The sequence below is a fragment of the Mixophyes fleayi genome, chromosome 11 (assembly GCF_038048845.1).
Source record: "Mixophyes fleayi isolate aMixFle1 chromosome 11, aMixFle1.hap1, whole genome shotgun sequence".
NCBI classification, from domain to species: Eukaryota; Metazoa; Chordata; class Amphibia; order Anura; family Limnodynastidae; genus Mixophyes; species Mixophyes fleayi.
The window spans coordinates 6,594,834-6,666,922 of record NC_134412.1 but is presented as its reverse complement, the minus strand read 5'-3'; the positions used below and the strand labels follow the sequence as shown (position 1 = coordinate 6,666,922).

At 42.3% G+C, this 72,089-nt stretch overlaps 2 protein-coding genes across 4 annotated transcripts in view; one reads left to right on the top strand and one right to left on the bottom strand.

The window, feature by feature from the left end:
- The window catches only part of LOC142107113 (leucine-rich glioma-inactivated protein 1-like), a 32,749-nt gene extending 28,619 nt beyond the window's left edge, over nt 1–4,130 (bottom strand). The window contains exon 1 of the mRNA XM_075190281.1: nt 3,816–4,130. The gene's annotated coding sequence lies outside the window, so the exon portion shown is untranslated. The remainder of the gene's footprint in view (nt 1–3,815) is intronic.
- A 26,883-nt stretch (nt 4,131–31,013) lies between these two features.
- On the top strand, nt 31,014–62,926 carry FXYD1 (FXYD domain containing ion transport regulator 1). 3 transcript variants are annotated; one of them, XM_075191094.1, is made up of 8 exons: nt 31,015–31,320; nt 43,157–43,218; nt 51,347–51,382; nt 56,126–56,200; nt 57,925–57,961; nt 58,786–58,835; nt 60,067–60,114; nt 62,238–62,926. In XM_075191094.1, exons 2-7 carry the CDS (start codon nt 43,161–43,163, stop codon nt 60,087–60,089), a joined length of 279 nt encoding a protein of 92 aa, XP_075047195.1. In that variant the 5' UTR covers nt 31,015–31,320; nt 43,157–43,160; the 3' UTR covers nt 60,090–60,114; nt 62,238–62,926. The 3 variants fall into 3 exon arrangements, with proteins under 3 accessions (XP_075047196.1, XP_075047195.1, XP_075047194.1); XM_075191093.1 differs by having other exon boundaries at nt 31,020–31,320; nt 60,067–60,105; XM_075191095.1 differs by lacking the exon at nt 60,067–60,114 and having other exon boundaries at nt 31,014–31,320.
- The last annotated feature ends 9,163 nt before the right edge of the window (nt 62,927–72,089 follow it).

Below are 72,089 nucleotides of genomic sequence, written 5' to 3'. Positions count from 1 at the left end.
CTGTAGTAAGGGTCCTATGTGTCAGGATTCCCAATAAAAACCACAGAGAGAACGTAGTGAAATGAAGGGGTTTTTATTAACACCGGTTACACAGGTTTCAAGTTGCAGTACGGTAGGTTATGGCAGAAATAGCTAAAGAACACAGTGGATAACAGATGCAGAATGCGGTGGTCCGCAGGACTTTACCACGAAGTAGTGGAGATGGCACACAAGGTGCAACGGTCTGCGGAGCAAGGCACTGAAGATTCAGAGAACAGGTAGCAATAATCTGCAGAGCGTTACTACAGTATACTGGCGTAGACACAGTGGCTGAGATGATCTGCAGATAGATGTGCTGCAGACTCAGAGAACAGGTAGCAATAATCTGCAGAGCGTTACTACAGTATACTGGAGTAGACACAGTGGCTGAGATGATCTGCAGATAGATGTGCTGCAGGCTCAGAGAACAGGTAGCAATAATCTGAAGAGCGTTACTACAGGATACTGGCGTAGACACAGTGGCTGAGATGATCTGCGGATAGATGTGCTGCAGACTCAGAGAACAGGCAGCAAACAGGAGCCAGGGAACAGGACCAGCAACACAGGTAATTGCAGCAGATGATCTGGCCAAGGTTGCTGGGACAGGCAGCTTATATAAGCCAGGAGCAGGTGTTTAAGCTTCCAGCAATAACGAGACAGGTAAGAGCAGGCTAAGTACCACAGTGGCCCCTTTGGTGGACAGTGGTACTACAGGCAGGATACAAATATATACAAAAGTCCAACAAAGTACCTGCAGACAGGAGCTGCAGGATGCAGATCGTAACACTATGCGCTCAAAAAAGAATTGGACATTCGTGCGTTCACTGGTTAGTCTCGGTGCACGCGCAGTGCGATTTTACGCAAAATACGGCGCTTATTGGCATTTACGTTTGTTAATGAGTCAGGCACGTAGTGTCTACTGTATTCCTAGGATTCCACAGCACAGAGATAAACGTTCCTTTATAGCTTTCACTATCTAGATTCTATTATTAGAAAGGATAATTGTGGGACATCTGTCCTGATGGAGACAGTGCAAATGTTTATTTTTACCCTTGTGTTCTGGTGACCTATCGTTTAGCGCTGGCTCGTTGCAATGTAAAGTAGTCCTACACCCAGCGGTGCATCTATTTTGCGGACTAGACCAGTATACTGCCAATCATATCTAGGAATCGCTGAAGGACTGTCTGACTAATATTCATGAGGACTGACTAATATTCATGAGGATATGAATTATGAATACCTCCTTTGGTGATCATTTGTGTAGCTAAAAACTGCTGCCCCGCAGTATAAAAATAGCTTTCAACTCTCCATGCTCCTCAATTGGTGCAACATTACATCAGTACAACTAGAGTATTTCCATTAAATGTGCCTAATGCATAGGCAAACCAAGGGTTGGTTTCCTAGTGCCTGGAAACTCCCCTCCAAGCCTGGGGCACTGTATAATTGAGGTGGCTGGACAGTGCTCCCGCTTCACACGGCTCTGCTTGAAACGGGAGAGCTGCGTGCACCTAACAGTAGTGCACGCAGCATTGCCCATGTATATTATGGGGATAGGAAGAGTTGGAGAGCAGCCAAGCACTGTCTAAAATTATAGCCACGCCCCCATGCATGCTGGTCACGCCCACTGGCGGCGTGGTGTGGAAAGCCCCCTCTACAAATCATGTGTTTGCCCCTGCAATGTTGGTACAATAACTGCTCAGAGCTAGGACCACCCTATTAGGAAGACCACCTTGAAGATTGTGGATGGTTTGAATATTTATTTGCAAATGCGTCCAACTGACACTTTGTTGGTTATCCCTACAATATGCATTTACATTTTAATCTGGGTGCAGGCATGCTCCGCTAAACGTTACTTGTCGTAAGTTAACAGACAGAACACAGTGCAGGATTGGCACATGCATATGTGCAATGTAAAACCCCATCACAGTGCATGCAAAAAACTATATACTGCTAAAAAAAAGTTTAAATTTATTTGCCTTTTTTTTTTAGTAAATACATAAATCAGGATGTTCTTAATATGTACTGTACATCCATATAGACTGTCTTCCTTGCATACACATGTACTGTGCTATCTAGTGGCATGCTTATGGGTATTTTTTAATACAAAGACTATGCCGTATCAGTCATCACCATCACCTGCCCTGTAGTGGTGCATATGATACGGCTAAACTGGCCACATCTGCATATTCCCGCCCTTACTGTATATGGGCCTACGTTCATTTCCCCCCTGTTTCACCCCTCAAATTGTAGAAAGGCGTCAGAGTCATTTGCATTCAAACCATACTTTCCAACTCTCCCGGAATGTCCGTGAGACTCCCGGATTCCGGGTGGGTCTCCCGGACTCCCAGGAGTGTATGGCAGTCTCTCGCATCTGCCCACTTCCTAGTGAAGTGGGCAGAATTAGGTCCAAAATTCCATGCCCCCCTTCCCCTCCCCACAATGACGCAATTTTTTTCGGATCCCGCCCCCCGCACGCCCACCTCCCCCCGGCAGCTCCCGGACGCCAACTAGAAGAAGTTGGCAAATATGGTTCAAACGTGAATTGCATGCAATTGTGTTCATTGATGCAAGGCCCATTTCTGAGCATGAAGAGAGTTATTTCACGCAAGATACATCACGCAACGGGACTTACGTACGAACACCAATCAGGCCCATTATGTTCAAACGTTTTTTGTAACCAACTCGGTCCAATATTAAGTCTATATTCATCTTTTAGGCCTACAGAGACACATGGCTGAGTTTGTGCTATTCACAAGGCAGCAGACACAATGTACAAATTTTCTTTCGTTTCTCTATTTTCTTCTTGTTCACAGTCTTTGCCAGTAGCCCATTTACTTAGTCACAACCCCGGAGACGGCAATGTTTTACAGATATAAATGCGTATTAAGAGTCTATCGTTACACAGTAGAATTCAGAAAATAATTCACACGCCTAGGGCAAACTAATCTGTAACCAAAGCTAAGTTTCAACGAAATTTATGATCTTCTGGCTGAATGTGACATAAAGACATCAAATGTAATAAATATAGAAGACAAACCATCCAGTATTCTCCCTCTTCCTGTCTGTTCTGTGACCTCTTTGTCACGATATCTTATTGTGAATCCGATTAGATTATTTTGGACAGTGCAGAAGATTTGAGTCACATGAATTCTCTCTCAGACGTCTTATTAAGCAAAACAGCGGTAACATCACAAGTGAGCTGATATCTCATTATAATGACTCCTGCCTTTGCCATCTAATGCGAGCCAGATTAACCAAAGCTAATTTGTGATTGGTTTAAACTGTGCAATAAATAAAACCATCGATAACGTGCACTTAGTGTATTCCAATTAAATAACACATTTTGTTCTCCTCTCGTTATTTTCTTGTTCCATCACAAAAAGCAGCAAGACACTTGCTGATGGTACACTAAGGGGGGACGTTAGCTGAAGTATAGATATAGGGTAAGTGGTTCATTATGGAGATGGAAGCATTAAGCAAACTAGTGCAAAAGAATGTTTCAAAGGACCAAAAAAAGTGGAAAATGCATCTTTCCAACTTCATGTTAGCAGTTTGCTGCCTGAGTCACCTGACGGGAGAAAAGATCACTTAATGAAAAGAAAAAAAAAAGGAAATTCAGAGCTGCCATGTGATGTTGGGTTGACTCAGGCACCCACGTTACCATTTGGGAGTCTAACGATGCAAAACATTTATATAATCCTATTAGTGCAATCTAGGAGCGAGCGTGAGATACGGTTGGGGGTATAAAGAAATAACATTTTGCAGCCAGAATGATTCATTGTCTGAATATTACTTACCACAAGGGAAGAGTTCTGTCTTGCTGAACGATCCACGTTTCCACAAATCTCATCACGTGTTTTCTTTTGCTTAATAACTTTCTTGGTGAGGGTCCCTTGTCCCCGTCTTCTTCTAGTCCCCCTAAATGCCCCCTGCACCCCCCCCTTTCTTGGTCTGTCTCTGCCTCTCTTTATCTAGACTATTTTTGTGCTTCTCTCTCCCTCTCTGTGTAGTGCGACTGACACAATGTGTTGTTTGACTGATTCTTTGGGATGGTTCGAAGGGAAGGACCGGATGGATGATGTGTGCTGCTGTTTGGAACATTCATGTGCCAATTTGCTGCTCTATCTGTCAAAGCGTGTGGTTATCATTTGATTTTTGTTTTCAATAAACATCAGTTTGTGTTCTTGTAATAATTTGGCCGCTTGGACTGCTCACGGGTTGGATAGAAAAAATAAAGAATCACAGATTGATACAGAATAATACTTTAAGATTTGTGTATCATTTGTGCAAACTGCAACATTATACAGCATCAAAACTTTACTAGCACAGGGATGGCCACCTACATCTAATTTTAATCTATTGTTTTTGCTTTGTGCAGGCAGTCCAGAAACTTTTGCTAAATACATTGTTTCACCTCCCTAGCTTGCTTGCGTGTGTTTTTACCAATGTACTTATATCACCTTATTTCATTGTCCTTGGGAAACAAAGTAGTTTTGTACTTAGTGAAATTTGCAGGAGGGTATTCACAAGCCAATGCATTAATGTTATCCGGGGTTCATGTGTAGTGGGATGTAGACTGGATTATTTTGCATAAAAAACACAGGTGCACCATAAAAATGTACGTAGATGTCCACATCCAGATTTTCGCTTATGACGTCTTACGTCTGGAGAGGTGGAATGGGAGAGGGGCAGTGCCGATAGTGCACAGTGTTTACGTAATTATGACTCAAGTAGACCTGGATGCAGACGCGTTTGTGTTGGACAATATGCAGTGATAATGATGGTTAGCAGTACTATCTAAAGCTGGGTACACACTACACCGTTTTCAACCAATAATCGGCTAAATCAGCCGACATACGACCGCTGGTTCAAAAGTCGGGTCAGTGTGTGCAGTGACACGATGGTCGAAAGTCTGCCCAAATGGACGATTGTCGCCTCATTTGGTTGGTCGTACCCGTTTAATATTTTCGTTACAATCTCGTTTCCGCTGTGTAGTGTGTATAAACTTCCGACCGATCCACAACAGTGAGTATGAAATTACAGTCATTGCTCACGACAACATGGCTGTAAAAAGTCGCTAAAGGGACGTCCGCTCTTCCCTTTATCGTCCTAAACAAGGCTACTGTGTATGCAGTCCATGGACCGAGCGATCGGCACATCAATCGCATGTAAAATCACTCAGGATTAAAAGTTGGTCGGAATTTCTGTAGTGTGTACCCAGCTTAACCTCTACTGATTGGATGTTTGACCCCTCCAGCACTCAAATTATTAACTTTGTGGCTATATTAAATGAAGTCACTGCATCTATTTGCATTACCTTATTGACATTTAAGTTTGTGCTGCTGCAGAAAAGAGGATTCACTTTTGATATTTAAATGGAAATACAGCAGATGTTTGCATTCAATTTCATTTGTATTTTGTATTAGTGATTGTAAAGTATCACATATATGTGAAACATGTGACTTGCATTTATTAATAACATAGGGTCTGATTCATTAAGGAACTTAACTTAAGAAGCTTCTTATTTCAGTCTCCTGGACAAAACCATGTTACAATGCAAGGGGTGCAAATTAGTATTCTGTTTTGCACATAAGATAAATCCTGACTGTTTTTTCATGTAGCACACAAATATCAACTTTAAATTTCAGTGTACAAATAAGCTATCAAGTATTTGTGTGCTACATGAAAAAACAGTCAGTATTTAACTTATGTGCAAAACAGAATACTAATATGCACCCCTTGCATTGTAACATGGTTTTGTCCAGGAGACTTAAATAAGAAGTTTCTTAAGTTAAGATCCTTAATGAATCAGGCCCCCAGACACTATTCTCTATGGTAATGCAATGTCAGCATTTACCGCTTACTCTGTCAAGCTGTATGTCTGAGCAAACGCTGCGCTTTCTCTACGCTATCATAGGGCATAAATTATACAGACTTATTACCCTGATGTACGCCTGACGCATATACTAGTGTTGTAGAACTGCAGGCACCTTGAGGGGGCCATCTATACGTAAACGCGTGTCTTTGTATGCATCTTTTCTGCCTACTTTAAGGGGGCAAATGCCTCCATCTTTACATGAACCACATACACATTTGGCAGGATCTGTTTTACAACGGTCTTTCTAAGTCTTGAGATTTTTTCTGTTTTTCAATAAGAATGTCATTTCCAGGAAAAAATGCAAAAAGTATTATGGTGGCCAACACGGTCGCTTCCTCTTTTGTGATATTTACATGGCAATAAACATGAATTCGCACGTCAAGATGGTGATGGGGAGGGCTGTCAAATTTTAGCCCAGGTGGCAAGACTCAACTCAGCATTATTAGGAACATTTAAAGTAAAACATTGCAGATGGCCCAGTGATCCAGCCCAAGGTAGCCCAAGGTAGCCCACGATGGGCCCTTCCAGGGGGGAAGATGCACCCCTGCCCCCCAGCCAAGCCAGACCCTGGCTTAAGGGGAACAATATTATTGTTTGTCTGACGGAAGGAGCCCTGTGCTTTAATGGCTGAATGTGGCCACAGCAATTTGCCTGTTTCTTTAACTAACTGTAAATGTGAGACTTTGTTTACTGGGGACAAGATATTCCGCTGACTTTGGAGTGGTGGAAAGTGCAGGTCTAAAGCTGGATACTCATCTAGGCAATTATTTTGCAGATTCACAACCACTGGTCAGATATTGCAATATAGTGTGTACGCTGCCATCTTCATGTTTTATCAAACCAAAACACATCGCATCTGTTTATTTGGTTTCATAAACTTCCTAAAAATCACGATTAACGATGGAACTATGTCGGGCAAATGTGGCAGTGTGCACGCACTCACCACCAGCAGTGTAGACAGATATCTGTACAGTGTACGTACTCACCACCAGCAGTGTAGGCAGATATCTGTACAGTGTACGTACTCACGACCAGCAGTGTAGGCAGATATCTGTACAGTGTACGTACTCACGACCAGCAGTGTAGGCAGATATCTGTACAGTGTACGTACTCACCCCCAGCAGTGTAGGCAGATATCTGTACAGTGTACGTACTCACGACCAGCAGTGTAGGCAGATATCTGTACAGTGTACGTACTCCCCACCAGCAGTGTAGGCAGATATCTGTACAGTGTACGTACTCCCCACCAGCAGTGTAGGCAGATATCTGTACAGTGTACGTACTCACGACCAGCAGTGTACTCAGATATCTGTACAGTGTACGTACTCACCACCAGCAGTGTAGGCAGATATCTGTACAGTGTACGTACTCACCCCCAGCAGTGTAGGCAGATATCTGTACAGTGTACGTACTCACCACCAGCAGTGTAGGCAGATATCTGTACAGTGTACGTACTCACGACCAGCAGTGTAGGCAGATATCTGTACAGTGTACGTACTCACCACCAGCAGTGTAGGCAGATATCTGTACAGTGTACGTACTCACGACCAGCAGTGTAGGCAGATATCTGTACAGTGTACGTACTCACGACCAGCAGTGTAGGCAGATATCTGTACAGTGTACGTACTCCCCACCAGCAGTGTAGGCAGATATCTGTACAGTGTACGTACTCACCCCCAGCAGTGTAGGCAGATATCTGTACAGTGTACGTACTCACGACCAGCAGTGTAGGCAGATATCTGTACAGTGTACGTACTCACCACCAGCAGTGTAGGCAGATATCTGTACAGTGTACGTACTCACCACCAGCAGTGTAGGCAGATATCTGTACAGTGTACAGAGTCACCATCTGTTCAGCAGATGGTTATGAGAGATGAAGATCACAGAACTGACGGTACATCGTGTAGGTGTGTACACATGAATCTGCTGCTCATCGGAACTCCCAGTCCATGGTAAAACCGTTACAGAAGTTGCATCTGCAGTAAGACTGTCTAGGTGTGCACCCAGCTTAAGGAGACATTCCCGGTTTAGTGTCCACAGAAACTTTGTAGCCCCCAAACACAACAGCATTTAAGGAGAGAAAAGGGAAATGTAATTAATTGATGGTTAACAAGTAATGGTAGACTGGACTTTGAAGTGACATTTTGCTTCTACTTTCATGCTCAGTCATATGATGGAGAACCACAAATAGTCACACTTAGGGCTAGATTTACTAAGCTGCGGGTTTGAAAATGTGGGGATGTTGCCTATAGCAACCAATCAGATTCTAGTTGTCATTTTGTAGAAGGTACTAAATAAATGAAAGCTAGAACCTGATTGGTTGCTATAGGCAACATCCCCACTTTTTCAAACCCGCAGCTTAGTAAATCTAGCCCAAAGTCTCTTCACATATGTTTTCAAAATCACGGAACTGAGGCTTACACCAGTGTAGGCATATAGTGGACAAAAATGAGCAAATACAAACAGGCGTGTATCGCCGCGTTATTTTCTGGTTTGGAAACATGTTTAGTAGAAGCTTGGCTGAGCTTATCACGTTTGCTGATAGGAGTGGGATCTGTGACAGACCGAGGGTGGTCTATGCCACCGAGTCAGGAGAGGGAACTACGTGGGATAGAGTGTGAGGCGAGAGGGGATGGTAGACAAAGATAAAAGGACCCGTTGCTTGTAAAGTATTGTGATGAACATCAAGTGTGGTCAAGTCTTGTAAAAGAAACATCTGGCTGTTTTGGAAGCCAGTAAGAGAAGACCACAGTAGTAGACGATTAACCGGTGAAGAAAGTTAGATTAGATCATACAAGAGGAGGTCAGTTGGAAAGGAATTAACCCAAACAACACAATGCACCTTCATTGTCTTCCGGAAATGTGTGACTTAACTGGAAGAGAGTGTATCCGCTTCAAAGCCAATAAACGACTAATAGAAAATGTTTTTGGTATAATTATTATTACTATTAACCTTTATTTATAGGGCTCCACATAAGATCCGCAGCGCCGTACAGAGGGAACTTAAATAATAGAAAAATGTAAGTGCACAAATGAAATCAAGTGACAGAAACATTCTGCAATTAGAGCACTTAGACAGCTCAAAGTAATTAGCGTCAATGAGGTAGGGTATGACTGCGTTAATACGTGAAAAACAAAAGATACTATAGGGTTAATGAAGAGCTGTAGCTGTAGTTCCGTCCCTTCCACTCTTGCCTATTCTTTCAATACATAGAGTGCCTTTTGTGTCTCCTCTTTGCTCCGATAGGGTCAATCGTGGCCCGCAGCCAAGCTACTCTCAATCTCACGGCCCTTCTTTGTGTCCAAAACACCCCGTCAGCAGAACGAAAACATACACTGGTCTTTGTGTGCTATGTGCTCCTCTAGTGAAGGGGTTAAGGATGCCAGGGGGGCATGTTCGAGGGAGAGGGAGGCGGCACGGGACATTGGCAAAGGAGGGCATCTGGCCACCGTTTGATCAGCTTGGGTCAGTGTGGAGTTTATCGGTGAGGGGGAGGCAGGAGTTCTGCGGAACTTTATCTGATGGTCTGATAGAGCTTTAATAATACTGAGAAACATGTAGCACTTAGAGTGTCTTCTACATTCTGTATGCTGGACTTAATTCTCAGTATCTGTTGTTAAAGTGCGTTTAGGGTTCCAGGAACTTCTGGTCATCAGTCTCTGTTCTCCTGCTCATCCTTGAGCGCTCAGTTTTGAAGTGGGTGGGAATAGAACAACTTGTAGCCAATCAGATCATCAGAATGTTCACAACAGAAGGTGATGAGTGTTCTGATGTTGGGAGATTGGTTACAGGAAACAGGGCCACCTTTAACAAGGGTAACAAGGGCAGGGTGGTGATCTGTGGGTGGTAACTCGAGGCAAGATGCAAACAGGGACTCACTTCAGTGTTCTTTGCAAAAGCCGCTCTGAGCTGTTTTACTGCAGGGTAAAGAAAGAGAGTGCACAATCTTTTGGGGAGAACCCCCTGCCTCAGGTACTAACATTGTCAGAGCACTACTAGTGTTTTTAGCTCACAATCTTGAATTGCCTTCAGGCTCGAGAAATCAATTCTTTCTTGCCCAAGCAGCAAAATAGCTGTCAGCGAACAAACCTGGAACAGACGTCTGCGTTTGGTTGACTTCCCTCAAAAGGTGAAACACAGATCACCAAAGCGTAACAGGGCGCCGGATGATTGCACCGGGTGACGTGGTGTGCGACGAATCCAACAGCATTTATACATCCCGGGCCTGGTTCACCGTCGGACATAAGTCCGTTTGCGGTGCGTATCTTGAGGGATAAAGCTCAGAGCATGCGCCAGAACTGGACTTACGCCAGTGAACGCAATTCATGTCTGAACGTAAATGACTGTTACAACTGCCTACGACTTGAGGGGCAGAACGGGGGTGGGAATGGGTGGATGGGCGTAGGCAATGTACAGAGAGGGCGTGCCGAGGGCGTACGTACGCAGGTGCGGCCGATTCAAGTTCAGGGTTTACTTTTAATTTGTATTTTCTTTGCATCATTACCAATTCCCCTAAATTATTATGTGGGACTTGGGTAATGGCCAACATTTAATGTTGCACGGTAAGGCATCATCACCTACCCTGCCGAGAGCGCCATAAAATGCACACAGATCCCTGTCCAGGAGGTGTCAGCGCTACATGTAACTGTATTCCCTTTGGTGTTCTCTAAAGCATGGAGCCCACAGGATGCTCACAAGTTCCTGTGTTGTAGAGACAGCAGCTGCCTGAGCTTGGAGCGGTAACAGGAGGTCCCAGCTCAGCTGGGGATTTACTTGGACACACGCAAAAAAAAGGAATTTATTACTTTTTAACCTTCATCCGATCACAATAAAAGGATTAGTATTTAAGCTTTCAAAAAATGTGTTTACCAGGTTTGCATCACGGTGCAGCAATAACATCAATTTACATTTGCTATTTGCTGAACATATTGCAAAGGGTTTCAAACATGAACAAAGAATTTGACGGGAAACGAGAACTGATTTGGCCATTAAGTGTCAGATTATTATAGGAGTCTTGGGAGTTAGCACAAGGTCCAGGGCTTGGGGGGGAGGGGGTCTAGACCAGTATTGGCTAACCTGTGACACTCCAGCTGTTGTGAAACTACAAGTCCCAGCATGCTTTGCCAATATATAGTAGCTTATTGCTGGAAGGGTATGCTGGGACTTGTAGTTTCACAACACCTGGAGTGTCACAGGTTAGCCAACACTGATCTAGACTCATCCTATTCAAATGAAGTTCTGCAATGAAGACATTGGAAAGGAATAAAATAGATTTAGGGTGATGGGATTGCAGGATTTTCTTATGAATGTGGGAAGATGAACTTGCTCTGCAGTGCAAATTGCATGAAGTTAAAATTGTTCTCTATGTTAATGGACTTGGGGTTCGGACTAGGGGATGGGGTTCTTTTTCCTAGGTGGTAGTGCAGTTTTATGTTTAACCTGTTATAAATGTGTTAATCTAGAGGAAATGAGAACAAAAATCATCATTGCAACAGAAAAAATGTCCTTGTTACTCCATCGCCCCCTTAATGTCCTCTATTATTTATAACTGAAAATACCATTTATTGTGCTAAAGACATACAACACACTTTTAAATTCTGTTAGTGAATTTTCCATTACTGGGTCATGTGATAAGGAATTCGACAGTTTCTCTACCCTTAAGTGGAGATGTTGCCCATATCAACCAATCAGATTCTACCGCACATTTATCTAGCATATTCTAGAAAATGATATCTAGAATCTGATTGGTTGCTTGTTATTACTACATCTAGGTTGGTAAAAACATTAATGACAATTACAATTTTTTTGTGAGTCATTACTGAAACATTCTACTGCAGCAATGCTACTCAGTGGCGCACGCAGGGGGGGTTTCTGGGTCTCCAGAAACCACCCCCCGCTCCGCTAAAAAGTGCCCTACAAGTGCCCTACTGTAGTATACAGCAGCCGCGGCGCTGTCTAAGAAGCGTCCGCGGTGGTGCTGTATTGTATACAGCACCATCGCGGACGCTTCTTTGACAGCGCCGCGGCTGCTGTATACTACAGTGCAGCCGAAACTGCACTGCCGCGCATGCGCAGCAGGTCTCTAGATATTTTTTTTTTTCCGGGGACAGAGGAAACCCCCCCCTGACAAATCCTCCGTGCGCCCCTGCTACTATTAAACTGTTAATAACTATCAGCTGACATATTTATTTAGGTGGGTTCGATCACCTCATTAACACTGTTCCCTCTACCCTTTCTTATAATTGTGACCCAGCTACCTACCTCCTGCTCTCCCATGTCTCCACTCCCTTTTAAATGGTCCCACAACCCGTTTACACTGACCCCACCCCTGATTACACTGACCCCAACCCCTGCTTACAATGGCCCCATCCCTGCTTACACACACCACTCCAGTCCATGTTATCATGGAACCTCAGAGTTTCCAGTCTCTCATGTAAATCCAGAATCTGGGATTCCAGGTGTACCACTCACTCACAATTTGCACTGCAGTATTTATCCTCTACCGGCTGTTCCAGAAGTACCAAAATAGCACACGATGTACACTGGGTGATATTACTAATCATAGAACACATAATGACTGTAATTTACTGACACTTTATGTTACTCTAGAATGTTGTATTAGTTAACTAGTACTAATTGATGCAATATGCATACATTACAACAGAATGTTTTAGATAGAGAACACATTGACCACTCACAGTTACAAAGTAATATTTTAGCATAATTTTAACTACCTTGCTGGCTGCTCCCAGGAGAGAACCTCAAAGAAAACCAAAACAAAACTTTGCACCTGTGATGGTTTGGTATAACAGGGGGACTTATAAAGGCTGCAAACAGGTGAGATAAAATTATCTGATTGACGTGACCTTTACACTGAAGGGCTGATTGCAGAGTAAGGAAAGCTGTGCATTAGTCCAGGTGAGGGGACTAGATAGATTACTGTTCTTAGCAGAGTGCTGATTACAGGAACTGAGAGAGAATGTTTGTAGCTGTCATTGTCAATAGTTTTATGACAGCTGTCATTTTGAGCTAGTGTTGTGAATCCTCACAGTAATTGTTTTCTGACAGCTGTCACCTGGGCTAGTATTGTGAATCCTCACAGTAATTGTTTTCTGACAGCTGTCATCTGCAGCTGTCAGAAAACAACCTCTGTCTCATCTCTGCACTCCTTCCTTCACCCTCTTACATGTCCTTGTTCTGTTCCTATGCATGATTTGTTTTTCACATTTTGAAATTTTAAGTATCAGTATTATTTCAAGCATCAGGACTTATCCCAGTGACCTATAGTCCCCAATGTAATGATTTTAGTTAGCAGGAGTGGAGTTACCCTTTAAAAAATGCTTCACAAATCCAACTTTCCAACATAATTTAAGTGAATAATTGCACAATCCAAGATGGACGAACACATCTTACTTCAGATCTACCTTTAAATTAATATATTTTGGAAATTGGTGCTGGGTTGTCAACCCTGCAAGACGCCTCTGGAAGTCACCTCTCCGCATTCTGTATAAAAATATGGATACTTAAGGCCAAGCCTTGATTCACCCTATAAGGTCCTTATTGTAAATGCTTCCCCCATTAACCAGTAAATATCCTTTTTGAAGAGGAAATCACAGAAAAAAACAGGACAGTTGGTGAGTGAACTGCAGATCATTGTGTCTGGTTCGAATTGTAAAATTTTCCTAAAGTATATTTGGTATTTTGGATAAACATTATGTGGGTACTTTCAAAGGAACTCATCCAAGATCCCGACGTGTAAAGATCCAAAGAACGGTGAGAAATATTCATACGAAAATATGTTAAAGCAAAGTAAAGTTCTTTGGTTTTTGTGTGTTAATATCTAACAAACCTCCGATTCTAAAGTTGCCCTGGTAACAAGGAATATTTTGTTACACTGTGATACACATTTTATTCTCACTCTGCAAAACATTACCTGCATTTGATAAAAGAAGTAACAATTTAAAATGTTGATGCCTTTTTATTAAAGGGACTGTAATCTGATTTTTTTTTCTGTGCTTAATTGTCCCTAGCACCGGGTAACGTATATGCTAAACATAGTTTTACGGTCTCCCCCAGTGTGCGCTCGGAGCAAACCGAGGGTTTTGTGTGCCAAATCTTTGCCCTATTTCCTGGTCTCCTGCAACCAGTAGAGGGAGTCGGTGCCACCACCGGGCTCTTCCCCCTATACCCGGAACAGCTAACTTCCGGTTAATGCATTTTGCTGCAGCAGAGCGACTTTGCTGGTGGCAGTAGCTGGTTCCTCCTGACCGCTAACTTAGGATCAGGACCACTGGGGAACAAGTAGAGCCAAGAATCAGGATCAGTGGCGGAAATACCATTAATACAGCAGGTGTCGTGCACAGGGGCCCATGGAGATAATGGAGCCTGCTGCACGGGGAACTACCGATCTGTGGGACCCTGTTCCCTCCTCCCCCTTTCCCTGCACTGGGGCCCACAGCTCGCTAGTTCCGCCTCTGCTCAGGATTTTCGCAGTGTAGACAGCTTAGGGCAGCGGTTCCCAAAGTGTGCGCCGCTGCTCCCAGGGGTGCCACCACGGCCAGGAAGAGAAAAACAGAACAAAAAAAAAATAAAAAAAATTACCAATCCGGCGGCGCCCGGGACCCAGCATCCTCCCTCCTCGCTGAATGTCGGGTGTGACGTCATCATGCCCGACATTCAGTGACAAGCGGCAAGAGAGAGGAGGATGCAGAGGGGGCAGAGTGTGTGGGTGAAGAGCGCACAGTGTGAGTTAGCTGTCAATCATTCTTTGACAGAAATATAATTGAAAAAAATATTTAAAAATATTATTTTCTCTTGGATTTATGTGTATTATTTTTGCATACAACTAAATAAGTATTTCTGTCCTAACCTAAATACTTATTACATATTTTTTGACCCAACTACTTATAAAACAGGACTGCTCGGTAATTATTTTGGAGGGGTGCCTCTAAGGGTGCCGCGAACTACAAAAGTTTGGGAACCACTGGCAGGGTCTTTAAGAGTGTTTATAGCTCGATAACTTACAGAACCTGTTACACTCAACCATATAAAGGCAGTGGATACACACACAGAATAACTACAATGGGCTTTGATACAATTTTTATACAGTTTTTTAAATATATTTTTTTGTTATTTTTTACACACACGCTGGAAGTGGGGGGAGCCCTGTATCCCTTTAAAAATCCAGGTTGATTTGCATCTCTTGCATGTGAATCAGACATCCTGGTTTGTACTTTTACCATTAGCGTCAGTGGCAGGGGAGTATCCTCCGTGACGTCACTCACCTTGTGTATAGAACCAGCTGAGTGTGAGCTGTAGATTATATACGTACATACATATATGCACATTTTTATGGCTGTGGCACCCTAATTATTGTTCTTAAAACATTCCATGAAATATTGTAAAATATTTAGCACAAAATAAGGACGATGACCTTCTACAGGTTCCCAGACGAGAAGACAATCAAATCATTGTACAACCAATGATGAAGACTCCATGGAATTTCTCAACTCTCTGAGCCTTCAAAATACCCCTTCATAGACTCCGAAGATTGGAGCCACTTTTGTTTTCATCCCAACACCCTACAACTCTGCACCAGAGCCCCACATTCAGAGATCACCAAACAAAGAGGTTGCGTCAAGAGGAAGCATGTCTACATACCGAATAGACCGCTCATACCCAGAGACTACCCCTTCATGTTTAAGGGCGTGTAGTTCCCCATCAGACTAGCGGCATCGTAACCCTAATGACAACCTAACTCCTGGCATTGTGTTGTTGCTGTACTTGCCACAAAACTTTCAGTGAATTTGACCATTATCAATGATCTAACGTGAATGGGGGCAATGTTTGTCATAGGAATTAAAGATTATAAAAAGCGTCCGCGTATCATTTCGTGAATCAATTTGAAGAACAGTTACAAAGATCTGAACATTTCTCGAATTTCTGACCAATTAAAAAAACAAAAAAACGAAGCGATAAACATGTTTGGATCGGTTTCCACACGTGTGAACTGGCTCGTTTTTCAATTGATACATTTTAAACTTTTTAATGGCAAATGACATATTTTCCGCAGCGCCAACTTAAAAAAGAGTTAAGATGCTTTTCAAATACTTAAAAAGCTTACTGTAACGGTGTTTAAAAATGTAAAAAATATTAAAAAAGCCCCACTAATGTTAATAATTGCAATTATACCACAAACGTATTGGTGGCCATCAAGTCGGTGAAATTCAATCACATTTCCTAAACTTTCGACCATCTCTAACAGGTATCGATGGTCGCTGTGATTGGTTTCACTTCTTCTGTTAAAATGCAATCAGCTCCCAGTCTAGAGGGAAGACCATTTGTGTATCCAGAGTCTAAAGATCAGGGACACAGATAGTGAACGTTATTTATGGAAGCTTAGTCCAGCATGTATAAAAATAACCAATTTGATCGGCATTTGTTAAGCAGCATTATATGTAATTCCTAATAAACTTGGAACATGTGCCAATTAAATGAGCAATGGTCACGAACCATAGAATTCCCAGTGCAAGACTAGCAGTTACAAATGTTACAATGTCTGTACGAGTAAGTAGTAAAACCTTGAACCTAGTTCATTCTGTGTCAACCTCCTCCAGAATAATGCACCTTTGTTGAATACACTTTTACAATCTATTTTTGCACAGTAGCCTTTATAAAGGACAATAAGTGTATTCTGAAGTTTCACTTCAAAAATCTCGTTCCACTATTAATCTCAGGGTCAACCCTCAATATCTTGTGCCTGAAACCTACATACTTACATTTATAATATACTATAGAAGACACAAATGAAACCGCAATGCCTGATAGTTGCTGGATGGGCCACTGTCAATATACATTTGTCTGTTTCCTCTAATTAGCACCATTGACCACAACACAATTTAAAGGACCATGGGCTGGCTGGGGGCTGTGTGGAGTTTGTATGTTCTCCCTGTGTTTGCGTGGGTTTCCTCCAGGTGCTCTGGTTTCCTCCCACACTCCAAAAACATACTGGTAGGTTAATTGTCTGCTATCAAAATTGACCCTAGTCTGTGTGTGTGTATGTTAGGGAATTTAGACTGTAAGCTCCAATGGGGCAGGGACTGATGTGAGTAAGTTCTCTGTACAGCGCTGCGGAACTAGTGGTGCAATATAAATAGATGATGATGACCAATAAGATAGTAATTGTGGTGCCGACTCCTAGTGGCTGCCTGCTAGCTGCAGTGTATTATTTCTCTGCAGATAACGTTTGTCAATGACACCTTTATAAATATCTGGCTGCCAAGAATACTAATTTTTACTACTGATATGTCTGCGCTCCACCATAAGCACACTGATATGCACACCTAGGTGTTCATACAAAGCACATCCGCCCCGGAGAGCTGACAGTTTACCGTCCGTGTGGGAGAGGAGGAAGCAGCACCTGACACAATCACATCAGCTATAAATAGAGTCCGGCTACATTGCTGGATCTCACCCAGATATCAAGGCGACACCGAAAGAAAAATACCAGCTGCATTCAGAAAACAGATTAAGGGAATAATCCCAGGCCAAAGGTGAACGGCCATTTATAGTGTATCAGAGGCGGCTGACGTGTTATTCCTGCTAAGAAGCAACGCCACATAAATAAGAGATTATTTAATGAAACATTCTAAAGACAGCACACGTTGCTGTTACCCATAGCAACCAATCAGATACTAGCTTTCATTAGTCTTATATAAGCCTTTATCCGATTGGCTGCTATGGGATACAATACACCAGTGCTCTATGCGTTATTTGTAAAATAGGGCCCTTAGAGTGTAAGCTCTGTTGCATAGGACATGAAAAGTAGAAGTGGGGGTGACTTCACACCATTTGTGTCATCAAGTGGGTAAGGCAAAGCGCATAATAATGCTAAGTGTGTTAGCATATCCCTGTCTGTTCCATGCTTACTGAGACAATCAGAGGTTCCTGACTAATAGCCTCTGTGTCACGGGCACTAGGAGTCTTTACCCAGGGATCACCAGATGGTAGGCTTACCAGAGCAATGTAGATGGTAATAGGGTACTCTGGTAGCTGGGTGATCACGGAACATGAAATGATGGCCGATGAGATGCTCAGGAAAGTCTATGACTAGCAACACTGGTAATAATGAGGTAATGATACACAAGGAACTGTATGGACAAGGACACGTGAAGGTAGTCAGTGGTCTGCGATAGCAAGTTGTACCACTGCTATAGTGAGGAGGAATGTCCAACAGAAACAAGGAGGTGATGAGAGTCAGCGGTCTGCGGGTAGCAAGTTGTACCGCTGTCTGAGTGAAGGAATGGAATCCAAGTGGAGGTATCCAGGTAGTCAGTGGTCTGCGGTAGCAAGTTGTACCACTGCTATGTGAGAGGATAATGGAACAGGTGATACCGGAAACAAGGATCAGTGGTCTGACATCAGCAAGTTGTACCACTGAATATATATGTGAGGAGGTGCACGGGGGAAGACTGCAACACAGGATATACACAGGCACCTTATACACGATCCACAGTAATATGCACAATATAGATATATATATATGTAAATGACTGATCAGGTCTGCAATCTAGAAAGTCTCTTGAAGTAGTCCAGCACAATGATAACACAGTCAATGATGGCAATAGACTCAGCGGATAGCAGACTCCAGAGAGAACCAAACACAGTCCAGCAAGATATGCAATACACAGCACAGTCAATGAGAAGTATGCATACCGTGGTTCAGCAGTAGCAGTCAGATGGGATTGCAGCGGTACCTGAGCGGCTGGAGGCCGACTGGATAGGAAGTCCCTGGATAGGTGAAGCAGCGGTCTAGCAGGTGCAGCGCACAGGTGAGTAGACCGACAGGGACACGAACCCACAGGAGTCAGCAACACGTGGAACTGGACTCATAGGAAACCCAGGAGAATGGAGATGATCCAGCAGAGGGTAGAAGAAGAGATACAAATCCAATGCTGACAGGAGGGTAGAGACCAGTGGAACACGTGAAGGCGTGGAGAGTGGATCAGCAGGAGATGGACGATAGCGCTGACCACAGCGGCAGGACTCAGCGGCACACGGAGGTAACCAGTAGCAACCACAGGAACCAACAGCGATGGGAAACAGGAGTGCAGCGCAGGGCAGGAGCTGTAGATCACGAAGTGTAGCAGATGGTAATGAAAGCGGCAGTCTCGAGGAAGTCACAGCAAAGATGAGATGAGACTATAGTGCACAGAGGCAGCGGATAGTAATCAGCTGGCAGTCACGATGTTGAACACAGGCGAGTTGCAAGCAGGAGACTGTAGTGCACAGAGGCAGCGGATAGTAATCAGCTGGCAGTCACGATGTTGAACACAGGCGAGTTGCAAGCAGGAGACTGTAGTGCACAGAGGCAGCGGATAGTAGTCAGCTGGCAGTCACGATGTTGAACACAGGCGAGTTGCAAGCAGGAGACTGTAGTGCACGGAGGCAGCGGATAGAAATCAGCAAACAGACTTGATGAGAAGCAGGTGAGTGAGGTAAAAGCTGGAGTGCACGGAGGCAGCGGATAGCAATGAGCAAACAGTCACATTGATATAAAATAACGTTGAAGTGGTGTAGAAGACTGTAGTGCACGGAGGCAGCGGATAGGAATCAGCAAACAGTCATGATGATACAGTTGATGGTGGAAGTGGAATGGAACCACAGTAGTAGAAGTGGTTTGGAAACCACAGGAATCAGCAGCGCTGAATACACGAGGAATACAGGAACACCTTCAGAGACTCATGAGGAATGAGACTCCAAGATCAGGCAACGTGGTGTTGACCACAGGTGCTTAATATAGGGAGTGTTGCCTGATCTGCCAATTGAGTTAAAGGGGTATACACTGAAGTATAGAAAAGGGCTGCGCATGCGCAGACCCTCAGGATGGTGGACGGCCGCGGTTCCTAAATGTCCGGGAAGAGGCACTCACGGTCCGGTGAGTGACACTCTGTATTGTATATTAGGTACCAGGCTGTAGAATCTGTGTTGTACACTAGCTATAAGGTAATGGTCTCTGTACAGAAGTAGTGCAGTGTTTTCCAGGAATTTTCTTTAAATCTGGCAGTGGGGTTTTTGTCATTGGTTATATAGACAGGGCCTGAGTCGTTAAGGAAAGTAAGGCAAAAAAAAAGCAGTAATAGTTCTACTGAACAAACCATGTTACAATGCAAGGGGTGCAAATTTGTATATTATTTTGCACATGAGTTAAATTCTGGCTGATTTTTCATGTAGCGCACAGATACTTGATAGCTTTATTTTTACACTGAAATTTAAAAAGTTGATCTAGGACATGCCCTACCACAACTATAAATCTCTCCCCACGTTTTAAATTTACCTCCCCTCCAATGCAACATGGTTTTGCCCAGGGGCAAAGTTACTCCTTTTTTATGCTTTGCTCTCCTTAATGACTCAGGCCTACAGAGTCTAAATCAGACAGCTGCTGTCATTTCATGGATGGACAAGAAGGAGAGCGCTAGATTATCTGACAGCAGATGACCGAGCCTACAGGTCGATGCAGTCACTGGATGACAGGATTCTGCATCTTGTCAATCAAAATCAATCCAGATGTATTTTGATGGTTCAAGATGATCATTTTGGGGAATTTCAGTTTGGTTTAAAAAAAATGTGCGTTCAAATTCGTCGCTTGTACGGCTAGCTGAGAAATGGCACTTTGGATCGGACGTCAAAGATTTCCTTTTGCGTATAAGCAAATGTAAGTCTGCAAACTTGCATTTGCATGTGGATATTTTGAATGACGCCTCTTAGGGTACGTGCAACCTTAACCGTAGCATAGATGTGTGCTGCGCTGTTGCATGTAGCGCACACCGCGCCGGTCTGGTGAAACACATCATTTATGCTTTCTACAATTTTTAAACATTACATGGAAAGGAAAATACTTTTTGACTCTAAGCCCTCGCTGTATCCCGATTACATGTGAACACTCCTTATGCTTCCCAAGAAGCACAAGGGTCAGATGGATGTGGCTAGAAATACTGTCGCTGATTGTGCAAAGTTTTTTTGGGTGAAACATAATATAAATAAAATGCACTTGCATCCAAGTGTAAGTCAACCCCATAAAACACAGCTTACTACACTCACCACAATGATACTCAGCATTGCATCCAATATGCCAAAAAGGAATTGCACTGTGCAGCTGGAAAACATTGCAAAATAAAGACATTCCCAAAAACATCCCAAGCACAAATCTTTAAAACCTCTCACTGTCCTTGGAAATTAGGGACTGATGGCAGCTACATGTCCGTAACGGCAACAGCACTGAGATAGCAGCACAGACTGGCACACAACAGGTTAAACAATGGATCCCACAAATCTCTGGTAGCGTTAAAACAAGCAAAGATGGCTCCGTGCCTGTGTTCAGCAGCTGAACTGAACTGGTGGGTCGGAAGGATAGTCCAAGGTCGCCTAAAACAAATATTGGCTCCGCTTGATAGAACATCGAGGTGTCACAAAGCCACAGTCCTGCAGAGAGGCAGATTTTAGTTCAGCGGTTGCCTGTTTTGTGCTGTGTTCTTTACACTCGCAGTAAAGCAGAGGACACACAAATCCGTTTCAGTGTTACAAACATTTCTAGAATAATTCTGAAGCAATAAAAAAAAATATATGAAGGAGCTACTTTATTTTCTCAATAAATGTTCAATATATGTCTGACAACTGCATCCTGCTAATCAGTTATCTGGCTGGGAGGCCAGAAGACCTGAATTGGCCTCCAAACAAGGAGGCCTGCCCTCTCTCCTCCATTCACTCCATGGTCCCCTTAAACCAGCTCTTACTTGAGCCAAACACATTGGAAAATGATGGATCACGGTGGCTAAGTGATTAGCACTTCTGCCTCACAGCACTGGGGTCATGAGTTTGATTCCTGACCATGGCCATATCTGTGTGGAGTTTGTATGTTCTCCCCGTGTTTGCGTGGGTTTCCTCCGGGTGCTCCGGTTTCCTCCCACAATCCAAAAAACATACTAGTAGGTTAATTGGCTGCTATCAAAATTGACCCTAGTCTGTCTCTCTCTGTCTGTGTGTTAGGGAATTTAGACTGTAAGCTACAATGGGGCAGGGACTGATGTGAGTGAGTTCTCTTTACAGCGCTGCGGAATTAGTGGCGCTATATAAATAAATGATGATAATGATGATGGATCAACGATGACTTTCTAGCTGTTGTGGAACTACAAGTCCCTGCATGACCTGTTTACATCTGACTGGTAGGGCATGCTGGAATTTGTGGTTTCACAAAAGCTGAAGAGACTTAGGCTTCCCTGCCATAAATATTTCTGTCTATCTCTGCCGAACAAGCACACAATATTAATATAGGTCTACAGACTTCTGCTTCAATAATGCTCTGGAGCTCATTGACTTGAATTTACAGTAGGGAGTGCATTATCCCACATATTACGTTATACTGAACATCTAAGGAGAAACAAAGTAACAATGCAATGGATGTGTAAGTTATCTGTAAATAAATCTATATGGTAGGATCATTGGTAGGTATCCATATGTAAATATCTTTCTATTTGTCTGTTGTATCCTTTAACCCTAATTGGCTAATTGAGGAACCCTCTCCCCTAGAGAGAGATTGAGGCGCTGATACAATGAGACACTTTCTCTATTCAAAGCTTCACAGCTTGAAATTGATTTTCGCAACAAATGTACAAGAAAGTTTCCATCTCGCCCCACTGCAGGGGGGTGCAGGCGGCCCTACACAGGAATTTTCGGGAATTATAGAGAGAGAGGGAGTGTTGGAATTCTCTGGAGCTGAAAGAACAAACGGGTCATTTAAGAATCGCTGGGGAGTGTCTACAAAACACATTAAGGCCGTAGGACATTGCCAGAAATCTATTGTTTTTGTTCATGTGCGTTTTGCAGCTGAGAGTAATTTGGAAGTAAAGCTGGTCAAAGTACAACACGTTACAAGGACTGTTTTATAGTCCAGTAAATGAAAAACGTGTTCTAATTTGAATCTATCAGGGGAGCCTCAATAGATACAGGCCAACTTTCTTTTTCTGATTTTCCCACTTAATTTCCGATTGTAAAAATCTGGGCTAAATTGGATAAAGAGAACCTTAACCAAAACAATACAGAATTGGTTGGAGTTCACTACGTTAGCACCACTCCTGTCTCTTACTTACCTCTCAAGCCCATGTCCTGTTTCATATTGGGAAATAAGTGGGAAAAGCAGAAAACAAGGATTATAACACTGTGAAAAGAAGTCAGGACTGCAGGTGAATAGTCACAGAAAAACAGCAAACCCTCCAAAATCGAGGCACCCGGACACAATTCGGCAATACCCACAATTCCTAGAGTCTATGCAACTCCGTCAAGGAGACCTACCCTTATTCAATGCTGGAAATCAGGACTATTCTGCCAAAATCGGGATTGTTAAAAAGTAATTTTGCTCACCATCATCCTGCAGCTTCTATAAAAATCAGATGTTATTGCAGTTTTTCAGAAATGTACTAATCCCTTTTTATTTATATATCGGCAATTATATTATGCAGCGCTGTATAGAGCATATGTAGCATTCACATCAGTCCTGCACCATTGGAGCTTACAATCTAGATTCCCTGCTCCCCCACACACACACTAGGGTCCTTTTTTGTCAGCAATCAACCTAACAGTATGTGTTGTGTATTGTACAGGAAAAACCCAGCCAAATATGGAGAGAACATACAAACTTCACATAGATCCCATGACCCCAGCTCTGTGAAACAGCAATGCTAACCACTGTGCCACAGCTTTGTGGCCCAGTAGATAGGAGATCTGTTTACAGTGTATGTGAATTACTGTGTTCAAATCCCCAACCACGTAACATTTACAGCTCTGATTTTTCTCCAGGTCCCTTGATGGCATTAATAAAAGACACACTGCTGCTCACATCATGTACTGGCTTGGTGGCTCAGTTGACTAGTAACCAGATTGCTGACTGTGATGTTGGAGGTCCTGGTTTGAATCTGCAGACAGGTTTGCTGGTCTTTCCTATGTCATCAGCCTGCTCAGTGGGTTCTCTCCTTGTAGTGATGATGTATTACTGTGCTTGTCTAGCATTATTTAATAAACTTGGCTGTTGTGTACGAAACTACTAACAGCCAATGTATGGAAAGTTGCAACTAGACTACTGTTTTACTCAAAGGAACTCTTCTGTCAGTTGATCACTTTACTGCTTGCCCACTATGTGACCATCCATCAGGTACATAGGAAGACTCTTCTTAATGTTATGAACCAGCCAGGTGCACCAACTAATGTACAAAGGGGGATCTGAATGAGGACCTCGGGCATCTCCAGACAGGAGAGATCCTGGCTACTAGTCATCTGAGCCAACATGTGCTGTAAGCAAGTGGGAAGATTTTTCCCAATGTCTTCAACAAGCCAGGTGTAAAATCCTAGGTGCAAAAGCTACAGCTGTTTGTGGATTTGAACTAAGACATCAATCATCTCTACAAGCAGAGAACCAGGAGACCAGTCCTCTGAGCCAGCTCAAGTTTACGTAAGTGTTTTTCCCCAGTATCACAGTTCATACTGGTGCATCAGGCAAGGTAGTTAAAACAAGCCTGTCTCAGGGTTCAAACCAGAGACTCCACCATTAGTTATGAGCAGAGAGTCTGGACACAAGTCTATGGAGCCACCTTGTCTGCTAAGTTTGAGAGGAGATTATGCTCAATGTCATCAACCAACCTGGAGCAACATCCAAGGTACTAACAGAATGCTGTCTGGGGGAACATAAACCAGGACTTCAACATCTCTGCTAGTAGAGCACATGGGTGCTAGTCCAGTGACCCAGCACAGTATCTTTAGGAGATAAGACTTCTCTACATGTCACCAAACATGTGCAATATTCCAAGTACTAAAATAATACCTGTCTGCAGATTCACATCAGGAAATCTACCATCCTTGGTGGTGGCTTGTTGGGCAGCTCGTGTACTTTTCTCAATGTCACAAACCAGCCTGATGTAACATTAATGGTAGTAAGAGAGAACACACCGAGGGATTCATGTAACAACCTCCACAATCACAGCCAGGTGAGTACTGGGCTTCTAGACATCTCCATCACAACCAAGTGAGTACCTGGCTTCTAGACATCTCCATCACAGCCAGGTGAGTACTGGGCTTCTAGACATCTCCATCACAGCCAGGTGAGTACTGGGCTTCTAGACATCTCCATCACAGCCAGGTGAGTACCTGGCTTCTAGACATCTCCACCATTACAGCCAGGTGAGTACTGGGCTTCTAGACATCTCCATCACAACCAGGTGAGTACTGGGCTTCTAGACATCTCCATCACAGCCAGGTGAGTACTGGGCTTCTAGACATCTCCATCACAGCCAGGTGAGTACTGGGCTTCTAGACATCTCCATCACAGCCAGGTGAGTACTGGGCTTCTAGACATCTCCATCACAGCCAGGTGAGTACTGGGCTTCTAGACATCTCCATCACAACCAGGTGAGTACTGGGCTTCTAGACATCTCCATCACAGCCAGGTGAGTACTGGGCTTCTAGACATCTCCATCACAGCCAGGTGAGTACTGGGCTTCTAGACAACTAAGCTGGCTTTTGCCATTAGAGTTTCTTGATTTTTCTCAATATTATCAACCAGTCTGGTGCAACATTCAAATGCCTAAAAATGAAACCTGCCTTAGTGCTCAAACCAAGAACTCTTCCAATGCTGCCAGCAGACCACCAAGCTACTAGTCCACCAAACCTGCTTGTGTGTTACATTAGTGCAGAGACTTTTCTCAATGAGCCTAGTTTCTCAATGTCATCAGAGACTAGTGCGACATCCAAGATACTAAAAGGAAGTTTGCAGTGTGGCAGGATGCGTTATCCTGCTGAAAGAGGCCACTGCCATCAGGGAATATCACTGCCGTGAAGGGGTTGTACTTGGTCTGCAGCAATTATTAGGTAGGTGGTACGTGTCACAGTAACATCCACATGAATGCCAGGACCCAAGGTTTCCCAGTAGAACATTGCCCAGAGCATCACACTGCCTCCGCCGGCTTGTCTTCTTCCCATAGTGCATCCTGGTGCCATCTCTTCCCCAGGAAATCCATGCACACACACCCGACTGTTCACATAATGTAAAATAAAACATTATTCATCAAAGCAGACCACCTTGTTCTATTGCTCCATGGTCCAGTTCTGGTGCTCACATGCCAGTTATAGGCACTATAAGCAGTGGACAGGGGTCAGTGTGGGCACTCTGACCGGTCTGCGGCTACACAGCCCCATATGCAGCGAGCTGCGATGCTCTGCGTGTTCTGACACCTTTATATCACAGACAGCAATAACTTTTTCAGCACTAATTTAGACAGTGTTTCTCCTTTGCTGTTTTGCTTAAAATTGAAGGAGGGAAGAAGGGGAAGGTTTGGGGAGAGTGGGTTCAGATATATAATCTGACCCTGATTACAGAGCGTAGCGTGATATCATCATCATCATCATCATTTATTTTATATAGCGCCACTGATTCCTCAGCGCTGTACAGAGAACTCACTCACATCAGTCCCTGCCCCAATAGAGCTTACAGTCTAAATTCCCTAACACACACACAGACAGACACACACACACACACACACACACACACACAGAGACTAGGGTCAATTTTGATAGCAGCCAATTAACCTACCAGTATGTTTTTGGAGTGTGGGAGGAAACCGGAGCACCCGGAGGAAACCCACGCAAACATAGGGAGAACATACAAACTCCGAAACTACATGTTAATTAGAGGCACTTTAGTAATTTTAGACTGATACCGATTACTTGTATGTATAACTTCTAGCTTGCACAGAATAAAGTGTTAATGAGGGAAACACAGTTCATCAAAGGTTTCGGATGGACTCATTAAAATAGTCCATTTCTATAACATAGAACTAGAAGTGATTAGTTAGTTACATATACATACCTTCCAACTGACCCAATTTCAGACAGTCCCGATTTTAGGGCTCTGTTCCACTTTACAGTGCTAGGTCATGCCCACGCCCATAGGCAAACCGGGTGGGGATTTCCTAGTACCTGGGAACTCCCCTCCAAGCCTGAGGCACTGTATAATTGAGGTGGTTGGACCCTACCCCCGCTTCACACGGTTCTGCTTGAAAAGGGAGAGCTGTGCACCTAATAGTAGTGCACGCTGCATTGTCCATGTATATTAAGGGGATAGGAAGAGTTGGAGAGCAGCCAAGCACTGTCTAATATTATAGGCACGCCCCCATGCATGCTGGTCACGCCCACTGGTGGCGTGGTATGGAAACCCCCCTCTACAAATCCTGCGTTTGCCCCTGACGCCCCAATCTTACAGTGGCCTCGCCCCCTTTGCGATGTGGTCACACCTCCAGTCCCGCTGCCGGGGATAGACTTTTTGGGAGTTATGCTTCTACGAATATTCCACAAATAACGGCGTTCTGTAAGGTCACCAGTTACCAGATAAATCCCTGAACATTGAGGACAACATAGTCATTAAAAACACCAAATGTGTTGCCATAGAGCAGTATAAAGTCTTAGGAAGAGAAACTCTATCTCAAAACATTATTATTATTCGTTAGTTATACCGCGCCATGTTCATGGTACAATCTGTGAACTTTATTCTAACGCATAAATTCCTGTCTCCTTGGACCTTACAACCTACCTCACTACCAAATAAACACACACATGGGTCAGTTTATTCAGCAGAAAATTAAGGTCCCGCAATGACTTCGGACCATTGTAGGAAACGGAAGGACCCCGAGCAAATCATCCATGAACATGAGGAGAAGATCCGAACTCCACTCAGCTCCCCGAGTCCGAATAAAACACAAGGCCCCATCCTAAGACATAATGCAGCAGTATCAAACGTAACCATGCGCCAGGGCAAGATATGGAATGGTGCAGCAGCACACACTGGTTCGGGCCATCACAGGAAACCATATATAAAGAATAAAGTGTTCAATTGTTTGAATTATAAACATATCAGAAGTCCCCACACTGTAGTGTGCATCATAACACCTAGGGTTATATTTACTAAACTGCGGGTTTGAAAAAGTTTAGATGTTGCCTATAGCAACCAATCAGATTCTAGCTGTCATTTTGTAGAATGCACTAAATAACTAGAATCTGATTGGTTGCTATAGGCAACATCTCCACTTTTTCAAACCGCATTTTTTTAAATATACCCGTTAACCACCTTCTTTTTAAAGTTAGGGGAACAAACTATTCCTTATAGGAGATCAGTAGTGTTATTTTATACTTGGTATTTTTTGGCGATAAGGCGACCAAAACAGGCCAACCTGCGGCTCTCCGGGGGTTGTAAAACTAGAAGTCCCAGCATGCCCTGACAGCTATTTGCTGGCCATCTACTGACAATGCATGCTGGGATTTGTAGTCTCAAAACATCACAGTATTCGACTTGAGGTCTTATCAGTGACCAATTAACTGGCACTATATCCTCCCTCTTCCTATACAGTGTTACCTCTGTCTGTACAACTAAGTACTCTACTGTCTGTTACTGGAGGAAGAAGATTTACATGACGTGAAAATATTTGTCTGTATATTTATGTTCAACCGTTTATATGGTCTGCAGTGGGTTATCTTTTATTGACAGAAACAGACGTAACTTAAATATAAACGTGTACCATCTCGAGCTTCATACGCCCCTCCTTTAGAGAACACACCCTTTAGTTTCTGTACTAGTGAATTGAAGATTCTTACTTACTCAGTGTTTATTTAACGTTCATCGCTGGTCATCTGGGGAAAAACTGTCACACGTAGGTTTCTGCAGATGTCTGAACAGAGCATGTTCTGCCCCCAATCCTTGGTGCATCTTTTTGTCTGCATGTTTTTACCATGTAAGGTAAAGACGTCAATCTCTGGCCCTACCCAAACCATATTGTCACGTGGCAACACCAGGCTAAAGTTGTTTGGCCGCATTCTATCTTCTCAAAAGTGACCGGACGGGTGCTCAGAAGAGGCCTTGGAGGAAGAGCAGACCCTGGAAGTGGGGAGCACAAAACATTTTTCAATGGTCGCCATGTACCACCCAATGGTGATCCAGATTTTGCTTTGATGGGGACACTGGGCCCTCATTAGCTGAGGGCCCCATTTCAGCAGCACTCTATGCTTCTACAGTAGTAGTTACACCTTTGCTGTTTCCCCATCCCATTCAAAGATGCCTATTGATATATTTTGCAGAATATCCCAAGCTAAAGGCACTATCTACCAATTGGTGGCAGCGATAGAAAATGTACTACCGCTGCTATTTACCAAGCCAGGGCTCATCGACGAGCCCCCCCGTCGAAACTAACAAAGGACCCCGTTGCTGAGAGCATAATGCTGCCAACGCAAGGAAGAAGTGAGACAGCGATTAACCTGGCGACAATGGACCCCATTAGAAAGGTAAGATGACACCTTCTTGAATTGTTATTTTTTTAAGGCTTGTGACGAAAAGCTTCTTTTCTCCGCTCGTTAAATTGGGTCACATCACAGTCACCATAGAAGTCTTTGGGGACTGCAGCAACCAGCAGAAAACAGGTTAAGGCATGAAAAATCTATGAAATCTATTTAACCCCTTAATGTATCCATAGAAGAGCTGTGAGCAAACAGCTGTTTTGTCCTGATTTTTGGATCATCGCAGCCTCCTAAATAGCTGAACTCTGCGGTTTTTGGATGGACAATTTTAGCCTAAATTGGTCCCAAGACACCCAACAACCATATTCGATTACGTGACGATCCCAACTTCCCAAAAATCCAGGTCATCAGCTTTGTTCATTAGACATGAGGGCCAAGCATGCGGATTTCCACACCCGGAGTATGCAGCCAAACTACTGATCCGGTCGATCAGTCCAAAGAACAGGCTCTACAACTGTATAAATATCTTTAGAGGCCATGACTACATCAAAGCTGGAACTCTTGTCACTTATCAGTTCCTGAACCATCGCTGTTCCTTTGGGAAGTCTGTTCCTGCGTGTAACTTCAGACATAATCTCCCCTCCTGACTGTACATCCTTGTTTGCAGCCCTGTTCACACTCTCCCCTCTCAACAAAAATCTATTTAACGTCTCCTATATGATAACATTGGAGATGCTGTTTCGCAACAGCCTGAATTTTCTTCCAGGTTAAATTTTTAGAGAGTTGAGGTTCCTATTTATTAATGATCGAGTTTTTGCCCCATTATTTGTCATTTCGGGGGCAATTTAATACACAGGCAGTGTCAGGACAGCGCATCTGAAAGGAGGCTGTCCCGGCGTTGACTTTTTTCTACCCAAGACTCCAGGATCTGACTCGTTGTCTTTACTGAGCCTGTGCATCCGAGTGCTGCTCCTGCACTCCTCCTGCTGCCACTTGCGGAAAACAATGCAGGAAAGAGCAGCGATGCTGCCGTAGAGGGATCTCATGATCCCTATCCTGCAATGCTCTCCCCGTAGGCTTGAGCGGCTACTGACATGTTCAGATAAAATTGCCTCGACCTTCATAAAATTGCCCAGACCGCAGTCCCCGTTGAGTATTATGCATACTTACCAACTTTTCTGAAGTTGGCTTCTGGGAGCCTGCCGGGGGAGGTGGGCGTGATGGGGGCGGGGCTCCAAAATTTGCTTCATTTTGGACCCGCCCCCGTGATGTAATGACGCAAATGTCATTTTACAGCAGGGGGCGGGGCCAAATGCCACAATTCCCGGTGAATCGTGGCGTTTTGGACCTAATTCGGGAGATTGCCACACTCTCCCGGGAGTCCGTGAGACTCTTGCGAAATGCAGGAGTCTCCCGAACATTCCGGGAGAGTTAGCAAGTATGGTATTACTGGGACTGCAATTTAATGAAGTAATTTGCCTAATCTCCTGCGTTAGTCTTTTCTTAAATGAACATTTTGCCTAAAAATGCCTAAACTGTGAGGGAAAAGCAGTTTCCGCATAGCTTAAGGCTTCATAAATAGGGCCCTTAGATTCATAATCCCTCATTGTTCTTAGTCCCAGAACAAGCAGCTTGTGATCGCTGAGTGCTAAGTCTCAGGGGGTCATTGGAGGGGTGGGGGGTATAGCATAAAAGCCGAACTCTACACATGAAAGGAATTCAAGACTTGGAATATAGATATGTAAAGAAAGAGAGAGAGAGAGAGAGAGAGAGAGATAAACAGGGGGGAGAGGGTTCGGCTGGGAGAAGCAGATAATGCCAAATAGGGCAAGAGAAATAGAAAGTGAGAGACAGGAGATAGGAGAGGGAGAGAATTAGGAGAGAAGTCCTAGGCAGTCTGTGTGAGAGGGAGGCAGAGACAGTTATATAGAGGGGTAGGAGGCGGGGCCCACTAGAGTTTGGAAAGTGTAAACAGAACAATTTTTGTGTGTCCTAAATGCTCAGGGACAGACTGATTGACAGCTGAACGCGGGACGACCACATAACTCGCCCACTCAGACCCTGGAGGGAACTGACAGGATACTTCTTTTGCAAAGTCTGGGTGAGAAAGATATACATATTTGTACATGTTATCTGTGCCATTGCCTGCTGTAGACCGTTACGTCGTCGTTTGCTGCTAAACTTAGTTACCAGACTTTGCTTATTTTGTGCAAACTCCCATCCTATAACACAATGTGATATAACCAGCCATGTACTGCTGCAGCTGCACCCATAGAAAATGTGTTTTTTTCTTTCCAGAGTTTAACCCTTGTCTGTGCAGTGGAATTGAGGTCACTTGTTGTTTCTAAGGGGTTAAAATATGTTTTTGTGGAGGGGGGGGGGGATTCTATCATGGAACATAAGGGAGGGGGTGGACTGTTAATACTCAACTGTAATGTATAATATTAAATATTAAATTGAGGAGTATGGTATGACTATGAGCTGGAGAAGAACGACAGTCATTGTTTCACAATTGTGTGTTTTATGTTTGTTTGTTTTTAACCGAGCAAAAAAGTAACATTGTCAGATATATTTATTTGAAAACACTGTGCGGTGTGGAATATAAATACAGATGAATGTAACAAAGACAAAGTGTTTATCTATATAAAATTGTTACATAATGTTGTTTAATAACATTATTTTTTTTAATACCTCCACCTTAGTTAACCCACCCCTTGTATTAGAAGTCGTTGCTAGCAATAATACATGGTATATAGAGTTTATCTTTAGTACTGAGGCGCTGTCTAACAGGCTGTTGGAGAATTTTTTCCACTCACACCATGAACGGTACTTAATGCAGGAAGAGTAATTTTTTCCATATGTGTACAGTAGGGGGGTGAGTCATATACAGGAGTTAATAGGAATGTCTTGTAGTTACAATATAATGTTCTGTACATGAGTTCACTATCCTGACCCTGGCAACCAGCGATGCCCATGGCAACCAGCGATGCCCATGGCAACCAGCGATGGCCCTGGCAACCAACAATGACCCTGGCAACCAGAAATGCCCATGGCAACCAGCGATGACCCTGGCAACCATTGATGACCCTGGTAACTAGCAATGCCCCTGGCAACCAGTGATGCACCTGGCAACCAGAAATGACCCTGGCAACCAGAAATGACCCTGGCAACCAGAAATGCTCCTGGCAACCAGCGATGACCCTGGTAACCAGAAATGACCCTGGCAACCAGAAATGACCCTGGCAACCAGTGATGCACCTGGCAACCAGAAATGACCCTGGCAACCAGAAATGACCCTGGCAACCAGAAATGACCCTGGCAACCAGTGATGACTCTGGTAACCAGCGACCAGCACACAATCTCTGGCCACTGGTTGCAAGACCAAGACAGAGATTGGAGATCTCTGATTAATAATTTACTTTTTGCATAATAACAATGTTAGAAAAATGACAATGACAAAATAAAGGCAGGGCATTACAAATTATATATTCTACAATATGAAAAGTTTAGGGGCGGTAATAGTATACAGTTCGGCAACGAAGTTATCTCTTATTAATTAGCATTTTTAAAATTGGAAATAAGCAGGGGAGAATTTAAAGCATTGCCCACCTTCAGATGACTTTAATTTATTGCTTTTTGTGACCTTTCTTGCAACTTTTGCTAAATGCACAGCTTTTTCTTTTTAGCCAGCTTCTGTGTTTTTTTTTTTTAGCCACTTATATATATCATCAGGCAAAGTTTGGGGTCTATTTATCAAGACTCCTCCGTCATGAAGATTTTCTATTGCTGCTTCTCTCCAGAATTCATAAAAGAAATTGTCAATGGGCCAGATGAGCGACGTTCAGCTCCCCGACGACGCTGACCGTCAGCTGTAGGAGGAGTCTTACCGCTCGCAGGACAGTCTGGCGTCTACCAGGACTTGAGCTTCTAGTTACAGATTCCCAAAAATAATAAAGTAAAAAAAAAAAACAACAAAAAACCCCTTATTTAAAAAGAAAAAAAATGCTTTATATTAATAATAAAACATTTAATTTTCCTGTGTGCCATCGAGCAGGCAGGTATGATCCATTGTAGAGAAAATAGTAGTGCCCCGCGGAAACATAAGAAAACAACTCTGTCTCTGTCCACCGGCGAAACGCGCAAAAAGCAAAAAAAGGCAAATATTTTGCTGAAGTTTTGAAAAATCGCACTCCTATCGACCAACGCCCTTAGCCCCCCCCCCCCCCATTCTAAAACACTATGGGGTATATTTACTAAACTGCGGGTTCCACAAAGTGGAGATGTTGCCTATAGCAACCAATCAGATTCTAGCTGTCATTTTGTAGACTGAGCTGAATAAATGACAGCTAGAATCTGATTGGTTGCTATAGGCAACATCTCCACTTTTTCAAATATATTTGTAGGGCTCATTTATTAACAGTGATGTGATCCAAAATTTGCACTGAACTAAAGCAACCAATCAGAGACTAGCTTTTATCTGCCTAGTCCAAGTTAGACCATGAAAGCAGGCGTCTTATTGGTTGTTGCAGTCTAGAGCACATTTTGAACCTAAAGGCAGTGTTTACTGTTCATTCAAAGTTACGGTTTGCAATGAACTTGATCTCAAAATTGTTCATTATTGTTAATTATCCAACAACACCTGGCTAACGTCAGGAAATGCATACCTCCCAACCTCTCAGATGATGCAGAAAGGAGGTAGGAAAAGAGGAGGTGTGATTGTTATTTGCCTCATAAAGTGGGCGGGGCAAGGCATATGATGACATTTAATTCTGTGCTACAGCTTTATGCTCACTGAGGTTCAGCTTGTAGTAAGTATTGCCTGCTCTCCCACAAGGTCTCACCCTAATCTTGGAGTCTCCCATTCTCCTATTACGGGAGAGTAGGCGTGTGATTATAAGCAATGTGCACGTTTACTAAAAATATTTGCCTCCTCCCTGGCCAGATTCGCATTTTTTGGCCCTGTATACACTGCGCCTCCCCCTGTCCTATTACTGGAAGATTAATGGCCCCAACCTCTGCCATATCATAGCTGTATAAAATGAAATAAAATAAAATAAAAAATAATAATAATAAATGTTAATAGAAAATATACATTTTTGTACACTGGCAGCAGATGCATATATAAGTGGAAATAAAACGTTAAAATATATTAAATAAATACTGTCATTGGGACTATAGTTGGACTATAGGTATAAAGTTTGGTGGGATTCCTCCAGATGATCCCATTTCCTCCCACAGTCAAAAGCATACTAGCAGGAAAATCGACTTTGCTTGTGTGGTAGGGAAATCAGATTGCAAGCTACACTAGGACAAGAAGGGATGAGAATGAATAAATACTCTGTACTGCGATACGCAGCATGTTGGTGCTATACAAAGAAGAACAAACGCACCAACAAGATGTTTTGGGAGGGAAGGACGACAGTGGAAAAAGGCTGAAAGGACAATTAACCCCTGGGCTGCTCATGTTTTACCGATGACTATGGCCACCAAGAAAAATGATTCTTCGATTCTGGCAAGTTGTGCGGGTCCTCAGGAGAGGGAAGAGTTAATGCTAGTCTCTTGTCCTGATAACAGCCTCTGGATACCTTCCCATAATAGTCTGTCCAAGTGTTTCCACTATCTGCGCACTGAGACTTTGTGGACTAAAGAAATATTCAGCCTGTCAATTGGCAGCCTCAATGATGTCACCAGGGATATATGTTTCAAGACCTCCCATTAACATGGTGTCCGACCGTCAGTAAATTTAATCACAGAGATCACAAAAAAAAATATGATATCTTTTGACTTATAAAATGGTTCTGAGTAAAGATTGGAAAAAAAAAATCAAACTGCAAAATATACTCCTTGTTCTACATTACAAACCGACATTTTGCGCGTTTCGCCAGTAAAATTTGGGCTTTCCTTTTCCTACACCAACCACACACCAGAAGCATAGACTATCTATTTAATTAAATGCAAATTTACAAATACAGCCGGGAATGACTTTCTGCAAATAGCAAAGTTAAATCCGTACTGGAAGATTGAATCGCACCACAGCAACATGGTTTGTTCCACCATGAAACCCGACGCATCTCACTCAACTTCAGTCGGAAACTCTGCCCCTGAGGGGCAAGGTAATTTTGGTTCAAAAGATGAACAGTTGAGAGAGATAGAAAGCGTCCTCTCAGGCAAAGGCTACCTGTTATTCTATTGAACGTGTCCTTACACGTAGCATGTAAATATTACCGGCTCTCAGTCAATGGCCGTTACATACAAGCCTCTTTTTCTATCACTTATATTTTTGTCTTGAGTCGAAGCTGAGAGTAACGTGTGACAGGGAAGTGAGTGTCATCTAGTTTTGGACAAGATGGGAAGGGCACACATTCTGTGCTAGGAACAAGTTGGTATAAATATAACGATCTAAGCCCCTGCCAGTGTCTATATATATTTACAGTGCTAAGCTGCCAGCGGACGGCTGCATGGTCCACAGTAACACTTTTCTTGGTGTGTATAGTAAAGGCAATGAGCTTGATGTACATGCATTTGTGGGGTGTAAATATACACAGTTCTGTACTGTGCATGCCATACTTATGAACTTTTTGGAGGGCAGTTCGGAGGGAGGGGGGCCCGGGACGGTGAACTGCGACATTTTCACCCTGTTCCCTGCTGCGAGATGAAGCAACTGCGAATCATGTCATTGAGGCTCCCATCTCGAGGGGTCTCTTGCATGTACTGGAGGCCAGACGTAACTACATGCATGATGATGATGATGATGGTGATGATGATGATGATGATGGCACCACCAGCTCTATCTAGTTTCTTTTGGCTGTTTGCGTATTGACCCCGCCCCACCCGATAGTACTTCATTCCTTAGCGTTGTGGCCATTTTTGCCTACCCTCTCAGAATTTCCGTTAGGTTTCCAAATTTCACTGAGTCCTCCCAGGTTATGACGAAGGTGGAGCTTAATGACGCCATTCGCTTCACCAAACCCCGCCCATCGCTTTGCAACACCGTGAATTTCAGTATTTCACAGCAGGGGGCGGGTTCAGGGTAAGGCGGCTACGTCACCACATCCATTCTTGCACTTATCACACGACCTCCCCTCTGGGATCTCTCAAAGGAGATGTTTTAGAATTCGGTAAGTATGGCAGGTACATTATGTCAGAATGCAGCCGGCTACCCAGATTTCCTATTTGTCTTTTCCATTTAGATTACCGCAGAAAGTAACATTCCCGTTGGATTTTCAAAGCAGTAAACGACAGATGTGTTAGTGTTTGTGTTTCCTATGGAAATGGACGGCATTTTTTTTTATAGAAAATATGGCTTTGACATTCATTAATAATGTCCAGACATGATTCTCTGTTGTGTATATGACACCTCAAGATATTATTATATTGTGTACTAATAGGGTAAGTCGGCTTTCATTTACAACTAACACTGTCAGCCGCTTGTCTACTCTATCATTGTGAGTCTGTTGTACATCTGCGGTAGACACTCGCCTATGGTTTGCGTTGAACGTATCTTGAGATACATACGAGTCAACATACACATGCGAGACCGCAATTTTTTTGGGCACGGTAAAATGCGTCAACCTGTAAACGAAGTCCATAGTTCACTGTAGTGTGTTCCCTCGTAGGGTCAGACATGGGTTAAGATGGACCCATCAGCTAAAACAGGGGCTTATGTCATAGCACGCCATCAGCAGGTTTTGGCCAGCATTCGGGGATGACGTGGTCAACATACTTCCACCAAAATCTACCTCTAACTTTTAAGGTGGCCACACACGGGCTGATCCTGCTGATCGAACCACTAGTCAAGGGACAGGGTCATCGTTTCAGAACATATTTGCTAACTTTTATATACTCCCCTCCGGGAGATCCCAGAGGGATAGTCAGGTGGCAAATATGGGAAGGGAAGGGGTAATACGATCACATCACTGTTTCACACCAAGGAGCAGAATGTTCTGTCGCCCCAGCTCTTTTTATAGACTGTAGACGCCGTGTAAAGTGTTATGTACAAATACAACGTGAAATGATCACTTCGCTGAATGATGACACAAAAGCGGAACTCAAAACTCACATCCCCAGAACTTTGCGCCTCTTCCCAATCCGCCCGTTCCACCAAGTTCGATTTGCCCGAAATTCCGCTGTAACTTTGCTCATCGATGCTAAAAAAGAAAACATTCATCAAAATCAGTTTTATTTCCATTTAATTTCACAATAAACATATATTTATTTCCTTTGAATGCACAACAATAGCTCTCAATTACATCCCAGGGATAAAAACTCTGGATTAAATTGTGACGGATAATTGCAAAGCCCACAATTATATAATTTGTACTCAGAATACAACATTGCATCTAATTTGTTTCTCTTTGGAAGTGTTTTGCAGTTTTGGAAAATCTGACATCTATAGTACGAGCCTAGATGCGATATTCAGTTATTAACGCTCCATTCGTGTGACAATCAGCCATAATACTCATCACCTGTCATTTCATCCTGTAACTTCGGCAGTATTCCCTTAGACGTTATTTAACGTGAATCCTCATATACAAGTTTGCATTGGTTTTGCACATCTCTGCGCAGATGGTTCACCAAAAGCACCTCAAAGTAAGGACACTGGCATACCTACCAAATTTTACTGTTAGGGCTAGATTTACTAAACTGCAGGTTTGGAAAAGTGGAGATGCTGCCTATAGCAACCAATCAGATCCTAGCTGTCATTTTGTAGAATGTACTAAATAAATGATAAGTAGAATCTGATTGGTTGCTATAGGCAACATCTCCACTTTTTCAAACCCGCCGTTTAGTAAATTTAGCCCTTAGTCTTTTACAATAGGGACTCTGGGTGCACAAGAGAAGGGCTGTGTGGTCATGATGCTACACAGAGCGTCCATGCACTTTTGGGCATGCCACCACTGAAGCAGTGCCCCGCTTCAATACCACATGATCCTGTCGCTTGTGCACGCGGCATCGTGTGATATTGGGGGGTCATCCCGATTTTTTTGGCCTAGGCTTATGTAGGCATTGTTGCCAAGATTTGAAAATAGTTTCCAGGCACACTGTGCTGTTGAGTTGGTCAACGTAAGCGCGTCACACGTAACACCGTCATGGCGGACCTTGGCGCACAGCGATACCCATCATGACAAGTTTACTGAATTTGAAATAATTCTCTTCAATAAGTGTCAACTTCTAAAGATTTAAATTAAATTTGAAGAATTGTACATAATATGCAGAGAAATAGAACTTTTGTGGGTCAGTTGGTCATTATAAAAAAAAAATGATTTCACTTCCAAAGTTGGATAGTACATTGTAGTGGTGTTTTTAGGTGACAGATCCTCTTTAGTTTGTCCCTGAGTTTCCACTAAATTTATTATCCACAGATAAAAGCATTGTTCTTTACAAACTTCCTCTTTTCTGCATAGACGTTACTAGTATTTTCTTTTATTTAAATTACCATGAACAAAGCTACAGTACAGATAGAGGCTCAGTCAGAAGAAACACTTGAACACAATTCTCTCTTATGGAAGTAGGAGCGCTCTATAGCTTCATTCAGCAAGAATAGCTGCATGAAACACATGTTTTTTCTCTCTATATTTTTTTTGCCTTATAAATGTCTCCTTAAGCTTCGCAATTCTCAAATGAAATGAAATAAAGGATGAATACTACTTAATGTGACACTGTAAAATAGAAGATGTGAAAGAGATTATTTACACTTTAAGGGGTCTATTTAAGACCCAGTGCACATTATGTCCATTAACGAACATCTTTCATCGCCGCTATTCGCAGCCATGAGAGGTGCAGTAATGGAGCAATTTACCAACATGCTAAAGTAGGGACAGCTGCTGTGATAGGCAGCTGTCCCTGTGTATGGTAAAAGTGACAAATGAGCGTATTTACACGCTGTATCCCGAGCTACACTCTGCGTAGGAGCGGCTAGGCTTCCACTATAGGGCGAGAGCTGCTGACGCCGTCATTTGGGCCATTTAACTATTGAGGATACATACTAATAATTGCTGTTTCCGCAAGACGTAAGGCATATATAGGCCAAAAAGTGTTATATATAGGCCCCTAAGTATCACATATAGGCCCCTAAGTATGATATGTAGGCCCCTAAGTGTCATAAATAGGCCCCTAACTGTCATATAAAGGCCAATAAGTGTCACATATAGGCCCCTAAGTGTCACATATAGGCCCCTAAGTGTCTCATGTAGGCCCCTAAGTGTCTCATGTAAGCCCCTAAGTATCACATATAGGCCCCTAAGTATGATATGTAGGCCCCTAAGTGTCATAAATAGGCCCCTAACTGTCATATAAAGGCCAATAAGTGTCACATATAGGCCCCTAAGTGTCACATATAGGCCCCTAAGTGTCTCATGTAGGCCCCTAAGTGTCTCATGTAGGCCCCTAAGTGTCACATATAGGCCCCTAAGTGTCACATATAGGCCCCTAAGTGTCACATATAGGCCCCTAAGTGTCACATATAGGCCCCTAAGTGTCACATATAGGCCCCTAAGTGTCTCATATAGGCCCCTAAGTGTCTCATGTAGGCCCCTAAGTGTCTCATATAGGCCCCTAAGTGTCATATATAGGCCCCTAAATGTCACATATAGACCCCTAAGTGTCACATATAGGCCCCTAAGTGTCACATATAGGCCCCTAAGTGTCACATATAGGCCCCTAACTGTCATATATAGGCCCCTAAATGTCATATATAGGCCCCTAAATGTCACATATAGGCCCGCAAGTGTCATATATAGGCCAATAAATGTCATATATAGGCCCCTAAGTGTCATATATAGGCCAATAAATGTCATATATAGGCCCCTAAGTGTAACATATAGGCCAATAAATGTCATATATAGGCCAATAAATGTCATATTATAGGCCCCTAAGTGTCATATATAGGCCAATAAATGTCATATATAGGCCCCTAAGTGTAACATATAGGCCAATAAATGTCATATATAGGCCCCTAAGTTTCACATATACTTAAGTGTGATAAGTTGGTGATATTTGAGGACACATCAATAAATCTGTGACCTACACTAAGATTCATAAACAGGGGGATTGACAAGTAATAAGACAAATTTCTATTAAAACAACAGCGTATCTCCCTGTAAGTTTAGAGTAAAACTATGGGACACTTCAAATGGAGTAAACACCACTCAGAATTAAGTATGTTACTGTCATTAGTCTTTAGTCTTTATTATCCTTTTGTCATTAGTTTTTATTTTCTTGAATTGTTATTTCCAGTGGTGCAAACGCTGGTGTTGAATGGAATCCACCATCACTACTCCTTACACTACTGAGTATGTCTGGGTAGATCGGGGGGGGTTTGTTAGGTGGATTGGGGATTATATTGTCCCATTTTAGCCTGTGTACATGTTGCAAGGTGTGGAAAGGTATCTACTCAGTAATGACCGAGTTTCATCTATGCTGGAATTTCAAATTCAATACACGTCATCATGGAGATTGAAGTGGACCAAGATCTGTGCGTCCTGCGCTTATATCATTCCTCCCAAGATGTCTGTCCCCAGCAGCGGGAGGGGCAGCCTGGCGATGTCGCAAAGGGGGCATGGCCACGGTACGAATGGAAAGTGGCGACGCCCCCAGAGCACTAGCTGCCCTTTACATACCTCCCTTCCCCCAACATTCCCACCCGCAGGACAAACATGTCTGTTGGCGGGACAGCAGGACAGAGTCCTAAATTCGGTACAGTCCCTCTGAAGTTGGTCCAGTTGGAAGGTATGTTATATGCACCAGCTCACCAGCAAAGGAATGTTGGCTATGACTATGATATATAGGGAAAAAACACTAGGCCAAGTGTTGTCACTGACACTTCTTTGTGGGTGAGAGGATGTTAGACTGTGATCTATCTTGTTCCTATACAATAGGATTTATTGTAAAGTACTGAGTCTGGTGTACACGAATCCAGCGCACACATCCTCCTGATACTCTGTGATACAGTCTCTGTGATGAGGGAGGAACATTAGCCTCAATAATTAGTGCACCCGGGGCTGATTGGGCTGGGGGAAGGGGCTTATATTGTCCCAAATTTGCCTTCTGTAATGTTGACAAGTATGTAGTTTGTGAAATGCTAATTAGAGGTAACTTGGAACTATTTTTGCTGGTAAACTTTATACTGTGAGAGGTTTTCTTAGATCTTTAGAGTTTGGGGTGTCAAAGATAAAGGTCTAGCTCAGCAATTTCCAAATTGTGCGGATAAATAAGTGATTCATATTATTATGATACACGAATATTAAAGGGTCATGGACCACAACAATCATATTTTCCTACTCTGCAAGAGACTCCCAAATTGTATGTAGTTTTCCCAGACTCCTGGGAGAGCCTGCTATCTCCCCCATCCTGCCCATCTTCCAGTTAAGTGGGCAGGATAGGGACCCCCCTAACGCGTTTCACTGGAACTGCATCCTATTGGCCCCAACTTCACGGCACTGCGACCCTATCGCGACAATGCATTGTGGGAGCTGTGTCAAAATGACCCGAACTATGACCCCCCCCCCCCCATTGGTGAGTTGGACAATATTTCTGCACTTAATTGTGCCTAGCGCAGTTTAATGTGCATGCTCAGCATTTACACTTTGTAGATTCTTAAGTCACATCCACAGACCTCCCAACTGTCCTGGATTATCGGGACTTTTGTCCTGATTCAGGTCAGTTGCAAGATATGTGCGAGTGCTCCTTCATTGCCGCGTGTACCAGCGATAGGTGTGAGCGACATGGGTGTTTTTAGGTGAGTGGAAGGAGGCTGTGGGGCTGATACATCTATTGTGACCACGACCCTTTGTCTTGCACTATGTCCCAACTTTTAAAGGATAAGTGTGGGGAGGTATCCGTCCAGCTCAGTCCTGCCATACGTATTTGTGTTTTGATAGTCTAGGATTAAAGTTTGAGGTAGGTTTGAATTGAGGTCTTGCACTAATGTTAAGGTTGTGCAGTAGTCAGGACCAAGCTTAAGGACCAGCTAGTATTATTTTCATGATCTGACCCAGGATATCTTAGAATCACTGAGGCCAAGCAAGATAGTACAATAAGAACTGTGTTATTAGGACACCCAGGAGCTGTAACAAAATCACTTATTATAGGAGAAGGAGCGATGTTTGCTCACCTGGGTAATGGGATCCTTTGATTTTAGTCTCTTAGTTTGAGTGATTATTGATGTGTCCTGGTTCCGGCGGTCACGTCGTCTCTTCTAGATGTAAACCTACAAACACCAACCACCATAACTTGGACCCATCCATCAATACGCAAAATAAGAAACAAACATCAAAGGATCCCAGGTGAGCAAACATCGCTGCTTCTCCTATAATAAGTGACCTTCTGTTTCAGCTCCTGGGTGTCCTAAAAATAAAATAATAATAATAATAATCACATTATCCATGTGAGCAAACCCCCCTTCTTTGTTGCTGGAAATAACACGTGCATCAAAACTGCGCCACGGAAACATCCAACAGACCTTAGTTTGCAGGAAAGGAGCACCTGAACTCTCCGTCAGTCAGCAACCCTACACTTACAAGTACAGATGATCTGGAAAACCTCTCTCCTAGAATTTCACCTAGAAAAACACCTCTGGTGAACACAGGGCAAATGCCCCTTTCGTAAAACTGCCTCGATAGCAGCCAAAGCGTCTATCTAGACGCAACCAATCAAAACCTAGCTGTCATTATTCTAGCAATGCAAGTAGAAGCAGATTTCTGATTGGTTGCTATGGACAACACCATAGCAACCAATCAGTACAATTATTCTGAATTATTAGTACTTATGATCATTCTATAAATATATATTAACTATGAATAATACAGAAAAGTACTTTTGCTCATATATGCTGTGTATTGTTGGGTAAGTAACATTATCAGCGTCCCAATAATCAGCATTGAGCGCTGTATAACTGGTAGTGTTCTCTAATCGCTGACCTCTCTGTTCTCTCCCCACAGCTCTATGATGGAGGCTCCACTCCTGGTCTTATGTTGCTCCGTCTTCATCACAGCGGCACACGGTATGTGTAAAATATTGTGTTTGGACGGGAATACCGCAGTCCTTCCCAAAATGATTCATGACTTGCAAAATATTAACTCTTATATGGCACATTATTGCATATTTTGTATAGAAAAAATAAATTCTAAAAACGGGAGTGTAAGAAACGTGGCTTCCTGAATGCCGTTGAGTTTAAAGGGGCTTCAGACCTTCGCTGAGGATCTCTCTGACGTCCAGCTAGGCTGTCTCATGGTCTCTGTAGTGTAATTGTCAGTCAGTTGAGGCAGTCACATGCAATGAATTACAGAAAGGAATATTTGTCTACTATTCTTACACATACCGCCTAACATTTACCCGAGTAAAAGCGGATAAAATAAACCTTTGCCCATTCTCCGTACTTTCTCATAAGCTCCACCTCTTCCGCGGTCCACAGATTGGAAAAGTTGGGATGCCAGCCTGGTCGCGCTCAAATCCACCAATACTGGGACCACTCCGCTGCCGCGGCGATATTTTCTTATTATTTCATGGCTGTAGGAGCGTTTTCTGTTTCTGCGTTAAGCGGTGATAGAAGACCAACCCTATTGACACTTTTAAATACCTAAACCCTGCAGAGAAGGTAACACCAAATGTAGTTTAAAATGGGAGGGGCCAGGCTAGACACTCCCAAGGCTGCGCGTTAGCTTCTATTACCCAGAACAACCAATAATATTGCTCCCCAGTAGGCCAGGCATTGCCGGAACTAAAGCTCAGAGGTACCATATGATATCTCAAATATATATATTGGAGTCGAATAGGTTTAATGGAATGCCCTGTTCAGGGGAGGGCGGCAGATATTAGCCCGGGGGGCAAGACTTGACTCAGCAGCCTACTAGGAACAAGAAATAAAAAGCAGATAGCCCAGTGACCCAGCCCAAGGTCGCCCACTATGGGACCGGCCCGGGGAGCAGATGCCCCCAACCCCAGCCTGGCCCTGTTTGACATTGGGAGTATCCTTTAACTCTTGATTACCGATTTTTCCGATCTCCTTTTTGGAGGTGCCACAGGGGCGCGGGGGAAAGGAGGGGTTGTAGTGGGGGTGGGGTGCTCCATGACATCGGTGGCGTGTAGAACTTATTGATGCGATTTGTGTCAATGCGTGGTAGGCGGAGCAAGATACTGCTCATCGCATTATCATGTCGCCATTACGGCTGGCCCGGAATCAGGGATATTTTATGGGAACTTTTACCAATGTTACAAGAAGCGTTTTCATATCCAGTATTTTAGCCGTATCGGCCTTTATGATACATTCATATCACCTCTCTTCCTCCATAATCAGTGTTGCTGCCATACTGTGACAGGCGGATCAGAGAGTCCTGTCCTTGTGCTCACGTTCATTGTACACATTGCACCAAACAAAGATCTATTCTAGAGCCCAGTGTTTACTGATTCAGTGATGTCCTCAGATGCTGCCGGCAGCTGCCTTCATTAACCCTGCATTCAGCACAGAAATCCATTATCTGACCCTGGTTATACATTGTATCACCGTCCTAATATCAGTACATCCACCCAGAACACAGAATGATATCATCACATTGCTATAATGTATCAGTGTCCAGCTCACTGCTCTGCTGTCAGGTTTATTATAACACAGTAATACATTGTAGCTGGTAGAGATCAGGGTGTAACCCCTGTGTCAATTCAATGCATGGCCACTAGGAGACGACCTTCTCTCTCTCTCTCTCTCATCCCCCTTCCTTTCCTGGAAGATGTTGGCAGCAAATTCTCTTATTTAAGATTTATAATGTTTCATCGTTATGATCTGTTGTTTGATAAGTAATAAATGTACTCGGCTGGTGCTGCCAGACAGTAAAATGTTTGCTGGTAAGGCTTACACGTCTCAGCAACCCAATGGATGCAAACTATGATATTTGTGTGTATATATATATATATATATATATATATATATATATATATATAGATATATATATTCATTAAAGTCATGGCAGGGTCCATTTATCCAGACAGCACACTGTTATAATAAAGGGCTCTTGAAGGTCCCCAAAACGTAGAGTCCGATAATGATATATTCACCACCCCTGCCACTAAATTGGCACTTTGTCCTGGGGGGGGGGGGGGCAAACTTCACGGTGAATCGCGTCATTGAGGTCAGTCGGGGACAGGATGCGGGAGACATGGCTGCTCTCGCGGGAGACATACCCGGAATTCGGGAGTCTCTCGGACATTCCGGGAGAGTAGAAATTGCCTATAATTGCTTTCCCATGTAGCAAAAGAGAGGACTAACCCATCCCCAGGCACGGGCTGACAGATGTCAGCCCAGGGGGCCGCATCACATGACACGGGATGCAGCCGCGTCATTGATGACGCGCCCGCATCGCGTGTCACGAGATGCGCCCGCCTGTGCGCTGCGCCGGCTGTATCACGTATATTGTGATGCGGCCGCTGGTAAAAATAGACTATACCTGGGGGCCGCTGCCCCCCTGCCCCCCGAGCCAGCCAGCCCGCCCCTGCCCCTCCCCCTCCCTCCCAAACAGTGTTGCAGCACGAACCCTTATATTATAACAGCTATAACCCCCACCAAGTATTCAACCTCAAAGACCACTCAGGGTAGTTTCTGTGTATATTCTATTATTTTTATTATCATATTATCTTATATATTATATTGTTATTATTATTATTATTATTATTATTGTAGTATCATTAGCATTATTTTTTTTTAAATGATTATTATCATTATTTTATTACATTTAGAAGGTAAATAGACACTTTTAGAAGAATATAGAGCATTTTATACACAGTAATTGATGCTGTAGTTTGCACCCCACAATAACACCATTGGGAGGAGAGACAGACTGTGGATGTGAACAGAGAACAGGACACAGGAACGCCGTGGATCTATGTTGTGCTTCTGGGCAGGTCGTATCGGTTGCGGTGTCTATAATTGCACCCTTGAGTCAAAGTCACCGTCACCAATCAGGGAAGAGATCCCAAAGACAATGTTATTCCCCCTGCTGGCTTCAGTTGTACCTTACAGACAGTCTAACAAGTCAAACTTAACATCCACCATAAATAAATTTGTTATTTTGCAGTATTTATATTTTATTTTGTCAACATTTTATTTTTATTGCCAACATTTTTTGTAGCACCGTACAATCGTTAAAGGGGACTTTAGTATTTAAGACAATGGTTGTTTTTCTATTACTGCATGGTTTTATTGACACAGTCCTTGTATAGATCTTTACATGTGATAGCTGGATGTGGCTTTTTATCTCCCTGACCACATTTTCACTGTCTGGTTTTCTGTAGCAAGTTCTCCCTTCAAGACTACACTAAAAGAAGTATAATACCACTAAATTTTACTTTACTTTGTTTTCTTAATTCTATTCCCGCTCTGGAACTGTCAGTAGGAAACAAAACACTGATAAGAACGAAGTAAAAACTAGAGATGCTCACTGACCCCCATGAACTGGTTTTGGTTTTGGATCTGGATTAGCTTCGTGTTTTGGTTTTGGTTTTGGCAAAACCGCCCTCGTGTGTTTTGGTTTTGGATTTTTTAGAAAAAAATCCTAAAATATGCTAAAAATCACATAATTTTGATGGTTTTTTGTTCCTACATTATTATTAACCTCAATAACACTGATTTCAAGTCATTTGCAGTCAATTTTGACCACCTCACAGATCACATTATTATTTTCATACACTTTCGGGCAAATACTGCAGCGACCTGGCTGGATGGTAAGCGACAGAGCAATGACACAAACACACAGCAGTTCCCAGCACATCTAGGACACATTGGCACACAGCAGTGGCAGAAAAGAAAAATGGGGCAAGATGGAATTGTCCTTGGGCCCACCTGCCCTCCCACCGCTAGGTTGGATCTTAAAAAGGAATCCAAAAATCACGAGATCCGACGACGTAACGATGACGTTTTGCCTCGTTTTCAAATCCGATAAAGTGCAAAGGTACTGAGCCAGCTCGGTACTCAGATCTGCTAAGTTCAGGTATATTTGGTTCTTGGGAAACCGAGACTGAGCATCTCTAGTAAAAACCTGCAGTTTGCAAACTAGCTGACAGTACCTTTCTTTGCCTAATGCTGGCCACGGACATTAAAACTTTGCAGGTCATATCGGGCAATTGGTTTCATAATCATCCCTCATCCAGGGATTTCATCCAATTTGGCCACTACGTGTTTACAAATGGCACATTAGTCGTGTGCCCAGGTGCTTGTGCTGTAAGATTGCCCCGTGTGTGTGGCCAGCTTAATCCCTAATGTACAGATCAGAACTGGGAGATCTGCGGATGTCCAACTGCTGTGAAACTGCTACTCCTAGCATGTTGAGTATGCTGGGACTTGTAGTTACACAACGGCTGGAGAGCTTCAGGTTGGCTCAACATGCTGCATCCGTAGTTACATAGTTAGCAGGGTTGACAAAAACACACGTCCATTAAGTTCGAAGTTTTGTAAATGTATAAACCCCACAGACATAGCTGCCAACTTAGCAAGACAGAGGGAACAGAAAATTCCTCCCTGTCACCATGCACAGGAATCAAATTGATTTCCCGGATCAATCGCTCCAATTGCTTCATTTGCTTATTATAATTATTGATCCCATTCTTGGTAAGCAGGGCATCAAACCCATTTTAATTTTTTCTCATCCAGCAATTCAATTATTACTACCCCTCTTGGCAGTCTAATTACTCTCGCAGTGAAAAATCCCTTTATGTGTTCATAGTTATATAGTCATTAAAGCTGAAAAAAGACACAGGAACATCAAGTTCACCAATTGCAGTTGTGTTGAACCACTGGATGCTGTCTTGGCAAAATGGGACCCTCCGACAGTTGTGGAACTACAAGTCCCAGAACACTGCCTATAGTCTGTGTTTTTACTTCCAGGGGTTGTGCTAGATGTCTGGTGTTGCAATAGATCTGGGGTCTTATGAGGACGGGCCTTGTTTATTTTTTGCTTTTAGTTTTTTAACAATTAGCATATATTGCTTCATTTCAATTATACACCATGTCCATAATACTCCATTAGTTAAATGAACAGATCATATTAATCTAATGTCTCAGAAATCAGGTGGAATCCAAGCATATTTTTTTCGTTAAAAGAGGAGGCTTTCGTTGCTTTGTTTATTTTCTTACAACCGATACGTCTGCAACCAATTAACGTCTGACATGAATCATATTTTTGGATGACAATATGTTTTGAAAATCCACGTCGCATTCTGAGACCCGAGATCACGGTCTCTACGGCCATTAACCCCTCCCTATCCCTCCGTCAGTCCTCTGCCGTCTTATTTCACAGTCAACAAGGAGGACTGTCTATTTATTATTTTATAGAAACTTTGTATTTATTTTTTTTAAGTTAGAAGTAAAACAGTTTACAACCAAATATCGATTGTTACAATAACAATTCCACAATAACAATCCTTGTTACAATGTATTACTAACATTATAACGCTACAGTTCAGCTTTAAGTAAAACATTTTGTACCTATACAACTGAATACCAGCTAACACATAGGAGGGTATTCAATTGGCAGCGTTACTGTTAAAAGTAGCGCGGCCTGCGCATTATTTCCGTTATTACGGTAATAGTGCGCGTAATTACCGTCATTACGGTAGTTCTAACGCCGGCTTTTTGCTTGCAGCTTCCTGAAAGCCGGGCTAAAACTACCGTAATAACGCATACTTGCCAACTCAAGCCGGAATGTCCGGGAGACTCCCGAAATTCGGGTAGGTCTCCCGGGCTCCTGGGAGAGTAGGCAAATATCCCGCATATGGCAACACGCTCCTCAAAATGACGCAATTTGTGGTGAATCGCGTCATTTTGACATAGCCCCCCGCGAGAAAACGACATTTTGTCACGGGGGGGTGGAGCCGAAATGACGAGAATTACCGTGCCCCGCGCCTCCCGCCCTCCAACCACGCCCCCCTGCCTGGGATCTCCCGGAATTAGCTTGCCAAAGGTTAGCAAGTATGTAATAACGGTAATCGTTTTAGCGCGGCGGTAGTTCGGGTGAAATTGACTTCCCCCCATAGTCTACATACTATGGTGTCTTACTGTATACAATAGACAGAGTAACATTTGTCCATTTTTTGTAACACAGTCTTATATTGCCCTCCAAGTGAGCTTAAATAAGTAAGATACAAGTTCATTTATATATAAGAAGAACAGATAACTTTCACAAATATATATGTAAACGCTTCTGGAGCTCATCAGTACTGAAGTTATCTGAAATAAATTTGTGATCAAGGGGGAGATATTTTCTTGCACACAGCAGACTTCCTGTCAGTAATCCCATTGAAGGACACTCTAGGCAGTCTCTCTCTCGCTCTTTTAGCAATCATTTGCAGAACATGGCTGATAACCTAATACATTTATAGGCTAATACACTCATGTATCCTGTCCGGATATCTCGCTATCAGCCAGCGTTACTGAATGTCTTTTGGCCATTTCATCTTGGATGTCCTCTTGCCACCTCAAACTCAAGGTTGCAAGAACCGAGCCAATATTATTCCTACCAGTAAACAGAAGCTGCCTATCTGACGTCTCTCTTTCTGCTGGCGGCATAACAATTAACCCGACCCCTCCAGCTCGCTGCCTAGGGGTCATCTTTTACACAAAAGTGTTGCTTTGGTCCCCACATCCAATCCGCATCCAAATCCTGCTACATATATCTAAGAAATATTTCCAGATTATGCACATATCTGACACAAGACACTGCAAAATCCTTTATCCATGCACTAGTGCAAAGATCTTCTGCATTGATTGTTGCAATCCCCTTCTCATTGTGCTAATCAGACGCTCACCCCTACAATTAGTTTTGCATGCGACGTCGAGATTGAAACCATTCCTCTCTTGATAGTTAGATTGTGAGAACTGCACACGATATACAGAATTAAAAGGGTTATTCTATATGTTAAAATAATTAGGTCTTTCTAGGGACAAATTTTGGGGCTCTCTGTGGAAATCCCAGATACCTACAACTATGCTATTTGACTAAGGTGGCTCAGTGGTTAGCACTTCTGCCTCACAACACTGGGGTCATGAGTTTGATTTCCAACCATGGCCTTATCTGTGTGGAGTTTTTATGTTCTCCTCGTGTTTGCGTGGGTTTCCTTCGGGTGCTCCAGTTTCCTCCCACACTCCAAAAACATACTGGTAGGTTAATTGGCTGCTGACAAAATGAACACTAGTGTGTGTGTTAGGGAATTTAAACTGTAAGCTCCAGGGGTAGAGACTGATGTGAGTGAGTTCTCTGTACAGCGCTACGGAATTAGTGGCGCTATATAAATTAATGATGATGATGATGATGATGAAGTGGTCCTTCCTATTTTGGTTAGCAGTTGCAGATCACTTTTTCATCATCAACAGCTACATTTATTTATATAGCGCCAGCAGATTCCCTAGCGCTGTCTCCTCTCCTCGTTTTGCTGTGCTCGTGTCTAGTGTAACCTTTACAGATAATTTTATATTCAAAGTTTGAGGAAATGATGCGTTTCCCCCTACAATTGTTTTTGTTATCTAATATCGTGTTGTTTGGCGGGGAAGCAGGAATGGTAAAGCAATATATCTTCACCGGGGAAGTCCACAAGTCAGGAGCGGAGGGTATGTGTATACCGCCTTGTTGTAGCAGAAGTCAGCTCCTCAGTACAGAACTATTGACCACTGTTTATTGATCTCAGTAAAGAACCATTAACATGAGGCGGACTCGCTCCGATGCACACAAGAGATAGAGGCTGCAGGAAATCTGTCAGGATGAATAGGTCACAGCACATAACCTGCCCTATTAAACTGAACATCTACTCGTTCCTCACAGCGCTTACCAAATAAAGGAAACCGTTCGCCCCTCTTAGAGATCGGGGTCAGATGAAACACTTAACGTTAGCGTGTACAATAAATTATCCAATCGGGTGCGATCAGAGTCCGCTGCTGTGTGAAGAAGATTTAATAAAATTATTTTATTGGAAATATTCCTTTATTCATACAGCGTCAAAATATTTCACGGCGCTGCACAGTCAGGGGGATAAAACGCATCGAATGTACAACCAGTAATAAAAGTGTGATAGGGTCCTTGATCGCCAGAGCTTACAATCTAAAGATCCTCGTTGCGATTCATTCAATTAACAATGTTTTTCTGTTTAATCAGGAAATGAAACAGATCAGCGGGATCCATTCTACTATGGTAAGAATAATGCAACGTTTACTCTGCCTCAAAAAAGGAAAAATGAAAAAACGACTATAGCTGCCTACAGAAATGACATTCAGCTTTGGCGACGTTGATTTTATAGGGGAGATTTCTGGAAACTGTGTATAAAAAGGGGGTGTTGCTCGCAGCAACCAATCAGAGTCAGAAAATAATAATGCACATGTTTTGATTCATTGTCACACTCTGTACAATTCCACCCTATATGTATAATGGGTCCTTCTTCAACCACAGATATTACTTGCATTAGGCAGCTAAGCTGACAGCAGAGAACAGCAACGACTAGGGGGAAGATTCAAACTCCCACCTCTGTCAGTATGTCTGGAATTTAGTAGCAGATTATACAGAAGCCATAGCTAATCCAACCAGCTGCCAAATACAAGGTACCCCCCTATCTCAGCAGAATACTGGGTCAGATGAATATTATAAAGTTAACACAATAGCAGAAATATTTACCTATTTTAAGCCACAGCTTAGACAACATTTTACTTCTACTGTTATTTTGGTCTCAATATTTATTTTTAGCAGAGATTTGTTACAAAAACAATTATACATTTGAATTGTCAACACTTCTCCTAACCATGGGAGCTGTTCGTTTATATATGTCCGCTCCTGTCTGAGCTCTTGATTACATGTTGCTGTTTACCTGCATTGCAGCTCCATTCATATGTCCATATGAGATCATTGCTCCTCTTCCTACCTGATTACGGATAAAAGAGTAACATTAAAAAAACAACAACGAAAAAGTTGCATGTTACCTTCAGCTGCAAATGTGGGATCCGATCTAAGGATTTAATCACTTTATGTTTTTAGACATTTCTATGCAGGCAAACACTGTACGGATTAGGGAAAGAAACCTTTGTGACTGAGGTCTAGTACCATAGCTACACCCAAAACTGAAAATTCAGTTTTATCTGCAGTTAAACAATAATACTGAATATTACCTACCTGCAAACCCCATAACTCTTATAGTTGCAGGGAGTGCAATTATTATGGGCTGAGGGGATGTGGGGGTTCACCCATCAAAGCACTATATATATATATATATATATATATATATATATATATATATATATATATATATAAACAAAAACAGAGGTAGATCCTCTGCAATCTCCATGTACAGACTGGGGGTTGCCCACATTGTATAGACAAGAAAACAGGGATACTCTGCACTCTCCAAACACATAATTAATTCTGTACTAAATACTTTTCTAGATTAAAAACAGGGAATGTTAGTTCCACATATTGCAATATATGTTAAGCTGACCAACTCACTCCAAAGTCTTCCCAATCTGGTCAGTCCTGACATGATCAAATGCTATGCTATTTTATCTGGGCTAAAGGGTTACCTGAACACAGCTTTTAAAGGCAAGTCTTTCCCAAGCACTAGCAGCCATGGGAGACCTGGGACTCACCTGAACACAAGTTGGAATTAATTAATGTAAAGAATGGGGTGCAAGAGTCATGGGACTTACATTGTATAAACAAAAACAGACATAGGTCCTCTGCATTTACCATGTACAGACTGGGGTGCAGGAGGGGGTTGCCCACATTTTATAGACAAAAAACAGGGATACTTTGCACTCTCCAAACACATAATTAATGCTGTACTACATACTTTTCCATATTAAAAACAATGCATATTATACAATGTAAGTCCCATCACTCTTGCACCCCATTCTTTACATTAATTAACATTCCCTGTTTTTAATACATTATTATTATTACCATTTATTTATATAGCGCCACTAATTCCGCAGCGCTGTACAGAGAACTCACTCACACCAGTCCCTTACAGTCTAAACTCCCTAACACACACACACACACGTCAATTTGTTAGCAGCCAATTAAGCTACCAGTATGTTTTTGAAGTGTGTACAGCATTAATTATGTGTTTGGAAAGCGCAGAGTATATATATATATATATATATATATATATATATATATATATATATTTATCACTTGCTCACCTGGGAATATTGGTTCCGGGGTACCACCTGATCCAATGTTTAACGGTCCAGCAATGCCATCCTTTAAACATGTGGGTACACATACCGAGATCAACGTGCATTTGTTTAAAAATGCACGAAAATCTGCTCTGCGTACTCCCGAATCTGAGGATACTTGCGCTGATGAATTTGGGTGTAGGACTGTCTGTTCTACTACAAAAGACACTGCAGGATACATCCAATACCTATGTGGAATATAAGTTCGCAAAAGAAAAAAAAAACTATTGAATTAATGTCACCTGTTAATAATATAGGCATTAATGAATACATTTATTAGGATGAACATAAAATACATTTTTGCAGTTGCTCCTGTTTGCAAACACATGTTATAGCATGCATTCAAGACTGCCATCACTAGTACTCAGGACTTAGACTAACCCTGTAGCTGGAGCAAGAGATACGGCAGAAAAACAAGTAGCTTTAAGATGCCCAATTCTGCTGTGATGACTCAGGCCCGTAATGTGTTATCAATTCCTTGAACTTCCCACAGAGGAGCATTGACAACTCCACTGCCTGTTTAAAACAGACATCCAGCATAAGAACCCAAGGAGAGAGTCGCTGGACCGTTATAGACACAGGGAGCAGCCGCCAGATTGGGAGGGACGTTGGTGTCAGGGAAGTAACAGTATTATCGTTTAACTCATTGAACTCCCTGACATTAGATCTAGGTGGGGTCACCCTTTAACCTTTGTAGAAACAAATCACAGAGTCTCATAGAGATAATTTACACATTTAAAACAACAACAAAAATTCATATATTATGTAATTCAAGGCAGATCTTATATTATGTGGAGGTTTGTATAAAGGAAGCACATGCTTAAGACCATCACTCGTCTTGTGATTCATTCTCTTGTTAATGCCGGAGCCTGTAAGAGTTTTATCCACATCTGTGAAATCATTCTGGGAATGTTCAGCCAGAGGCTTGAGGTATAAAAATAGACAGTGTACAGTTCTTAGTGGGAACTCATTCACAAACATCATGAAAGATTTGCTGGCCTATATAATATCTCTCTCTTACTTATTTTCTCTTCTCTTATCTTCTTTCTTTCTTTCTATCTTTCTTTCTCTATCTCTTCCTTCTCCCCATTCTGTCACTCTCTCTCTTCCTGCTTCCCTTTTATTCTATTTCTTGTCCTCTCTCTCTCTTCTTTCTCCCCTTTCTCTCTCTCTCTCTCTCTCTCTCTCTCTTACTTCTTTTTTCTTCTCTTCTCTTCTCTTCTTTTCTTTCTTTCTTTCTTTCTTTCTTTCTTTCTTTCTTTCTTTCTTCCTTCTCCCCTTTCTTTCTTACTTCTCCCCTTTTTCTCTCTCTCTTTCTTCTCCCCTTTCTTCTCTCTCTCTCTCTCTCTCTCTCTCTCTCTCTCCCTTCTCCCCATTCTTCTCTCTCTTCTCCCCTTTCTTCTCTCTCTCTCTTCTCCCCTTTCTTTCTCTCTCTCTTCCTTCTCCCCTTTCTTCTCTCTCTCTCTCTTCTCCACTTTCTCTCTCTCTCTCTCTCTTTCTTCTCCCCTTTCTTTCTCTCTCTATCTCTTCCTTCTCTCCTTTCTTCTCTCTCTTTCTCTCTTCCTTTTCTCCTTTCTTCTCTCCTTCTCTCTCTCTCTCTCTCTCCTCTTTCTCTATTTCTATCTCTCTCTTCCCATTATATCTATTGTAAATAATAAGGGATGAATGTAGAATGATAATCTACATTCCTAGATTCGATGTTAGTGTTAGAAAGTGTTGTACAGTTCCATTGCTTGCCTCCTGTTCCCCATAATCCCTTTATCTCTTCCCAGAGTTCTGCTGTCAATCCTATTAAGGTGCCAGAATCCTCATCCAATACATATCTTATACGCATGGCCTAATGGCACGGGATATGTCTGTGGGTGGGGCATGATGTAATTGGGGTTGGGGGAGGGGGTGTCAGGCCTGGATTAGACCAAATATATGACAGGGAAGAGGCAAAGAAGAGTTTGCCCATAGCCTGCACAGAGAGATGACATAAAGCCATCTCTACCATATACATTCACTGTGTTAGGCACAATTTACAAACACGTTTCAGTCTCTTTAAAATAATAGAAATTTCTTCAACAGAAACACATTGTGAATTATATCTTGTGTCAACAAGTTGAGTAGAATTAGATCGGAAGCCTTGAAGGTTAGTTTGGGTTTCCTCATCGGGTATGTTGTTACATTAGACTAACAAAGAGCCCTAGTTTGTTCTGACAACATGCTAATTAAGAGAGTTAAATCAGCACAGTGACTCAGTGGTTAACACTTCTGTCTCACAGATTGATTTGATTCCAGACCATGGCCTTATCTGTGTGGAGTTTGTATGTTCTCCCCGTGTTTGCGTGGGTTTCCTCCGGGTGCTCCGGTTTCCCCCCACTCTCCAAAAACATACTGGTAGGTTAATTGGCTGCTAACAAAATTGACCTTAGTCTCTCTCTCTGTCTGTCTGTGTGTGTCTGCGAATGTTAGGGAATTTAGACTGTAAGCTCCAATGGGGCAGGGACTGATGTGAGTGAGTTCTCTGTACAGCGCTGCGGAATTAGTGGCGCTATATAAATAGCTGATGATGATGATTCCATAAGCGCCATACTTACATAGATGGCACGCCTGCACTTTCAGCTGAAGCCTGGTGGCTGTATTGTGTTACTGCATCGTATAACATGACTGTCTGGTCTATCTCAGCTTAGTAGATGTGAGTGATGGTTCCTTTGTCTTCTTTCCTCAGATTACAAATCCCTGCGGATCGGCGGTCTCGTCTTTGCCGGAGTTCTCTTCATTCTGGGAATACTGATCATTTTGAGTGAGTGATGTGTTGCTAGATCCCCCCCAGAGAGAGGGGACATAGAAACATCTTCTGTCAGTATAGATAGCGGTGAATAGACGTGTAGATATTCTTAGCTCTGTAAGTCATTCTCATTATAGCTTCAAGGGAGAGCTGGAATGTACACTTCTCCGATACGAAAGAACGTCAGATCTTTACACATATCAGGGACCAATAGTTTATCCAACTAGTGTAGATTAGAATATTTTAACAATATTTATAATAAAATGAATTGCATACTGCACACCTGCTGCCCCCATACTCAGCCATTTGATCTAACACAGAGAGTATACGTTATATACAACAAGTAAAACTCACCAAGATAGTTCCAGCAGCTATTGTATGACTTAAGCTGGGTACACATCTATTCAATCTTACTTCAATGTGATTTCTGTAACGATTTCACCGACGACTGACTGATCAGAATAATACTAACTTCATAAAAATATTTTTTGAAAAAAAATACTAACCTTTGCCTTGTCTAATTCCTAACCATTGTCTCTATGATAAATAATAACTCTAATTCCTAAATCTGCGCCTACCATAAGCTTTCCTCCCTATATCCAAGCCTAAATCTTAACCATAAACCGAGGATAAGCTGTAAAACTATGTGAGAAGTTTTTATCTTGGAACATTCCCACAATGCAGTATGTTACAGAGTCTTATACTGCGGTCTGGAGAAACCTTTTGTAATACAGTTGCAATTTAACTCTGATGTGTTGCAAATGGGACCCTCTAATTCAATCTTTAATATAGAGCCCCCGGAAATATTTCTAAAGCTGGGTACACACCTATGCAATCATATGATGTAATGTCTCTAACGATTTCACCAACGACTGAAAGTCCCGATTTACCGTCAGATCTGTGATCTTCATCTGTCAAAACCATCTGCTGAAAAGATGGTGACTCCGTACACTGTACAGATATCTGCCTGCACTGCTGGTGGTGAGTGCGTGCACACTGCCACATTTGCCCGACATTGTTCCATCGACGATCGTTGTTTTCAGGAAGTTTATAAAACCAAACCAATCAATATGATGTGTTTTGGTGCGATAAACATGATCGTGGGAGAGTACACACTTGCAATATCTGATCAAACGGTAGCGAATCATGGAATCTGCATGATAATTGCATAGGCGAGTACCCAGCTTTAGACACATTTGTTATTACATCCACAATCTCATTAGAGGAGTTCTGAATAAATATGTTCTGTTCTGTTAATTATCTTGGCAACAGAGAGCTGAGGGATGTCTAGAATTCCATATAAAGAATGATAATTTCCCTGTTGCACAGATTCCCATACACTTGTAACAATGTATAGTAAGAAATCAAAGTCTTCAGCGAGGGTATTGAAACAATGCAGTTGTTATTTGTTTGATTAGATAAGAAACTATTTGGATTGTTGTCTGTCTAAATCTCCCTCTCATCCCTTTAACCCTACTCCTAGTTGTATGGGTAACGGGTTTGTGTGAAGATAGTTTGTCTCTTTGCACTATTCATATTTAGAAATAGAATAAAAGACTAAATTTAAATGAAACTGGATCTCCAATTTTCAATGACATTTAATTGTATACAATATTAAGAAAAATAAACACTTTGGTTGTAGTTGTTCTTTTAATAACATATACAGAAATTAAAATAATTCAAATAGGTTTCTACATTACCCATTGAAAATATTGTTACTTCTCCGCTTGTCTTTTCAGGCAGAAAATGTCGTTGTAAATTCAATCAACACCAAAGGTAAAAATGTGTTAATATAATGATGTGAAACATAGGATTTAGAAGGACAAAGTCTACAGTTCCATCTATTCTGCCTGATTTGTGCATGTTTTTTTTTTTAGGGTAGAGAAGTTCTTGTTATCTATTATGTTATCTATTATTTTTTGGGGTATTTGGGTATCTTATGCTTTTTGTGTTTTTCTATTTTAGATCAAAATATTAAAAATAGCCACGCATTTGTCCTATGCATTCTTGAATTCTTTTACCACTACAACTCGTGGTGGACACGGGTTTTTAATTCTACAAACCTTCTCATATAGCCAATTATTGTAATGTCCTCACTACCCTGCTTTTGCCCCCCAGGACAATATTGACCAGCCCCCACCTGTGCCAACTAGTAACTATCACAAGCCTTCAACGGCAGTATGTTGTGGTCTCTTCCCCTCTCCTCTCCTGTGTCAGAACCAGGCTTTATAGACCTTTGACAGGTCTCCAGAGATATATCAGAGGTTACCAATTCAAATCTAGTGAACCAAATCATAACCCTTTGACAAAGTATCTACATTGGAGGGTCACACTATGGCTAGGCAGCGTGTGGGTGATACATGAAACCTGAATAAGCTGACAGAGATCCACCAATCAGCAACAAGTATCTGTGGACAACTTAGCAAAGGGAATTATGGGAAATGTTGCTCTGTTTTTCCTCTAATACATAAAAAAAACCTGGTTTATATAAATATTTAATTATTGTAGATCAGCAATGGCCATCCTGACAAATTTTGGTGGGTGGTTCATGACCCACTAGGACCCGACTGACAATTAAATTGTCTCTTTTCCGTCCACAGAACCGGGGAACCTATAGAAGAGGAAGGATCGTTCCGGGCATCCATTAGACGTACGTATGACCCATTACCAGGATCACGACTAGTTATAAATAGACTCTTACGTTTTCATGTTTACTTTTCCCAAACGGCCAGAAGAATGGAGAAGAATATTTGTTGTAGACACCTTGTAGGGCTTCCATTCAGGGCTGTTTAAGGAGGGAAAAGTTCAAATTTGATATCATATACCGTCCACAGACACTCATGGCACTTGCGCTGTCCTCAATGCACAGATATCCTGGCACAAAACACCTTTGCACACACCCTTTGGCAGAGATCCTACGGCACCTTGCACAGACTTCATGGCAGACACTCCTGCACAGCACAAATGCGTTTTGTAGGGCTCCTTTTGCAAGTAGGCCTAAACCACAGATATCCCAGTGACGTCTAGCTCTTCATCTGGGGTGTTGTTGTTAATTTAGGCTGAAGCTTCAAATTAATCTAGGATGGAGACCAACGGTGAGCATGAAGTGCTTGTTCCTTTGCTCATTATGTACCATGAACTTCCCAATTGTAAGGTGTAATTAGAGGCAACATGCAACTCTGTTCCAGAAGTATATGGTATCAAGTCTGCTTATGAGTATAGAAAATAAATACTATTTGCTTTACAGTTTTGAGAGTACCGATACTAGTTCGGTTAGGATAAATTCAGATTGAGGACTTGGGGTTAAGGAGGTGTAAGGATGTTATGACAATCATTTCATCTGTCATCAATTTTCACAAGATCTGGCTGTTTGGCATTCGGATATCCTCAGGATTCTCCGTAGACTGTTATTGTGGTTGGAAGATGACCGCACACAAAGGCTCATAGTGGTCATTTACCTATATATTTTCCGCCATGTTCAATAATGAAGCCATCAATTTCAATATTGGGCATTCTTGTTGTTGTTGTTTTGGTGCCCGTTATTATCAGTTGAGAGCAGAGTACAGTCACCTTAAGACCGGTAGTTTTATGTTTTTATTTGATGGTCAAACAACGACATGAAAGAAAAGTTCTTCCTATTTGAAGCAATCGTCCCATTGGACACCAGGGAGAGGAAACTGAATTTCATCGGCACCTCTCCAGTCCAGGCCTCAGTATTTGGAATCTAATTGCGAGCCCTCAGTCATGGAGGGTCTAGAGTCTAACTGCTTCTAGATACAAATGCCCAAAACAGCTACAAACACTGAAAACCACTGAAAATGTACACAAATATACTAAGTGTTATAAAAATTCTAACAAGTTTCTACAAATGTCTCTTTCAGGTTTGTCCAGCAGGAGATTATAGTTTTTTTTAGTTAGAGGTAAGATCTGTGAGTATTATTCAAACTCAGATTTTATACATTGCTTTGCTTCCAGTCGTCCCGTCTGCTTTGTAAACAATCATGGCGTCAGCCGCTAGTCAGCAAAGTCTGGGATTGTAGAACTCATAGTTATCAGCATAGAATACCTAGTTATGAAGTGTATGGGTGCTTATCTACCAACACTGGTTCTGGTCTGAAACGGCACAATGTGCGCTCGTTGTCATTGACCCGTCAAGGTGATAAATCGGGTCAGCCATTGACCTCCATCAGCTCTTCTGAGAAGTTATCTGACGACCTAGTAATGTAGGCGGACGCTTAGTGCAATGCGGTCACTCAGCATTCAGCTTACTCCGCAATGCTTCACAGTTGGGAACAAGCAGTAATAAAATAAACCTGGGTATTAACAAACAGACAAGGAGGTAAGAGGTCCCTGCTCACAAGCTGACCATCTATAGGAATACTGGAGTTTGATAGATGCCACAGATTGCATATAGGTCCAGCCAGATTGCAATGGAGAGTGGGTGCAGCCCAAAGAAAGCCCTGTAAGTCCTGGGAGCAGGCAAAGAGGGGATGACAGGCACAGATCTTTTGCAGATTGGAGGGATCGAGTTGGTAGATATTATGAGACAAGGGAAGAGATGTTGGTACAGTTTTTTTAATGGCTTGGTATGTTGGTAGAAACACTTAATTCTGAATTCTGTAAAATACAAGGAACCAATGTAGGGACTTACAGAGTTTGGAATTTTGCGTTCAAAATCATTTTTAGGAGTGGAAGTCTGGTGAGGGGAAAACCAGTAACAAGTGAAAAGCAATCATCAATGTGTGTCTATGTCATGCTTGCTCACTCTCCTGGAATTTCCGGGAGTCTCCCGGATTCCGGATTGCTCTCCAGGACTCCAGGGAGATCAGGCTATTCTCTGGGAGCCTCCATGAAGCGATTATCGGTGAATCACAACATTTTGGTCCCGCCTTCTCCCCAGTGGTAATATAACCCATTTGTATCTTTGCATCGTGGGGCGAGGCCAAAATGATGCGATTCCCCGCTCCCTGTTCCCCTCCGTCCTTTCACGGAGGGAAAGAGTAAAAGTTTGGTAAGTATGGTCTATATGCTTGTTTTATACCAAGGAAGATGAAGCATTAACTGGTTTCCATTCGCCGTCAACAACCAGGAGACAAAATTCCCCAGAATACTGGTTTTTTTTTGTCATGAAAGTATATTTACTTTGTTGTGTTATCAGAATATACCTTGATCCATAATGATTATTTTCCTCCTGCCCAATGAGATCTTTGCGTAAGGTCCACGATCTTATAGGGGGGCTTGCACTGATCCTGATCCTATAGGGGGGCTTGCACTTGGCTATACGCAAATGACGTACCCCACTCCCCGTATTACCAACCTCTCCTCCTTATAGGAGCTTGACTGATAACCTTTACAGTGTTGTTTACTGTACTTTTATCCCTATTTTACAATAACACCTCTGCCTAATGTGTTTACACCTAACTAAATCTGATCCGCATGCTATCTGTCCTGTTCCTTTGCTGAAAGCTGACACATTTAAGGAGCTGTGCAGGGAGAATAGTTTTATTACCTTTCTAGAAAATAAAAAAAAAAATAGCAGTAGGGGAACAATGGGCTGGAGATTAAAGCCCTATAAGTTTGAATGACTGGCTTGCAGTGTCCTAGGTAACAAAAATGATCTGGTCAAAATATAGACGCCAAGCACACTGGGTCTGAAACATGTTCCGACGCAACCTGCACACGAGTTGGGTTTTAAAAAAGAGCAGAAAACTTTAGCTTGGGTCCAACCGTATCTGAAGATACATTTCCATTTGAATCTAGGTGTAGGTACCCTGTCCTACCCAGTTCCATCTCTCAAGTTGTAAGTGTCATTTGCGTCCAGACATGAATTGCATGCGCAGAGCTATTTCATGCAAGATACGGCACGCCAACAGACTGACGCCCGGACATGAATCAGGCCCAGCTCGTGTAATCAGAATTGCTAAAAAAATATATTTTGTGAAAGCATCGGAAAAGCAGCTTAACATTTAAAATGCAACAGCTTAACACAAAGCTACAGTGGAACAAAAACACCAAAATCTACATTTCTCTCTGTTTTATTTCATTACTGCAGGTGTCTGATCGCCTCGTACCTGGACTCCGTACTCCCATACCAGCCGTCCTTGTGCACCTGTAGATTAATTCTGGGATTCCAGCCTACGCACCTCCCCCTACTCACCTGAGATCCCAAAAAGCGGAATACAGGCTGATTTTTTTTACGATCACCATCAATGCCATGCGAATTCAATTTACACCATGTGACCATATGTGAAAAAACGTCAGGACTCTCACACACAGGATTACGACACTAAGTGCCTTGCTGGGGATTTCTTGTAGGGTTGCACACGTACGAGAAATCCCCCTCGACTTCAGTAAGATGCCTTATTGCTATGCTCACCGCGTGCCTTTCCCGAGTGATCACCAAACGGACTCTACCACTACCCCCGTTAAGTGCTTATCGGTCATTGCCGCTGGGGGGCGCTCTTGTTATCGCGATTCAGTTTATTAATAGCCAAATTGTTACATAATGTATATAATAAGTCATAAAAAGTAATATTGATTTGGATTAATATATAAATATAATATATTCATATTATACATGTATATAAATCATATTAAATAAAAGAATCCTCCAACTCTGAATCAGTCAGCCAAAAAAATCATTTTTACTAGAAATCAGTAATGGAACAGAATACAGAAATAACTTGCTCCACTAATAAGCCACAAATGTGTAGTATATTGTATTAAAAGTAACTTTTGGGACATGTTGTATCCTCGTTGTCATTTCTACGCTATATTTTTACTTTACCCCCCAAAAATGATGTTGCTATTCTTAATGGCCAATGGACTTACAAGCACAAGATTCAAATCAACAGAATATGGCAAAAAACATAGATCAATATATATTTTATAAATCAATTAGTTAAAGCCAGCCTTTTGAAATCATTGCAATGCACGGCTATCATCTGATGCTATTTAGACAATATGATTCTGGCCCATTATCTACACTATCGAGCATTTAGATAAATTTGGCTGGATGATGACTGGTATCGTGTGTGAGGTCATTTTCACTTCCCAGAACCAGGCAGCGGTGATCCCAGAACTGACCTAACTCCTCATCTCAAAGGGCAAAACGGACTTCAGTGGGAAAAGACCGGAAAGTGTCTGTTTTTGCAAATACAAATCCTTTCCTTCCTTTAGGTTAGATTCACCCTCTTGCAGAATGTATCTAACATTAGTGAAGTCTTAAAGGTATGAGTGGGTCCTATGCCAAACATTTTCACTAGTGATTTTATACCAGTTGGGGTTGGAAGTATGACACGACAGTGGTGGGGGGGGGGGGGAAGCGTATGTATGCAAGATGCATATGAGCTAAAAATTGAGACATAAAGGACATTTTAATTGTATGCTAGATAAGTAAATGGCCATTACAATATCAAATGTTACTGCAAATAAATTTCCAAAAAATAGGTCCAAAACTTTTACATTTGTATCTGTACATATTTCATGCACAGCAAGGATTTGCAGGTCATTTCTGTTGTTCAGCTCCCTCCAGTGCTGAAGGCAAAGTTGACATTACCCAGAGCTTGCTGGCAGCAAAACACATTATCATTCAGTTGTGTGTTGACAAATTATACCATAGATACAGCGTTGAGATCATTTCCTTCCACGCTGTACAAACCGACCGCTCCACAGACCCAGAATAACATTTCCCCTTCCCTCCTGTTCTCAGGGATAAACAGATTTATGCTGAAGTATTTATATCTCTGTAACAGTTACCTGGCTGAGAGAAAGATTTATGCCAGGGAAACAATGTTTCAGTTCGCAGCTTGTTGTCACTGTGGGAGTGGCCGGGTCTGGAAAGAATCCGAAAATAGGGCGCAGAAGGGGCGGAGACAACAGACACAGCCCTTAAGTTGGCTCTTAGTGGGGAGATTCAATTAGAAACGAGGGGTCTCTGGAACATCTGCGGAGACACCTCGCACCGAACTGAATCTCCCCGCGCCGATAGTGCAGGAATCTCTGCTCATATTTTCTCGCACCCGATAGAAGGGCGCAGAAACATGAGCGGAGATTCCAACCGTATTGGCAAATGAATCTCCCTTAGACTGCACAAACTAGCCCCTCTGCTGGGCATCATTAGGCACAGAAAGATTTTGAGGTGAGTGAGCTTTTAAAAATAAAATTTCCCTGATATCGTCCCTCTAAATGTAGCAGATAAAAACAGAACAAAAATTTATGAACAAAAAGGATGTTCCGGGAAATCCGGATGAGAATCCCAGCGGAGCCATTCAATTCCTTGGAAAACGACAAGTGTCCTTTATCCCCCCCATGTATTCTCTGAATTTAATATTAACCCTTATACTGCTGAGTTGATCCGTTATTTTGCTACAAACGATGTCTGTGGGAAGGCGTGAAAATAGTACTTTATTGAACATCTTTTCGTCAGAAAATATGTACATATATATATATATATATATATATATATATATATATATATATATATATATCTTAATGTTCTAAAGAGACCCATTCAGTTAATGTGGGGTGAGGGGTCCATTTAAAACAGATATTTTATTATTTCAAAAATAAATAAAAGACATTGAGACAATAGTATTATGTGATAGAGGGGATTTAAATCCAATTTAAATTCTATGTCTGAATATCTTTATTGTGTATGTTTCCCCAGCCCCATGTTCTCCTGTGTCTGAGTACAATTATCTACATTAAATGATTCGAGAAGTGAGATACAGAAGGCTGTATTCACCATACTGGGGGAAACTTTTCTGTCTCCTTCTATCCCCAGTCTCTTGTACAGAACAGTACTCTCGATGGGCTACCACAGACTCTCAGTACAGCTCTTGTTTTGTTGCCCTCCCACTTTCATGTGGTAAAACCTAATTGCTGGTTATAAAACGACTAAACATTGTAAAAATCTGCAGAATAAAGCACTGTGCCAACTACACCTTAGCTGGCACATGTGGTGGGTGAATCAATGCAAGTCAACTCATATTGTCCAATACAGCTAATGACAGCCAAGAACATGCCGGTGTTTGTAGGTCCTCAAGTGCCAGCATGGCCTAGCAGTCAAAGGCGACTGCCAGGGCTTGCTGGAACATGTTGTTCCACAATAATATATAATCTATTTGGGACATTACGTTAACCCTAGTACTTACCACCCCTGGAGTACTGAGCATGGGGCTGTCTGTTTGTTAGGGATCCCACTCATTGTTTTCACATCTGATCTCCTCAGGGCCCCATGCACATTATCACCCCCAAGTGGGCAACGCTTGGGGTTGGTTAGCACTTTCAAAGGGTAGCCCCACACTTCTGGTCCCCCTAATTTACCCTTAACCAGCCAGGCTATATATCCACTGTGGCTCATTGATATACACTATATGGACAAAGCTATTCGGACGCTTGATCATTACACCAACAGGGTCTGTAATGACTTGTATTCAAATACATATACTTTAATATGGAGTTGGTCCCCCTGTTGCAGTGATAACAGCTTCCACTCTTCTTGGAAGGCTTTCCACAAGATGTTGGAGTGTTTCTGTGGGAATTTGTTCCCATTAATTCTGTAGAGCATTTATGAGGTCAGACACTGATGTTGGACGAGAAGTTCTGGCTCACAATCTGTGTTCCAGTTCATCCCAAAAGTGTTCGATGGGGTTGAGGTCAGGGCTCTGTGCGGGCCAGTCAAGTTCTTCCACACCAAACTATTCAAACCATGTCTTTGTAGTCCTTGCTTTGTGCGCTGGGGCACAGTCATGTTGGAATAGAAAAGGGCCTTCCCCAAACTGTTGCCACAAAGTTGGAAGCAGAGCATTGTCCAAAATGACTTGGTATGCTGAGGCATTAAGATTGCCCTTCACTGGAGATAAGGGGCCTATCCCAAACCCTGAAAAATAGCCCCATACAATTGTCCCTTCTCCTCCAAACCACAGTTGACATAATGCAGTCAGGCAGGTAACGTTCTCCTGGCACCCGCCAAACCCAGACTCGCCCATCTAACTGCCAATCAGAGAAGAGTATACGTTTTGGTCGCACTTTTATGTGCTGCTATAAATCAGGACCGCGGTGAGAGTCGCTTTGCGAAATAAATATATCGACATGTATCTGCCAAGGAGGTGCTCTACAGGTCTATTATTTTATATGTGGCAATAAGAAATAAAGGACGGCTGCTCGATTCACGTACAGCCAGCAAAATGTACAAATAACTGGAGGGACAATCTATTATAAGTGAACAGATATCAGATTCCTGCTGCCAGTTTTAGTCTTAGTTGCCTAAATTTGCAGATATAATGTATGTATGAGCTTCAGAGTACTCAAGAGTTACCCAAGCATTCCTTAGTATGTATATATTGATGGCTGCACAGTATAATTGTCCTTATAAAAATTAACAATCTGAAAATGATTAGTGCGAAAAGTAAACGGACACTTTGCAAATGAGATATACACAGGGAAGGGTGATAGGGGCTAATCGATTTAGTGAAGTGGTCTCAGTAAAAAAAATCAAAAACATCATCATCGTATTGTTGGTATGTACATATGTATATATGCATGTATGTATATGTGCATGTATGTACGTATTCTGATGCACGGTAAATTGAAACAATGTAACAGATACTTTTACAGCAGAACAATATTTATCTGTTGTGCTATTAATATGTCAACGTCTTGTAAAACTGTTACATTGTATTTGCTTTGTGGTTTTTTTTTGTAATCAAATATTAATATCCTGCATTGTGGGCGTGTGCAGCGAGTGACCATGAGGTGGCGGTAGCGAGTCGGTTTACTGGCAGTCAAGGAATCTCTCTCCCATATTATGTCCGTGTAATTAGATTGTCTTCCCTGCTGAATCAGCATATCTTTGACTGCAGACATTGTAAAGGCAAACTCCCTGCAATCAGAGCACATCATCATGTTCCTGGGTCTGATACTGTATCTGCAGAAAGGAAACTCCAATCCTTCATTCAGCCTTCATAGGCAATACATCACACAATACTACAGAAGAGATCATGTAACGTAGCAAGTGTATAAATCTGTATAAATAGGCTTTTTCTATGATCACCATGACAATTCCTATTACTGTTTTATATTTGGGTTATGAATTCATAGTACTGTTACTACACTTAAGAACGATATATTAAAAATAAGCCCTTCTTTTCATTTTGGAACAGTAACCGTCCAAGGGGTAGATTTGTCAAACCTTTCTGAAAAGAAAAAGTGGAGGTGTTGCTCGTAGCAACCAATCAGATTCCAGCTATCATTTATCTAGTGCATTCTAGAATGTTAGAATCTGGTTGGTTGCTATGGGCAACACTTCTACATTTTCCTTTATTAGGTTTGATAATTCTACCCCTGCAGCTGGCTACAACTGCTGCAATATCTCCAACGCTATTGGACAGCAACCGTTTTTTTGATCAACAGCCAACCTGTGTCCACACATGTTACATTCAGATTTGGCTGAGTCATTGTAAGCTACGTGGACGGCATGGTGGCATAGTGGTTAGCATTGCTGCCTGACCGTGCTGGGGTCATGGGATCTACTCCAACCAATGCCTTATCTGTGTGGAGTTTGTATGTTCTCTCCGTGTTTGCATGGGTTTCCTTTTGGGTGCTCTGGTTCCGTCCCACACTTTAAAAACATACTGGCTACTGAGTGTGTGCTCGGGATGAAATGTAGACTAAGCTCCAATAGCGCAGTGTCTGATGTGAACGACTGCATATACTGTACAGCTCTGCACAATATGATTGGCACTATATATGTGTGGGCAGTTTCAGACAGACAGATGGTATCAGTACCTCCATTAGTATTATTTTTTTTTACGCAAAACAATAGTTGATCATTGTGAACTGTGTTAATTGTGCAACATTGTAACAACCATCCCACTATCTTAAAATGATTTCCCGTCAGATGTAATAATTAGTGGCTGTGTTAATCCAGAGCATTTCGGGGGACATTTATCTACGCAACACTTGCACCAGAGACCTCGTTTAATTCTGCAGAATCGCTAACAATGTTGCTGATTTATTGTTAGGTGCAATTTTTGCCTGGCTGTAGAATTTGCAGCTGAACAAAACTATAATGCAAAGATTTTTTTATTTTGTTTGCAGGGGAAATAATGCATGCTGCAGAATACTGCAGTCACATACAGGTCGGCTAGACCACACCATCCTGGCGACTGTAAATCATATTACATTTCAAACGCTGCAGCACAAATTGTTGATCTTTATTTCCAGCAAAGAAACAAGAGCCACATGGCGGAGAAAGAACACGCAGGACGGCTCCAGAGATTTTGCGACCTGCCTGTAAGACAAATAACAGCGCAGGATTTCCTAGGAAAGGCAATCACTCTGCTCTGCTTGCAGAACATGCAGTGAGTGGTCACATGATCTGTAGTGACTGCAGCTCATAGCCAGAGACTGGGATATAGACCTGATCTCCAGAACTGTAGCTGAGCAACACATAGGAGGTTTATTACTATACAAACCTGAAGGTTTAGTACACGCTACAATCCATATACATAAAGAGAATTGCTGGATTTTTCTACAGTGCTTTGTAGACCTCACCTCCTGAAAACAAGAGAGATCAATAGGGCTGACGACGCTGCCATGTAAAGAGTGTATATTTATTTGTAATCCTTCGTATTAGCTGAAGCTCTAGATATCACCCTCCCCTTCTTAGAACCAGGCTAGGTCATGGATGTATTTTGCTTTGCAAAGACAATAGTGTAATACCCCTCCTTATTTTTTACAGGCCAGTCAACTAAAAATGGTTCACTTTTATTTCCATCATCAGAAAACTATAAACTAGAATACTAGCATTTTTGGGCGCAGTTCAAATCTTCATACTAGAGTCAATAGCAGCAGCGGAAATTAAACTTCATATAAGATCATTTTTTATTTGAAAACCAGCTGCCACAGAGACGCCATCCATATCTCCGCTCGCCCCTTTGTGCAGGGCTTCCTTGAGAATCCCGGCTTTGAAAGCTCTGCTTCCTCACGGTAATAGGGAACCCATCTTAACCATCCAACAGCGTGTTTGCAGGACTCACGGTATGAAATGATCCTACCTATTCTGGTGTCTATGGCAGAGGTTGGAGGTGGCAGAGCAGAGCAAGATCTGATGGAGTTCTTCAGTGATATAATAAGTGTCTCCGAAGATGGACTCACTTTCCTCATATGGGAACATTGTTTCTCCAGCAGGGCTTCTCATTAAAGTTTGGCAGAGAGGGGAAAGTAGGAGTAAGGGTGACATATTTGTGGCAGAAGGGACCACGTAAATATTATTAGAGCGGAGTTGAGTAGTCCTTTAATTGCCAGCATTCTCTTCTCTTCATTCCAGAGGTTCCATTTAGCGGTGAGTAGTCAGGGTGACTACCAGAAGCTAGACCAGGCAAAAGCCAATCTGTGGAGGTTTGTACCATTGACTGGTACAGCCCTTTCATACTGTAAGTTGTTTTTCACAGGGTGTTGATGAAAAGAGTTCAAGGGCTAGATTTACTGAGCTGCGGGTTTGAAAAAGTGGGGATGTTGCCTATAGCAACCAATCAGATTCTAGCTTTCATTTATTTAGTGCATTCTACAAAATTACAGCTAGAATCTGACTGGTTGCTATAGGCAACATCCCCACTTTTTCAAACCCGCAGCTTAGTAAATCTAGCCCCAAGTCTTTGACACAATGATTATATTACTAAAATATCATCTGGAAAACTTTTCCAGCTCTGTTGTCAAAACATTATCAATCTCCAGGTCTTTGGCCTGTGGGCTTTATCGCATCTAATACTTGTACAAGCTAGAGCTCAACATTCATGCGTATTGTTGTCTAATACAAATGGTTATGTCATTGGACGTTTTGTTCTAAAATATTTGATTGCAGTCTGTGAGCACAAGAATAAATCAATATTGGAATCGGTCTGCGGGGAGGTGATTTATGCAGGCGACCTCTGCTAAGGACGTGGAACCATCAGCAGTTTCTTACAAGAGAAGATTCCATCAAGAATTTATAATCTGATTATAGGCAGCGTGTACAAGGAAGGACTATGCTGTTAGTGAGGGGACTCTGATTAGGAGGTGTCTGTGCTGCAATAAAGGACGGATTATCTAAAGGGACTGCGGCGTTCCAGCATGCGCTGAATTCAGCGTCAGTTGTTGGGACGGTGTCAGAAACGAATTCACAGACTGGCTAGTTTTAGATACACTCATTATCTCCTATGACCATCGGACGAATTGCATGGTTGCCAAATGACCCTAAAGTTCGGGATAGTCCTAGGTTTTAATGATTTGTTCCAAAACACTATAGCCAATCCCCTATCATCAAAAACCTACTATATAGAAGATCAACAAAGCTGCACCAACATACATCTCCTCTCTTGTCTCAAAATATCTCCCAACTCGGCAACTCATTTCTGCACAAGATGTGCGTCTCTCATCCACCCTCATTACATCCTCCCATTCCCGGTTACAGGACTTTTTTCGGGCTGCACCCACTCTATGGAATTCTCTCCCTCGCACAATAAGACTTTCTTCTGGTCTACAAACTTTCAAGCGTTCTCTGAATAACCCACCTCTTCAGACAAGCTTATAATATTCCTCAACCACCATCTTAACCTCCCTACACTACCTTATTACCACCCGTTACACAATTTCACACTAGACATCCACCCCCTGAACAACATTGTTGTGTGACAGGATCATTTAGCTTATGAGTCATTTTTACCTTTGCAGTCTGGCTGGGCCGAAATGCAAAATGTAGACTTAGCCTGTGTCAAACTCCCATTGTCTCATAGATTGTAAGCTTGTGAGCAGGGCCTTCTAACCTCTTTGTCTGTTTTACCCAGTTTGTTTATTAGTTTACTATGTTTGTCCCCAATTGTAAAGCACTACGGAATATGTTGGCGCTACATAAATAAATGATGATGATGATGAAGATGCTTCTCACATATGGACATATTTACTAAATTTATTGATTTTTAAAACATAGCTTTCACATCCCCCTCCTTCTCCCTTCTTTAAATCCCTAATTTTCCTTCCTTAGTCAGTACAATAAGACTTGGCAGACAGTCAGGACTATCATTTGTTTTGTTTTTTACTTAATTTTAATAACTACTCTATTGACCAATAATGTTAGCCAGTGACACAGACATACCCCAACTAGGATATACATTCAGAAATTATTTAGGTATTTAATGGGTCCCACGCGGGTCAGTTTTCTCTTCCTGGTGACCTAATAACCGGTCTCTAAATCCTATGATATTTTTGCTTTGCTAAATAACACCTTATGAACTATGTATCAAGCAAGTAACTAGGGAACCCCGGAATCCTGATTACTTGAGAGAGGACATTCTGTTTATTGCATTATGCTGAATATCTTTTATATCCAAAAGAATGTATACAATATCACACAAGACATTATGCCAGATTCACAAGCACCATTACAATTTATCCTAACACATTTATTTTTATTCCCTTTCATTAAGGAAAACACAGACACGCAGAAAACTGCACTAGACTGCTCCAACTTTAATTAATGAGTTTTGAAACCATGGAGATTGGGTGTAATCAAAAAGTTGCTGACGGGGTTTTATACAGCCAATGAAAATGACGGAAAAGTAGTATTTCAAGGTCCTATAAAGAGATACAGCGCAGCAAGAAATCAAAGCTGAGCCCTTTCCAATGAAGGTCACACAACACAGAGAACTTTCAATTGACCAATAAAAAATACAAGGAGCATGTTAGTGATGTTTAAATCAGCTGTGCAAGAAACATTTTTCTGAAACATTCATCGATATCATCATCAGCTATTTATATAGCGCCACTAACTCTGCAGCGCTGTATAGAGAACGCACTCACATCAGTCCCTGCCCCATTGGAGCTTACAGTCTAAATTCCCTAACATACACAGACACAGCCTAGG

Excerpts from the sequence above, each read along its gene's own strand:
- FXYD1 (XM_075191094.1), top strand. The coding sequence starts at position 43,161 with ATGATGGAGGCTCCACTCCTGGTCTTATGTTGCTCCGTCTTCATCACA. Across the intron at positions 57,962-58,785 it reads AAATTCAATCAACACCAAAG|AACCGGGGAACCTATAGAAG; the intron begins GTAAAAATGTGT and ends TTCCGTCCACAG. Across the intron at positions 58,836-60,066 it reads GTTCCGGGCATCCATTAGAC|GTTTGTCCAGCAGGAGATTA; the intron begins GTACGTATGACC and ends TGTCTCTTTCAG.